Raw genomic sequence first — 58,189 nt, 5'->3', positions numbered from 1 at the left:
CTAAACACGTTACATGTTAATGTGATGTTGTAATCAGTATAAAACAACGTGTTATCGTAACTTATCTGAGTAGCAAAAATGTTAAGGATATCTATATGATATCTCATGATTTGTTGTTTGGAGTCAACAATTAACTGAGTGTATTAATATCAGGATTAAAGTAGTGTATTTAACCGTAACGTCTATTTTTCCATAGAACAACAGGTTTCATCCTTTATCTTTGGAGATGAGAAACTGTTAGAAGGAAGAAAAACAAAACGGATATGGTTTGAATTTTCGCGTAAAGCTACACGAGGGCTATCTGCGCTAGCCGTCCCTAATTTAGCAGTGTAAGACTAGAGGAGAGCAACTAGTCTAGTCATCACCGCCAGCTCTTGGACTACTCTTTACCAAAGAATAGGGGATTGACCACCACATAATAACACCCCACAGCTGAAAGGGCGAATATGTTTGGTGCGAGGAGGATTCGAACCCGCGGATTACGACTCAATTCCTTAACCATCTGGCCATGCCGGGCCGGTAATGGATGGTGCTAAGATATGACACTTCTTTTACACTCAATGTATCTAAATTTATTTAACCTATTTTTATGTCCGGAAACCTATACGTAGTTAATTGCTTTATGAATGTAATCTGCAGAAGAAATTCGTTACTTGTCATCACTAATTACGATACTATAATTCTATTAATATAAATGCTTTCTCTCCAGCTGTAGCATGAAGGTCTGTATATATACACATGTATAGTTTAAGTGTACAACCAGTTCAACGTCAGCAAAGATTTGTACACCATGGTACTCAGGTGTCCACAGTCTCGTTTGTACACAAGGTGTATGTTTTACTCCATGCTTGTACTTTCCAGTTCCACATTATTTACTGTGTTTAATATAAAAACGTAAGTAACTCTTATCTTGTGTTTAATAATTATGTTCAAAACGAGCAATTAGAAAAAGAGACTCAATGAAGACATCAGAATGCTCGATTCTATGGTTTTATGTCTAGTAAAATAAATTAACAGAATAAATCACTGATCTCTCCAAGTAAAATTTTGTCCTTTAATCGTGTACACTTTACTCGATTTTTTGTTTTTCTGACGAACATCTCCAAACGTGACCAACGAATAAATGTTTATGGATTCATCTTCAAAAATGTTCTGAACCATAAGATTTTTATCATCAGTTTAATGAAAAGCAGTTTACATAGGACCAGGTATGTTCTACTCATGAACAGGTCGGGTCGGAGACGTTGTACTTCACAAATCTCTCCACACTTTGATGTGTCATAATATCGTTTACTGATGCTACTGTTTGGTTCCTTTGCGTGTAACAGCTAAGCTATATAAATATAATAGTACTGTCTGTTGTATATCCAAGTAACTATTTATCCATATAAATATAATATAACTGTCTATTGTATGACCACGTATCTACTTATCTATATAAATATAATATGACCGTCTGTTGTATGTCCATGTAACTACTTATCTATATAAATATAATAGTCCTGTCTATTGTGTGTCCATATGACTACTTCAGAAGTTGTGGATGGAACTTTACCATATTTGGTATGAAGATTTGTTAGATCCATGGTGAGGTACAAACATAATTTTAATTTTCCCTTCAAGGGATTTTGTCGCTGTTTTATTACAAGTGCATATAAGGAAAGAAACTTTTCACGTTTTAAAAATAACCTTTCATTGATTATGAATTTATAAAACGTCTTTCCGGGTGATGATAACTCCACCTAGACTTAAATATATTTATTTTGTATCCTATACTTATTTTTTATATTTTATTATATAATAAAGTTATTTAATGACCAAAAGTCATTGATTTGTTTGCGTTATCTTGTTCATCTATATTATTTTTTTTTTCGTGAACAAAACGTTAATAATAGTTCTCTCTTGTGTCCACCGAAGAGAATCACCGTCCTGAACTTAGTGTTGTAAACCTACCACTGTCCCACCAGCGTTCACTAAAATTAGGTATTAATCTCGATTGGTTTGGTTTGTTTTGAACTGCGCGTAAAGCTACACGAGGGCTATGTGCGATAGCCGTCCATAATTTAGCGGTGTAAGGCTAGAGGGAAGGCAACTAGTCATCACCATCCATCGCCAACTCTTGGCCTAATTTTTTACCAAAGAATAGTGGGATTTACCGTCACAAAGCCCCCACGGCTGAAAGGGCGAGCATGTTTGGTGTGACGGGATTTGAACCCGCGACCATCGGATTACGAGTCGAGTCCCTTAACCACCTGGCCATGCCAGGCCTTAATCTCAAATGCCAGTAAACACGAAACTAAAGACTTCAGAAGTTAATTTGTAGAAAATATTCATAACATTTTAACTTATACCTAGAAAATTCTAGTGGTAGAGCGAAAATGAAAATAAGTTGTATCGACAGAAATATTTAATACAAGTCTAATGGTTGTAATTTCGTTGTATAGGTTACAGGTTAGGCCAGATTTGGACTGCTGTTCTCAATCATAGGTTTCTTACCTTCAGAAAACAATAAATTATTGGGAAGGGTTCAGAGGAGGGTTACTAGAATTCTACCTGGAATGCAGGGGAGATCATATAAAAGAGGTTTAGATCTTTGATTTTTTTGTTGAAAAAGAAAAGTTGGAAGGGGTTATAATTAAGGCTTTAAGATTGTAAAAGGAACTGACAGTGTTTTAAGCATCAACAGTTTTCATACTTAACAGCGAGTATAGTAGGAGTATAGCACAAAATACCAACATTGGTAGGGTAAGAATTATCCTCAATTAAGACAGTTTTACTTTGCTAAACAGAATAGTTGGGACCTTCGAATGTTGTGGAAGCAGTAAAGTTAAGTGAGTTTAAGAGAAAGCTTCATTAGGGATGACTTTAATATTTTTATATTATTTTAATTATCTTTTACTTTATTTATTCGGTAATTTAGTTAGAGAATGGAACATCTAAGATGGACCAGTAGGTTCCTTGTTGTTCCTAAACATTATGTTATCAATGCTATATTTAAAACAGCATATATAGCTACGAAATTCTTAGCCTATTTTTCTTAAGTTTCTACAAGATCGTATCTGCCAGTTTACATATATTATTATCTTCCATGATCTGTTTCATGAATATCAAAAACTTCGACATGTACAAAAACCTTAATAATAGTTCTCTGTTGTGCCCAACGAAGACGTTCACAACTCTGGTTTCAGAATGGTAAATCCATAGACTCCCAATCATTCATTATGACATTATGACGTTTTCACAATTTTACAGGCTTTTTTTTATACAATTACATATAAGGGAAGAAACTTTTCATATGTTAACTTTATATGTAAATATGGTTTTATACCTTGATTTTTTTTGTTTCTCGTTCATAAAAGTAGTTAACAGTCTATCAGTTATAAACATTGTAAAGAGTCAGTCAGTCGTAAACATTGTTAAAAATCAAGTAATTATAAATATTGTTAATAGTCAGTCAGTTATAAACATTCTTAACAGTCAATCAGTTTAAACATTGTTACCAATCAGTCAGTTGTAAATATTGTAAACAGTCGATCAGTCAAACAGATTGTTAAGAGTTAATCAGTTATAAACATTATTGCTTTTTTTAGTTTATTGACTCTTCACAGTAATAAGAGTTCTGATAATTTTGTTTTTTACGTATCGAAGGCATCGTTTCTAAGGTAATGTACATATACATTACAATGTTAACATAACCTAAACTTGTGTATGAAATGCTTGAATAGAACATGAGTCAGTTTATTTTCTCTGTAATATCTCATAATTTTGTCAAAACCTTATCAGATAATGTTTTATAAAGGTATGACAGTATCTAATAGAACGTCCCTATACCCTTTATATACTGAACATTGTAAACCAAGACGTTTTACGAATAATGTTGTCACTTTTGATGTCAGTAATTTTCTGTTGAAATATTTATCAAAGATAATGTTTAAAAAACAACTACATGAAATGTGTTAATTCAGAACTTTCTCTTTTACAGCACCCGACTGAACCAACAGAAATAAACATTAAACCCACACAAACTGAATACATTAATAAAAGTCCAGTTGACTATTCACGTTTGTTTACATTTAATCCTCAGAATAGCTCTCAAATCAGTTCTGATAATTCACAGTTTAGCCACACACACGTAAATAACCTTCCAACAACAGACTGGATCCAAGTTAGAAGAGGTCTTTTTGTTTATTCTGCATTTTGGGATGATAGAAAAAACGTAAAAAACGGTCCATTTATTCGTATTTTTGGAGTATTTTCACAATCTCTTACTAAAATCGAAAAGAAGATATATTTTTGGACTAACCTGTTTGTTACGTTCCAATGGATCGGTGTTTCCAGGTGTAGCCACTATGTACGACATGGACGATCCATATGATAAGAATCTGTATGTTGTTATATCATGTTTCCCTTATATTGAAACCAGTATTGTTCCAAAAAACGTTGCAATTCTCTATCATAATTCTTCAGACGTTCCTAATTGGATGCCAGTAACGTCTTTTCCAGGGAAATCCTTAATGAGTAAAGGACGAATTGCAGCTTGTATAAAACCACTGTATGGTCCTTTTACAAACAAGGACCTTCTTGCTCAGTTCCTGGCTTATTATACGATAATAGGCGTCAACCATTTTTATATCTACAACAGTTTATCTTCCCCTGAAGTGTTGGATTTCATCGGAAAGGTGAAAGATAAAGGCGTATCAATAACAATAATACCTTGGATCCTCCCTTACCAGCCTCAAGCAATTACAACAACCACAAGATTCCTTCGACGAACAATGTTACAAGATTGTAACTACCGTAGCATGTTTCATTACGAGTACATTCTGAACATGGACGTTGACGAATTTATTGCGCTGAAGCAACATTCCAGCATTCAGTCGATGTTAGAGACGTTGTCGTCATCTGGTCGTTTTGAATATTTCAAATTTAGTGAAGTAAGATTTTGTCTTCAACTTCCATCTTATTCTAACGTTATACCAAATTTAACTGGAAGTGATCAAAAAATTGTATCAAAACTGGTCTCCTTGACAAAAGTCATGAGGAACCCTTATCGTAAAGCTTGGTGGTGGCGGAAGTACATTGTTAAACCGGAAATGGTGGAATATTTTGGGGTTCACTTTGTTACAAAAGAACTTCCTGGTTTAAAGTTGTTGGATGTTGGCCCTGAAATCGCTCTTATACATCATTATCGAAGTAATTTATGTGATCCGAAAAGTGAACAAAATGTTCATGATCCATTTTACCCAAAACCTTTGGAAGGAAAATGTTGAACTATTTAAGAGATTGGGGTGCACTACAATAAAGTTGTCATATGTTTCCATGACAATCTTTCTTAGGTAATACTGTAACCAATCTGCAGATTTACATAAGTAAAATGTAAACATATTTTTTTCAAGATATATCATACAGATCTTTAAATGATCGTATCGCACGTTGTGGATTAAAATGTCATAATAATTATTTTTGGCTGGATTTAATAAAAAAGTTTTTTTGTGCTAGAATGACCTGTTCATTGATTTTTTAGGTTATTGAAAAGTATATACATGTGTATGTTACCTTTAAGTAAGCATTATTAACATTCAGTGGATATTTAACAACAGTTAAACCTATTTTAAATAAGATTGAATTGATAAACAATTTTAAACGCAACTCACGAGGAATTATATTTCTAATTGATGTTCATTTAATAATTAGCAAATATTAAATAGATGTCTTGGCCCGGCATGGCCGAGCGCGTTAGACGTGCGACTCGTAATCCGAGGGTCGCGGGTTCGCATCCGAGTCGCGCTAAACATGCTCGCCCTTTTAGCCGTGGGGCTTTATAATGTGACGGTCAATCCCACTATTTGTTGGTAAAAGAGTAGCCCAAGAGTTGGCAGTGGGTGGTGATGACTATCTGCTTTCCTTCTGGTCTTACAGTGCTAAATTAGGGACAGCTCAGGTTTCTCCTCCAACCCTGGTTGGGGGGTTGTGCAGTAGGCTAACAATCTACTCACTTAAAAAACCAGCCTGTTCATGAATTCGCAAGCGATTGCGGCCCTATGTTCCTTCATGGAATCGAGAGGCATAATAAATAAAAATAGATGTCTTGGTAAAGATAATCAGCTGTTGAATATCTATTTGAATAATTTAATAAATAACAAAGTGTAATTTGAACACTAAAAGATGATTATAGATCAGTACACATTAAACTGTTGCTAATGGTAGGCCACTTATTCTTATTGAATTGGAGTTCAGTTAAAGTTAATTGTAATAGAGACTGTTGTCAAGGTGACCTATTAATCTTTAGGCCATCTTACATTTAAAATAATTCATATCTATTATTTTGTTAATATAATTTCTTCTATATAAATGCACATGAAAATGTTATTGCTCAGTAAGCCCGTACAAGTAAACTTATATCTAAATAATATTCTCTTTTCAAAAAGAGATGTTCCATCCTTTAGACTAATTTAACTTTGAAGAAAAATTACTTATCATTCATATATTTATCAAGCTTTTTTAAACTCAGAAATTTACTGCTTCTACAACTTATCAAGAAAGCTCAAGATGAACGATATAAAATACTATTTTTTCATTCTTAACTCTTATCACGACCTCTGCTGATTTTAACTAAAAATAATATTTTACAATTTATCTTTAAACATATTTCACATCTGGTAAGTGGTGGACAGCTGAAATAAGAGGCTTTTTCCTATTTTCAGAAGATTAAGGTGCCATAATTCGATACGTAAATATGAAAATAGAAGTACTTTGGTTTCATTCTCAACTGTTATCAAGACCCTTGGTGGCTTTAAGTAAAAAAGAGTGATTGATATTCAGCTTGCTTAACAACAATAGTTTTATGCATCTGCAGAAAGACGCAACGTTTTTCTATTGTTTCTTTTTTATTTCTTCTTTCAATCAGTCATCATTACTTCATTTCTCAGTGGATTAACATGAGACTTGGTAAAATTATACGTTGATCCAATTTTTATTTAGACCTTTTTAAGACTTTTATAGAGACAAAGGTAAAACAACCAAAAGTATATGTTGGGTTCACCATGGAGTTATATTTGCAACAATCAAGATGAAAGTTGGCACCAGTATAAAGTTTCCTGCTCCAACATTTTGACATAAATAAAAATTGAATTTGCTCATTTTGCGTCTTACAAGGGAGCCAGTGTTCATAAAAAAATCTTGATTTTGAAGGATTTCGTCAATTACTCAGTCATATTGTATCCAGTTTACATGGTAATTAATACAGAAGTGATAAACCTTTCTGTTTTGATTCATTAAAGAGGATCAAGGTGTCACAAAAACATAATGTTAGTTGTTTGTTTGCACAATTACTCTACCAGTCAATTTACATGAGATGTGGTACAGATCCCGAGTAGAAACATAGAAAAATGTGGGATATCCCAATTCTGGTCATTTCTGGGGGTCAAAAGGTTAAATATAGCCATAATGTTTTGAGGTTTGGGAATTACTTAGCCTTGCTTCTACCAATTTTCATGTAAGTTACTACAAAAGTACTTTTCTACAGACACCACAAATTAACCAACAAAATGTTGGACTTGCCGATTTACATGGGATTTGGAACAAATAATTTTTTTACATGTTCTAAACAGAGATATGGACAAGTTTGGGATTTTCTCTTCTGCTCACTTTGTAAGCGAAGAAACCACAGTTTGGGGTTTTCGTGAAATATCCATGTGCATATCAACAAACTTGCATCAGATTTCGTATAAAGATATGTTTGTTTTATCACCCAAACAGTGATATAAACAGTTTTCTATTCTTCTGGTGTCACGACTGGCCATGTTATCATGACGGAGATACGTTGTATTCGCTCGTGATGTTGGGTTTTTTCATTTTTTTCCAATTATAAAAAATTTGCAGAATTAATTTGATTATTATAATTAATTATTTTAAGTGGAGGGCGATTAATTTTAATTGAATTCTGTAAATGTTTGAATGTTAGGTATATATTAAACATAAGTTTAATAAATGTTATTCTTTTACAATATTGAAAAGTAAAATTCTGAAAGTATTCCTTAATTATCACATCTTATAATTAAATTTTTCTAAACTTAACTGACTCCTTTTCAAAGGTGGCACAGAAGTATGTCTGTGGACTTACAACAATAGAAACTAAGTTTCGATACCCGTGGCGGAGAGAGTACGGATTTGTGCTTAATTACAAAAACAACATATTGCCTAAACTTACAAATACGACTGTAAAGTGTTCTCTAGTATACATGATAGAAAGTTACGTACAGAGGTGGGATCTTAAGATTGGCCAACAAAATATCAAGTAACAAGGTCTCCACAGTGTTTGTGGAAAGTTGCAAGTTACTATCCACATTGACTTCGTTTGTCAAAACAGACAGTGTTACAGAATACTTTATATCAGAGTTGAATTGCAACTATGGTTTTGTTTGATAGAAAGACGATCATTCATGATCAGAAGAAGTGAAACTCGCCTTAAGGAATAGCATCAGTAATGCTGTTTTGTAAGAATCAGATAACCTTCCTGACTCAGAACCAGTTTAGAGGATAGCCAGAAACGCTCTTATGCCACAGACTGACCAAAGTGGAGATATGTAGCTCTACAGATAAGCGTTAATTCAGTTCGTTTTGTGTCGTATACAAAAACACCACTGAGTTACCAGCTGTGTCCACCAATTAAAAGAGAGCCCCTTATTTTAGCGTTATAAATCCGAAGACTTACCGCTGTCTCATCCAGGAATCGCTCATAAGGCAACATTGAGATGGATTGTTCATAAGACTGCATTAAAATGGACTATTCGTAAGGCCACATTGAAATGGATTGTTCGTTAGGCTACGTTGAGTTGGACTGTTCCTGAGGTCACTTTGAGATGGACTGTTATAAGGCAACATTAATAAAATATCTTGCTTCCCTAGAGACCTCAATCAGAGATAGGGCGAGTAGTGAGACTAAGTTTGACATATCACACATTTTAGTGTTTTTAAGATGCAACAACCGTTTGGATAGAAACTTTCATACTTCATAACATGTAAACAAATGTCAGACTAATAAAAATAAATCTAATGTTTTTAAATTGTATGATGTAAATAGATATTTCATTGACATGCTGTTTGATATTTGTATCATCATATTTGTGATGGATTTACTATTATATATCTCTTTAATATCCATGTTTATTTAAATTAAATTTATATTAAGAAATATACAAAACTTACACTGTTAAATCTGTATTGCGAATTCCCCGTCTTTTTACTAAAGTACCTAATGCGACGCATCGAGAAACAGTATGTGTTATTGATTTGTTATAGTTCGTACACTATAAACTACTCGGAAACTATTACTGTGATTAACGCTTATTAATCGACAACTTCAGATATATCGACCAGGAAGTTATAGATTATAATTATATTTATTATAATTAATTAATCATTATTGATAATTAACAATAACAACAATTAAGTCCATTTGAATAAGAATAATAGTAAGTGGATATTATCATGAAGAAGTCCATTTAATCCTGGCATTAGTAAATTTATATTCTTCACAATAAATAAATTTTATCATTTCTTAGTATTAATTGAATGCCAATTAAAAATATAATTTCTTGTTAACTGTTAATTTCAATTACTTATGCTAATTTCAACATCACTGCAAACATTTAGCTAACAATTATATGCTTGTCTTTATGGACACAATGTGGCTAATCTTGAAAAAGCCCAGCACAGCCAGGTGGTTAAGGCACTCGAATCGTAATCCGAGGGTCGCGGGTTTGAATCCCTGTCATGCCAAACATGTTTGCCCTTTCAGTCGTGAGGGAGTCAGTCAGTCCTACTATTCGTTGGCAAAGGAGTAGCCCAAGAGTTGGCGGTTGGTGGTGACGACTAGCTGCCTTTCCTCTAGTCTTACACCGTAAAATTAGGGACGATTAGCGTAGATAGTCCTCCTGTAAATTTGCGCGACATTAAGAGAACAAACTCAAGAAAAACATTTTTACTAGATATTTATAAAGAAGACACAAAGTTACTAAAATAATAGACATGAATTATTTTAAATGCAAGATGCCATAAAAACAACAGTACATACTACGGTTAACTCCAACTGAATAAGAAAAAGGGGCGTAGCATTATTAGCGGTTGAATGTGCACTGCTCTATATTCATCATTTAGAGCTCAAATTACCCCTTGTTATTTATTGAATTATCCAAATAGAAATATAACAGCTGGGTATCTTTACCAAGACATCTATTTAATATTTGCTAATTATTTAAATGAATATCAATTAGAAATATTTCTTGTGAGTTGCGTTTAAAAAATTGTTTGTCAATTCAGTCTTATTTAAAAGAGGTTTAATTATTGTTAAATATCCACTGAATGTTAATAATGCTTACTTATCGGTGATATATGTACGTATATACTTTTTCACACACCTAAAGAAACCAATGAACGGGTCATTGTAGAACAAATAAACTTTTTATTAAATCCAGTCAAACCAAAAAATAGTTATGATGACATAATTCAATCCTCAACGTGCGATACAATCATTTAAAGATCTGTATGATATATCTTGAAAAAAATATGTTTACATTTTACTTATGTAAATCTGCGGATTGCTTACAGTATTACCCTATAAAGATTGTCATGGAAACATATGACAACTTTATTGTAGTGCACCCCAATCTCTTAAATAGTTCAAAATTTTCCTCCCAATGGTTTTGGGTAAAAATGGATCATGAACATTTTGTTCACTTTTCCGATCACATAATTTACTTTGATACTGATGTATCAGAGCGATTTCAGGGCCAACATCCAACAGCTTTAAACCAGGAAGTTGTTTTGTAACAAAGTTAAGTCGGAACATTCCACCATTTCCGTGGTGAAGTGATTCTTGACAACGAGAAACCCACTTGAAGTAAAAATGTGTCTCAAAACCTTTGGTAAGGGTATTAACACTTTTACTAATAAAGCAGAGAAAAGGTTAAAGATGACCTAGGAAGGTCGAACCTTTGTTCTTTGCTTTATTAATAAAAGTGTTAATATCCGTACCAGCCGTTCTGAGATACATTTCTACCATTTCCGGTTTGACAATGTACTTCCGCCACCACCAAGTTTTACTATAAGATTAAAATTAAACCTTTACAACAGCTCTCTGCATTCTTCCAAACATTTAGTTGTCTATAAAAAAAAACAGTTAGTTCTTCATACCTACCTTTTTTCTAAAGTGCTAAAATGTGTCTATTTTAATTCAACGTTCATAAGTTTACGAACGGGCGTCGACGGAGTTTAAAGACCCTAAACCTGAGCTCTGTTTATTGTTTAATACGCCATCTGTACCTTTTATTTCATTTAATTTCTATTTATATAGACATTTTTATACAGCTGTAAGTGCAACCTGATGGTTTTTTATATCTGTAAGTATATACTGAAAATGCACAAAACTACTAAAGGAAGAACAGAATCGTCCACCATGGTCCTCAGGTGTCCACAGCCTCGACTGTACACAAAGTTTAGGTTCTGCTTGTTACTGTTGATTCCCACAGTTATATTACTAACCGTGCTTAATATCACAAACGTAAGTAACTGATATGTTTCATGAAACAATCATGTTCAAGATGGGATACGACAAAAATCGACTCATTGAAAACATTAAACTAAAGGAATCGTACGTTTTAACTTGTACTTATATATTAATGTTATATTCGAAACGGGGTATACAGGGTGCCCCAAAATGAATATGTGATAAAGAAAGTTAAATAACTCTTTTATTATTTGAGATATCAACACAAAACCCAATATCTTCTGAACATTTGTAATGTTAGTAAAGTTAATTGTTATTGTTTATTATTACAATTTATGAACGTGTTTAACTTCAGAGTTCAGAAATGATTCTGTTTTTGAATTGAAGTTCAACTCCTAGAATGTTTATCTTTGAGGCTTTTTGAAAACAAACGTCTATCATAACAAACAAAAGAATCTTAAGGAACTGAAACTTCATATCCATGTCTTTTCCATTCCTACAACTCTGTCGGAAAATGTTTTCTCAGAATTTGAGCACATAATTAGATTAATTAATATCAATGATGGAAGATACGTGAAGTTTATATATTAAATTAAACTAAAAAGTCGTCAGAAGATATTTTGTTTTGAAATTTATTGAGGCATCTTGTATTGACACACGTAAATTAGCCTTCTTTATGAATTCGCTAGTGCTGTGTATCCGCCAGATGTTTGATATTTGTTTGAACGCGCACCTGTTTTGATGTGGAACATCTGACAGATTCTAAATATTCTTCCTTTGTATCCAGGTTCCGATGTACTTATCTCGCTATGTACATAATGTTTTCTATGGATTACGGATCACATATCTTGATCAGATTAACGCCTTTCTCGCAGACGTTTGAGATCGATTCTGGCTCTTCTTTGTCATTCAGACCCATACTTCTGTGTAGCCACAATGAACTGGTGTTGGGTGAATAAACATCGCTTTTCGTAGCACTTGTACAAGATGTTTCCTCCGTATCATCCAAGAAATATATAAGCAGTGAATACTGTAGAACTCTATTATTCATTGCAAATATTTGGTGAATGCTGACATGTGTTGAGTTTGCTCTGTATGTACGAATACCCAGATGGATGACTTAGTTAACTGAGAGCAGTAGGCTTGAAATTACCACACAAAGGATCTATGAGTGTCATTATAAAAATACAAAGAATATAACGACATAGAAGAATGAATTATTTGACGAAATCGTAAAGCCTGTTTTAGTGGCCCTAAAGCTATGCATAGTAATGTTTGGCATTTTGTATATCAACGTGCACTCTTGAAACAGTTCAAAACTACTAATATTTTACCCTTATTTTACTATAATCTAAGTTTAAATATAAGCCTAATTTTATGTATTTCTAAAGAAACTCTAATATTACGTTAATGATAACAGTTTTGTTTAGAAGTAGTTTTCGTTGTTGCAAAATTAATTTTATGGTAGGTAAGTTATAACGTTCGACTCTTACTCTGAGGTCATGGGTTCGAATCCCTGTCGCACTAAACATGCTCGCCATTTCAGCCGTGGGGGCGTTAAAATGTGACGGTTAATCCCACTATTTGTTGGTAAAAAAGTAGCCCAATAGTTGGCGGTGAGTTGTGATGACTAGCTGCCTTTCCTCTAGTTTTACACTGCTAAATTAGGGACGGCAAACGCAGATAGCCCTTGAGTAGCTTTGCTCGAAATTCAAACAAAACAAAAAATTTTATGATTAGCTGTAAAAACTATCGACGACATTATATCCCTACCTATTAACAACATTATATCCCTCTTTGAAATAATAATCATTGATGTCATGAAAACCCACTTGTAGAGAAATATATATGTAAAACGGCTCGTTTGGGTTGAGAAAATATTTTACGTAGAGGAGTGAACAACGTTTCGACCTTCTTCGGTCATCGTCATAAACAAGCCGTTTTACATCCTGTTTTAAAAGTAAATTCCTTTTCCTACACTTGGTCAACCATTGTCACATGATTTGAAGTAAAAGTAAATTCATCCTCCTACACTTGGTCAACCACTGTCACACGATTTGAAGTAAAAGTAAATTCATCTTTTTACAATTGATCAACCGTTGTGACAAAATTTGAAGTAATAGTAAATTAATCCTCCTACACTCATCAACCGTTATCACACGATTTAAAGTAAAAGTAAATTCATTTTCCTACAGTTGGTCATCCGTTGTGACACAATTTGAAGTAATAGTAAATTCCTCTTCCTACATTTGGTCAACCATTGTCACACGATTTGAAGTAAAAGTAAATTAATCCTCCTACACTTGGTCAACCATTGTCACACGATTTGAAATAAAAGTAAATTCATCTTCCTACACTTGGTCAACCGTTGTCACACGATTTGAAGTAAAAGTAAATTCATCCTCCTACAGTTGGTCAACCATTGTCACACGATTTGAAGTAAAAGTAAATTTATCCTTCTTCACTTCATCAACTGTTGTAACACGATTTGAGGTAATAGTAAATTCATCGTCCTACAGTTGGTCACCCGTTGTGACACAATTTGAAGTAAAAGTAAATTTATCCTTCTTCACTTCATCAACTGTTGTAACACGATTTGAGGTAATAGTAAATTCATCGTCCTACAGTTGGTCAACCGTTGTCACACGATTTGAAGTAAAAGTAAATTCATCCTCCTACAGTTGGTCAACCATTGTCACACGATTTGAAGTAAAAGTAAATTTATCCTTCTTCACTTCATCAACTGTTGTAACACGATTTGAGGTAATAGTAAATTCATCGTCCTACAGTTGGTCACCCGTTGTGACACAATTTGAAGTAAAAGTAAATTCATTCTCCTACACTTCATCAACCGTTATCACACGATTTGAAGTAAAAGTAAATTCATCTTTTTACAATTGATCAACCGTTGTGACAAAATTTGAAGTAATAGTAAATTAATCCTCCTACACTCATCAACCGTTATCACACGATTTGAAGTAAAAGTAAATTCATTTTCCTACAGTTGGTCATCCGTTGTGACACAATTTGAAGTAATAGTAAATTCATCTTCCTACATTTGGTCAACCATTGTCACACGATTTGAAGTAAAAGTAAATTAATCCTCCTACACTTGGTCAACCATTGTCACACGATTTGAAATAAAAGTAAATTCATCTTCCTACACTTGGTCAACCGTTGTCACACGATTTGAAGTAAAAGTAAATTCATCCTCCTACAGTTGAACCATTGTCACACGTTTTCAAGTAAAAGTAAATTCATCTTCTACACTTGGTCAACCGTTGTCACGATTTGAAATAAAAGTAAATTCATCTTCCTACACTTGGTCAACCGTTGTCACACGATTTGAAGTAAAAGTAAATTCATCCTCCTCAACCACAGTTTTGTAAAAGTAAATTCATCTTCAACTTGGTCAACCGTTGTCACACGTAAATTCATCCTCCTACATTTGTCACACGATTTGAAGTAAAGTAAATTTATCCTTCTTCACTTCATCAACTGTTGTAACACGATTTGAGGTAATAGTAAATTCATCTTCCTACACTTGGTCAACCATTGTCACACGATTTGAAATAAAAGTAAATTCATCTTCCTACACTTCATCAACCGTTGTCACACGTTTTCAAGTAAAAGAAATAATAACATTCCATTGTGGTAACATTTTGCATTGTCTCACCGAATGCAGATACTTGTAATATGAAACAACTCATGTTTCATTAGCAACATAATACTTTTATAAAACGAAAGAACTGCAAACCAGTCCTGCTTTAAATCACCGGATTATATTGGATAATAATAGTTGATCAAATATTCAGGAACATTATCTCCGTCTACCTTATAATCCCCATCATTCGTACGTCTTCTTCCGCTTCTAGTGTATGTTCTGGTTCCATGTCATGACATATTTATCTCTTCGTAGTGTTCAAGTATCATTCGCAAGTACAGTGGCTCATGTTTCATCTTGTAGTCCATTACTACCAAAGCCTCATCTGTTTGTTTGTTATTTTTTTTCTCTCGCTAGATAGTTCATGTACAACTTTAACTTGAATCTGTAGTCATCTACAAGAGAATGGTGATCAAAACTCAATATATTTTTTTTAAAAAATGGACAATTTGGAATTAGATGTGATAAAGATCACAAAATCGTAAAATTTCCACTTAATTGCTTCCGAAACCGCCATCAGTAAAAGAAAGTCCTGAATTAACACATTTCGTGTAATTGTTTTCACAACATTATCTTTGACAAATATTTCAACAGAAGATTACTGACATCAAAAGTGACAACATTATGGTTAAAAAGTCTTAGTTTTCAATGTTCAATTCACAAAGGTAATAGGGTGATGTTCAACAACATACTGTCATACCTTTTTGAAACATTATCTGATAAGGTTTTAGATAAAATTATGATATATTACAGAGAAAACAAACAGAAAACTCAACACGTAAAAGCTTTGTAATTTGATCCATGTTATTGTGTAAGTTACAAAAATAGTATTCGCTGGATGCTAACAGAAGGGAACAATGCATTCAAAGCAAGAGATAGTGTTACCCTGGATGTATAGACAACAATTGCTTCTACATGTCAACGAAAATAAAACTAAACCAAAACTATGTGATGTTGTTAACTTACAAGTTGTATGTTACAATATTCTATAGCTTATAAGGGAAAGAAACGTTACATTGAATCCAAAATATAGTGTTATTTTGGAATATGTAAACAACAGCAATCTCTAGAAGTCAAGTGAGAGGATCACAACAACCAACCCACGAGATATTGTTATCCTAAACAACAACAGTCTCTAAAGAGAATATCACGTTACATGTTAATGTGATGTTGTAATCAGTATAAACAACGTGTTATCGTAACTTATCTGAGTAGCAAAAAATGTTAAGGATATCTATATGATATCTCATGATTTGTTGTTTGGAGTCAACAATTAACTGAGTGTATTAATATCAGGATTAAAGTAGTGTATTTAACCGTAACGTCTATTTTCCATAGAACAACAGGTTTCATCCTTTATCTTCTGGAGATGAGAAACTGTTAGAAGGAAGAAAAACAAAACGGATATGGTTTGAATTTCGCGTAAAGCTACACGAGGGCTATCTGCGCTAGCCGTCCCTAATTTAGCAGTGTAAGACCAGAGGGAGAGCAACTAGTCTAGTCATCACCGCCAGCTCTTGGACTACTCTTTTACCAAAGAATAGGGGGATTGACCACCACATAATAACACCCCACAGCTGAAAGGGCGAATATGTTTGGTGCGAGGAGGATTCGAACCTGCGGATTACGACTCAATTCCTTAACCATCTGGCCATGCCGGGCCGGTAATGGATGGTGCTAAGATATGACACTTCTTTTACACTCAATGTATCTAAATTTATTTAACCTATTTTATGTCCGGAAACCTATACGTAGTTAATTGCTTTATGAATGTAATCTGCAGAAGAAATTCGTTACTTGTCATCACTAATTACGATACTATAATTCTATTAATATAAATGCTTTCTCTCCAGCTGTAGCATGAAGGTCTGTATATATACACATGTATAGTTTAAGTGTACAACCAGTTCAACGTCAGCAAAGATTTGTACACCATGGTACTCAGGTGTCCACAGTCTCGTTTGTACACAAGGTGTATGTTTTACTCCATGCTTGTACTTTCCAGTTCCACATTATTTACTGTGTTTAATATAAAAAACGTAAGTAACTCTTATCTTGTGTTTAATAATTATGTTCAAAACGAGCAATTAGAAAAGAGACTCAATGAAGACATCAGAATGCTCGATTCTATGGTTTTATGTCTAGTAAAATAAATTAACAGAATAAATCACTGATCTCTCCAAGTAAGATTTTGTCCTTTAATCGTGTACACTTTACTCGATTTTTTGTTTTTCTGACGAACATCTCCAAACGTGACCAACGAATAAATGTTTATGGATTCATCTTCAAAAATGTTCTGAACCATAAGATTTTATCATCAGTTTAATGTTTAGATGAAAAGCAGTTTACATAGGACCAGGTATGTTCTACTCATGAACAGGTCGGGTCGGAGACGTTGTACTTCACAAATCTCTCCACACTTTGATGTGTCATAATATCGTTTACTGATGCTACTGTTTGGTTCCTTTGCGTGTAACAGCTAAGCTATATAAATATAATAGTACTGTCTGTTGCATATCCAAGTAACTATTTATCCATATAAATATATTATAACTGTCTATTGTATGACCACGTATCTACTTATCTATATAAATATAATATGACCGTCTGTTGTATGTCCATGTAACTACTTATCCATATAAATATAATAGTCCTGTCTATTGTGTGTCCATGTGACTACTTCAGAAGTTGTGGATGGAACTTTACCATATTTGGTATGAAGATTTGTTAGATCCATGGTGAGGTACAAACATAATTTTAATTTTCCCTTCAAGGGATTTTGTCGTTGTTTATTACAAGTGCATATAAGGAAAGAAACTTTTCACGTTTTAAAATAACCTTTCATTGATTATGAATTTATAAAACGTCTTTCCGGGTGATGATAACTCCACCTAGACTTAAATATATTTATTTTGTATCCTATACTTATATTTTTATATTTTATTATATAATAAAGTTATTTAATGACCAAAAGTCATTGATTTGTTTGCGTTATCTTGTTCATCTATATTAATTTTTTTTTTCGTGAACAAAACGTTAATAATAGTTCTCTCTTGTGTCCACCAAAGAGAATCACCGTCCTGAACTTAGTGTTGTAAACCTACCACTGTCCCACCAGCGTTCACCAAAATTAGGTATTAATGTCGATTGGTTTGGTTTGTTTTGAACTGCGCGTAAAGCTACACGAGGGCTATGTGCGATAGCCGTCCATAATTTAGCGGTGTAAGGCTAGAGGGAAGGCAACTAGTCATCACCACCCATCGCCAACTCTTGGCCTAATTTTTTACCAAAGAATAGTGGGATTTACCGTCACAAAGCCCCCACGGCTGAAAGGGCGAGCATGTTTGGTGTGACGGGGATTTAAACCCGCGACCATCGGATTACGAGTCGAGTCCCTTAACCACCTGGCCATGCCGGGCCTTAATCTCAAATGCCAGTAAACACGAAACTAAAGACTTCAGAAGTTTATTTGTAGAAAATATTCATAACATTTTAACTTATACCTAGAAAATTCTAGTGGTAGAGCGAAAATGAAAATAAGTTGTATCGACAGAAATATTTAATACAAGTCTAATGGTTGTAATTTCGTTGTATAGGTTACAGGTTAGGCCAGATTTGGACTGCTTTTCTCAATCATAGGTTTCTTACCTTCAGAAAAACAATAAATTATTGGGAAGGGTTCAGAGGAGGGTTACTAGAATTCTACCTGGAATGCAGGGGAGATCATATAAAAAGAGGTTTAGATCTTTGATTTTTTTGTTGAAAAAAGAAAAGTTGGAAGGGGTTATAATTAAGGCTTTTAAGATTGTAAAAGGAACTGACAGTGTTTTAAGCATCAACAGTTTTCATACTTAACAGCGAGTATAGTAGGAGTATAGCACACAAATACCAACATTGGTAGGGTAAGAATTATCCTCAATTAAGACAGTTTTACTTTGCTAAACAGAATAGTTGGGACCTTCGAATGTTGTGGAAGCAGTAAAGTTAAGTGAGTTTAAGAGAAAGCTTCATTAGGGATGACTTTAATATTTTTATATTATTTTAATTATCTTTTACTTTATTTATTCGGTAATTTAGTTAGAGAATGGAACATCTAAGATGGACCAGTAGGTTCCTTGTTGTTCCTAAACATTATGTTATCAATGCTATATTTAAAACAGCATATATAGCTACGAAATTCTTAGCCTATTTTTTCTTAAGTTTCTACAAGATCGTATCTGCCAGTTTACATATATTATTATCTTCCATGATCTGTTTCATGAATATCAAAAACTTCGACATGTACAAAAACCTTAATAATAGTTCTCTGTTGTGCCCAACGAAGACGTTCACAACTCTGGTTTTAGAATGGTAAATTCATAGACTCCCAATCTTTCATTATGACATTATGACGTTTTCACAATTTTACAGGCTTTTTTTTATACAATTACATATAAGGGAAGAAACTTTTCATATGTTAACTTTATATGTAAATATGGTTTTTATACCTTGATTTTTTTTGTTTCTCGTTCATAAAAGTAGTTAACAGTCTATCAGTTATAAACATTGTAAAGAGTCAGTCAGTCGTAAACATTGTTAAAAATCAAATAATTATAAATATTGTTAATAGTCAGTCAGTTATAAACATTATTGCTTTTTTAGTTTATTGACTCTTCACAGTAATAAGAGTTCTGATAATTTTGAGTTAATCAGTTTTACGTATCTTTTTTAGTTTATTGACTCTTCACAGTAATAAGAGTTCTGATAAAACGAAGGCACGTTTCTAAGGTAATGTACATATACATTACAATGTTAACATAACCTAAACTTGTGTATGAAATGCTTGAATAGAACATGAGTCAGTTTATTTTCTCTGTAATATCTCATAATTTTGTCAAAAACCTTATCAGATAATGTTTTATAAAGGTATGACAGTATTTAATAGAACGTCCCCTATTACCTTTATATATTGAACATTGTAAACCAAGACGTTTTTACGAATAATGTTGTCACTTTTGATGTCAGTAGTTTTCTGTTGAAATATTTATCAAAGATAATGTTGTAAAAACAACTACATGAAATGTGTTAATTCAGAACTTTCTCTTTTTACAGCACCCGACTGAACCAACAGAAATAAACATTAAACCCAGACAAACTGAATACATTAATAAAAGTCCAGTTGACTATTCACGTTTGTTTACATTTAATCCTCAGAATAGCTCTCAAATCAGTTCTGATAATTCACAGTTTAGCCACACACACGTAAATAACCTTCCATCAACAGACTGGATCCAAGTTAGAAGAGGTCTTTTTGTTTATTCTGCATTTTGGGATAATAGAAAAAACGTAAAAAACGGTCCATTTATTCGTATTTTTGGAGTATTTTCACAATCTCTTACTAAAATCGAAAAAGAAGAATATTTTTTTGGACTAACCTGTTTGTTACGTTCCAATGGATCGGTGTTTCCAGGTGTAGCCACTATGTACGACATGGACGATCCATATGATAAGAATCTGTATGTTGTTATATCATGTTTCCCTTATATTGAAACCGGTATTGTTCCAAAAAAGGTGGCGATTCTCTATCATAATTCTTCAGACGTTCCCAATTGGATGCCAGTAACGTCTCTTCAAGGTAAATCGTTAATGAGTAAAGGACGAATTGCATCTTGTATTAAACCATTGTATGGTCCTTTTACAAACAAGGACCTTCTTGCTCAGTTCCTGGCTTATTATACGATAATAGGCGTCAACCATTTTTATATCTACAACAGTTTATCTTCCCCTGAAGTGTTGGATTTCATCAGAAAGGTGAAAGATAAAGGCGTATCAATAACAATAATACCTTGGATCCTCCCTTACCAGCCTCAAGCAATTACAACAACCACAAGATTCCTTCGACGAACAATGTTACAAGATTGTAACTACCGTAGCATGTTTCATTACGAGTACATTCTGAACATGGACGTTGACGAATTTATTGCGCTGAAGCAACATTCCAGCATTCAGTCGATGTTAGAGACGTTGTCATCATCTGGTCGTTTTGAATATTTCAAATTTAGTGAAGTAAGATTTTGTCTTCAACTTCCATCTTATTCTAACATTATACCAAATTTAACTGGAAGTGATCAAAAAATTGTATCAAAACTGGTCTCCTTGACAAAAGTCATGAGGAACCCTTATCGTAAAGCTTGGTGGTGGCGGAAGTACATTGTTAAACCGGAAATGGTGGAATATTTTGGGGTTCACTTTGTTACAAAAGAACTTCCTGGTTTAAAGTTGTTGGATGTTGGCCCTGAAATCGCTCTTATACATCATTATCGAAGTAAATTATGTGATCCGAAAAGTGAACAAAATGTTCATGATCCATTTTTACCCAAAACCTTTGGAAGGAAAATGTTGAACTATTTAAGAGATTGGGGTGCACTACAATAAAGTTGTCATATGTTTCCATGACAATCTTTATAGGGTAATACTGTAACCAATCTGCAGATTTACATAAGTAAAATGTAAACATATTTTTTTCAAGATATATCATACAGATCTTTAAATGATCGTATCGCACGTTGTGGATTAAAATGTCATAATAATTATTTTTGGCTGGATTTAATAAAAAAGTTTTTTGTGCTAGAATGACCTGTTCATTGATTTTTTTAGGTTATTGAAAAGTATATACATGTGTATGTTACCTTTAAGTAAGCATTATTAACATTCAGTGGATATTTAACAACAGTTAAACCTATTTTAAATAAGATTGAATTGACAAACAATTTTTAAACGCAACTCACGAGGAATTATATTTCTAATTGATGTTCATTTAATAATTAGCAAATATTAAATAGATGTCTCGGCCCGGCATCGCCGAGCGCGTTAGGCGTGCGACTCGTAATCCGAGGGTCGCGGGTTCGCATCCGACTCGCGCTACACATGCTCGCCCTTTTAGCCGTGAGGGCTTTATAATCTGACGGTCAATCCCACTATTTGTTGGTAAAAGAGTATCCCAAGAGTTGGCAGTGGGTGGTGATGACTATCTGCTTTCCTTCTGGTCTTACAGTGCTAAATTAGGGACGGCTCAGGTTTCTCCTCCAACCCTGGTTGGGGGTTGTGCAGTAGGCTAACAATTTACTCATTTAAAAAACCAGCCTGTTCATGAATTCGCAAGCGATTGCGGCCCTATTTTCCTTCATGGAATCGAGAGGCATAATAAATAAAAATAGATGTCTTGGTAAAGATAATCAGCTGTTGAATATCTATTTGAATAATTTAATAAATAACAAAGTGTAATTTGAACACTAAAAGATGACTATAGATCAGTACACATTAAACTGTTGCTAATGGTAGGCCACTTATTCTTATTGAATTGGAGTTCAGTTAAAGTTAATTGTAATAGAGACTGTTGTCAAGGTGACCTATTAATCTTTAGGCCATCTTACATTTAAAATAATTCATATCTATTATTTTATTGATATAATGTCTTCTTTATAAATGCACATGAAAATGTTATTGCTCAGTAAGCCCGTACAAGTAAACTTATATTTGTTATCTAAATAATATTTTCTTTTGAAAAAGAGATGTTCCATCCTTTAGACTAATTTAACTCTGAAGAAAAATTACTTATCATTCATATATTTATCAAGCTTTTTTAAACTCAGAAATTTACTGCTTCTACAACTTATCAAGAAAGCTCAAGATGAACGATATAAAATACTATTTTTCATTCCTAACTCTTATCACGACCTCTGCTGATTTTAACTAAAAAATAGTATTTTACAATTTATCTTTAAACATATTTCACATCTGGTAAGTGGTGGACAGCTGAAATAAGAGGCTTTTTCCTATTTTCAGAAGATTAAGGTGCCATAATTCGATACGTAAATATGAAAATAGAAGTACTTTGGTTTCATTCTCAACTGTTATCAAGACCCTTGGTGGCTTTAAGTAAAAAAGAGTGATTGATATTCAGCTTGCTTAACAACAATAGTTTTATGCATCTGCAGAAAGACGCAACGTTTTTCTATTGTTTCTTTTTTATTTCTTCTTTCAATCAGTCATCATTACTTCATTTCTCAGTGGATTAACATGAGACTTGGTAAAATTATACGTTGATCCAATTTTTATTCAGATCGTTTTAAGACTTTTATAGAGACAAAGGTAAAACAACCAAAAGTATATTTTGGGTTCACCATGGAGTTATATTTGCAACAATCAAGATGAAAGTTGGCACCAGTATAAAGTTTCCTGTTCCAACATTTTGACATAAATAAAAATTGAATTTGCTCATTTTGCGTCTTTCAAGGGAGCCAGTGTTCATAAAACAAAATCTTAATTTTGAAGGATTTCGTCAATTACTCAGTCATATTGTATCCAGTTTACATGGTAATTAATACAGAAGTGATAAACTTTTCTGTTTTGATTCATTAAAGAGGATCAAGGTGTCACAAAAACATAATGTTAGTTGTTTGTTTGCACAATTACTCTACCAGTCAATTTACATGAGATGTGGTACAGATCCCGAGTAGAAACATAGAAAAATGTTGGATATCCCAATTCTGGTCATTTCTGGGGGTCAAAAGGTTAAATATAGCCATAATGTTTTGAGGTTTGGGAATTACTTAGCCTTGCTTCTACCAATTTTCATGTAAGTTACTACAAAAGTACTTTTCTACAGACACCACAAATTAACCAACAAAAATGTTGGACTTGCCGATTTACATGGGATTTGGAACAAATAATTTTTTTACATGTTCTAAACAGAGATATGGACAAGTTTGGGATTTTTCTCTTCTGCTCACTTTGTAAGCGAAGAAACCACAGTTTGGGGTTTTCGTGAAATATCCATGTGCATATCAACAAACTTGCATCAGATTTCGTATAAAGATATGTTTGTTTTATCACCCAAACAGTGATATAAACAGTTTTCTATTCTTTTGGTGTCACGACTGGCCATGTTATCACGGCGGAGATACGTTGTATTCGCTCGTGAATGTTAGGTTTTTTCATTTTTTTCCAATTATAAAAAATTTGCAGAATTAATTTGATTATTATAATTAATTATTTTAAGTGGAGGACGATTAATTTTAATTGAATTCTGTAAATGTTTGAATGTTAGGTATATATTAAACATAACTTTAATAAATGTTATTCTTTTACAATATTTAAAAAGTAAAATTCTGAAAGTATTCCCTAATTATCACATCTTATAATTAAATTTTTCTAAACTTAACTGACTCCATTTCAAAGGTGGCACAGAAGTATGTCTGTGGACTTACAACAATAGAAACTAAGTTTCGATACCCGTGGCGGAGAGAGTATGGATTTGTGCTTAATTACAAAAACAACATATTGCCTAAACTTACAAATACGACTGTAAAGTGTTCTCTGGTATACATGATAGAAAGTTACGTACAGAGGTGGGATCTTAAGATTGGCCATCAAAATATCAAGTAATTAGATCTCCACAATGTTTGTGGAAAGTTGCAAGTTACTGTCCACATTGACTTTGTTTGTCAAAACAGACAGTGTTACAGAATACTTTATATCAGAGTTGAATTGCAACTATGGTTTTGTTTGATAGAAAGACGATCATTCATGATCAGAAGAAGTGAAATTCGCCTTAAGGAATAGCATCAGTAATGCTGTTTTGTAAGAATCAGATAACCTTCCTGACTCAGAACCAGTTTAGAGGATAGCCAGAAACGCTGTTATGCCACAGACTGACCAAAGTGGAGATATGTAGCTCTACAGATAAGCGTTAATTCAGTTCGTTTTGTGTCGTATACAAAAACACCACTGAGTTACCAGCTGTGTCCACCAATTAAAAGAGAGCCCCTTATTTTAGCGTTATAAATCCGAAGACTTACCGCTGTCTCATCCAGGAATCGCTCATAAGGCAACATTGAGATGGATTGTTCATAAGACTGCATTGAAATGGACTATTCGTAAGGCCACATTGAAATGAATTGTTCGTTAGGCTACGTTGAGTTGGACTGTTCCTGAGGTCACTTTGAGATGGACTGTTATAAGGCAACATTAATAAAATATCTTGCTTCCCTAGAGACCTCAATCAGAGATAGGGCGAGTAGTGAGACTAAGTTTGACATGTCACACATTTTAGTGTTTTTAAGATGCAACAACCGTTTGGATAGAAACTTTCATACTTCATAACATGTAAATAAATGTCAGACTAATAAAAATAAATGTAATGTTTTTAAATTGTATGATGTAAATAGATATTTCATTGACACGCTGTTTGATATTTGTATCATCATATTTGTGATGGATTTACTATTATATATCTCTTTAATATCCATGTTTATTTAAATTAAATTTATATTAAGAAATATACAAAACTTACACTGTTAAATCTGTATTGCGAATTCCCCGTCTTTTTACTAAAGTACCTAATGCGACGCATCGAGAAACAGTATGTGTTATTGATTTGTTATAGTTCGTACACTACAAACTTCGGAAGCTATAACTGTGATTAACGCTTATTAATCGACAACTTCAGATATATTGACCAGGAAGTTATAGATTATAATTATAATTATTATAATTAATTAATCATTATTGATAATTAACATTAACAACAATTAAGTCCATTTGAATAAGAATAATAGTAAGTGGATATTATCATGAAGAAGTCCATTTAATCCTGGCATTAGTAAATTTATATTCTTCACAATAAATAAATTTTATCATTTCTTAGTATTAATTGAATGCCAATTAAAAATATAATTTCTTGTTAACTGTTAATTTCAGTTACATATGCTAACTTCAACATCACTGCAAACATTTAGCTAACAATTATATGCTTGTTTTTATGGACACAATGTGGCTAATCTTGAAAAAGCCCAGCACAGCCAGGTGGTTAAGGCACTCGAATCGTAATCCGAGGGTCGCGGGTTTGAATCCCTGTCATGCCAAACATGTTTGCCCTTTCAGTCGTGAGGGAGTCAGTCAGTCCTACTATTCGTTGGCAAAGGCGTAGCCCAAGAGTTGGCGGTGGGTGGTGACGACTAGCTGCCTTTCCTCTAGTCTTACACCGCAAAATTAGGGACGACTAGCGTAGATAGTCCTCCTGTAACTTTGCGCGACATTAAGAGAACAAACTCAAGAAAAACATTTTTACTAGATATTTATAAAGAAGACACAAAGTTACTAAAATAATAGACATGAATTATTTTAAATGCAAGATGCCATAAAAACAACAGAACATACTACGGTTAATTTCAACTGAATAAGAAAAAGGGGCGTAGCATTATTAGCGGTTGAATGTGCACTGCTCTATATTCATCATTTAGAGCTCAAATTACCCCTTGTTATTTATTGAATTATCCAAATAGAAATATAACAGCTGGGTATCTTTACCAAGACATCTATTTAATATTTGCTAATTATTTAAATGAATATCAATTAGAAATATTTCTTGTGAGTTGCGTTTAAAAATTGTTTGTCAATTCAGTCTTATTTAAAAGAGGTTTAATTGTTGTTAAATATCCACTGAATGTTAATAATGCTTACTTATCGGTGATATATGTACGTATATACTTTTTCACACACCTAAAGAAACCAATGAACGGGTCATTGTAGAACAAATAAACTTTTTTATTAAATCCAGTCAAACCAAAAAATAGTTATGATGACATAATTCAATCCTCAACGTGCGATACAATCATTTAAAGATCTGTATGATATATCTTGAAAAAAATATGTTTACATTTTACTTATGTAAATCTGCGGATTGCTTACAGTATTACCCTTGAAAGATTGTCATGGAAACATTTGACAACTTTATTGTAGTGCACCCCAATCTCTTAAATAGTTCAACATTTTCCTCAACTTTATTGTAGTTTTCGCGCCCGCGTCGCGCTAAACATGCTCGCCCTCCCAGCCGTGGGGGTGTATAATGTGACGGTCAATCCCACTATTCGTTGGTAAAAGAGTAGTCCAAGAGTTGGCGGTGGGTGGTGATGACTAGCTGCCTTCCCTCTAGTCTTACACTGCTAAATTAGGGACGGCTAGCACAGATAGCCCTCGAGTAGCTTTGTGCGAAATTCCCAAACAAACAAACAAACAAACTTAAATAGTTCAACATTTTCCTCCCAATGGTTTTGGGTAAAAATGGATCATGAACATTTTGTTCACTTTTCGGATCACATAATTTACTTCGATAATGATGTATCAGAGCGATTTCAGGGCCAACATCCAACAGCTTTAAACCAGGAAGTTGTTTTGTAACAAAGTTAAGTCGGAACATTCCACCATTTCCGTGGTGAAGTGATTCTTGACAACGAGAAACCCACTTGAAGTAAAAATGTGTCTCAGAACCTTTGGTTAGGGTATTAACACTTTTACTAATGAAGCAGAGAAAAGGTTGAAGATGACCTAGGAAGGTCGAACCTTTGTTCTTTGCTTTATTAGTAAAACTGTAATACCCGTACCAGCCCTTCTGAGACACTTTTTCCCTGTTTCCGGTTTAACAATGTACTTCCGCCACCACCAAGCTTTACTATAAGGGTTCCTCATGACTTTTGTCAACGAGACCAGTTTTGATACAATTTTTTGATCACTTCCAGTTAAATTTGGTATAACGTTAGAATAAAATGGAAGTTGAAGACAAAATCTTACTTCAGTAAATGTGAAATATTCAAAACGACCAGATGATGACAACGTCTCTAACATCGACTGAATGCTGGAATGTTGCTTCGGCGCAATAAATTCGTCAACGTCCATGTTCAGAATATACTCGTAATGAAACATGCTACGGTAGTTACAATCTTGTAACATTGTTCGTCGAAGGTATCTTGTGGTTGTTGTAATTGCTTGAGGCTGGTAAGGGATGATCCAAGGTATTATTGTTATTGATACGCCTTTATCTTTCACTTCGCTGATGAAGTCCGACATTTCAGTTGAACATAAATACTTGTTTGTTTGTTTGTTTTGAATTTCGCACAAAGCTACACGAGGACTATCTGCGCTAGCCGCCTAATTTAGCAGTGTAAGAGTAGAGGGAAGGCACCTAGTCATCACCACCCATCGCCAACTCTTGGGCTACTCTTTTACCAACAAATTTTGGAATACCGACACAATTTAACAACCTCACGACTGAAAAATAATCTGTAAATAGTGTTAAAAAATGTATAAAAATGACGTTTAATAAGTTATTTCTTCCTTAATATTAACGTATCTGTGTTCACAACAGTTATCTAGAAATCCTTAAATATAATGAGTTAGAATAACTTTGATAATAATGTATGAATCTGTCTGTTTAATTTATGTTAGATAACCTTTTATTTTCAAAGTGAAATAGTAGCGCTTTCAAAAGAGGTTCGACCCCTTCAGTAGTACAGCGGATTTCTGCACCCCTGATGAGCAGAGCACAGATGGCCCTTTATGTTGTTTTATCCTGAACTCCAAACGTAAGAAAAACAAGTGGATCATTATGACGATACGACGAATCACTTGTATTGTTTCTACTGAATTAACTATCATTTTTCTATTTTTAACTTAGTGTCTAGCTATTTCTGTCATTGTATTTGAAATTTCCATTTACTGACTTTTAGTGCTGATGGACGACGACAAAACAGAAAATCCTGTATCAATGAGACTAACCACTCACGCGTAACCTCAGCAGTAGATTTGACAGAAAACAGATGTAAAGCTACATAAAATAAACAAAGGGCATATACATGCAGAAGCGCGGATTTAACAGGCACCTAAAGTTTATCGAGCCTCTCTTTAGGTCGGTCTCTATTTGCTTTCGCTTGATGTATAATATTTAGGTGATTAGCCATTTAGGACTAAAATCGCTCGTGTAAGGGTAAATACTATAATGCTCTTGCATATTCTGTGAAAGGCCCAATGTATGCCTTAACTGGCCACACTCTCTGCTGTGTACCGTAGTTTCACCTCTTTAAGGCTAATACGAACCACTTTTATAACAGGTTTAACTGTACTTCTTTCATTTGCTGACAAAATCTGTGCTAATAAGTAATAATATCTTTGAAACTGTCGGTACGCTGTACAATACTGAATAATAAATTAGGCGCAATGTCATAACAGTAGTCCTATAAATAAATTAATGTAGGTACTATATAGTGAGTTAACATATAAATTAATGTAGATACTGTTTTGTGAGTTAATTAATAAATTAATGTTTTACAATATGGAGTGTTAATAAATATATTAATGCAGATACTATATGATAAGTAAATAAATTAGTTAATGTGGGTACTATATAGTGAGTTAATAAATTAATTAATCTAGGTATTAAGTAATGAGTTAATAAATAAATTAATGTAGATACAGTAGAGTTAGTTAACATATAAATTAATGTAGACACAATATAGTGAGTTAATAAATATATTAATGTGAATATTATATGATAAGTTAATAAATAAATTAATGCAAGTATTGTGTAATGAGTTAATGAATAAATTAATGTAGGTACTATATGGTGAGTTAATAAATATATTAATGTAGATACAATATAGTGAGTTAATAAATAAATTAATGTAGGTATTATGTAACGAGTTAATGAATAAATTAATGTAGATACTATATAGTGAGGTAATAAATAAGTTAATGTTGGCACTATATGGTGAGTTAATAAATAAATTAGTGTAGATGCAATATGGTGAGTTAATAAATATATTAATGTAGATACAGTATGGTGGGTTAATTAATTAATTAATGTAGGCACTATGTAGTGAGTTAATAAATAAATTAATGTAGTACTATATGGTGAGCTAATAAATAAATTATTGTAGGTACTGGAATTTAGTAGTTATGGAAACAGCTAAGAAGAAAGGTCTGTTGTTTTTACGACAAAAGTTGTTTATCTGTACGTATTGGGACGTAAATCTCTGTCAACAGATTGTTTTATGTTCATAAATTTGATCAACTCAAATATACCGTTGTGCTACTAGGAGGCAACACTGAATTTTTAACACATGGAACTAAATTCAAATAATCCTACAACTGCTTACTGAAAACTATAATTATGCCAAATTCCAAAGTTCTGTCTCTGATGACTGCATTAGTTATCCCATAGACTGGTAGAGAGAAATTAAAAATTGCGAGGAATGTTCTCTTTAATTGTTTTCAATCCATATGTAATTTTTTTTTCATGTATACGAGTATCAAGGCAGTGTATGGATTAAAATATTTTTGGAGGGAGGTATCTCTAGACCATCAATCCTATTAGATCATTATGCCACGTTGCAAAGGTACCAGTTACCAAGACTGTTGAAACGAGAACGACACAATGGTTATAAACTGTTTGTTTCAGAGAAAAACCATGTTGGACTATCTGCTGTACCCACCGCGGAGAATCTAGCCCCGAATTGTAGCGTTGTACGTTTTTTGTGTGTGTAAAATAATCTATACTGCAAAACTCAAACGGCTCCTTTTAGTAATATTAACAAGTACCAAGGTTGCACTTTTGTTCCTTTTAGTAATATTAACAAGTACCAAGGTTGCACTTTTGTAGCCAGTAGGTAGGGATATAAGTAGTTTTTGTTTGTCCAAAGTTAATTTTATGGTTAATTGTAAAACAAATATGAACAACAACTGCCAATATCCCTAACTATTAGCTACAAAAGTTCAACCTTTGTACTTGTTATTAAAGTTTCACTAGAAATATATAATATAACGCTTATATATAATTAATGAAATGTGGGAAGAACTTACCATGTGGAGGTAATTTTTTCCTATGTTTTTGTTTCTTTGTGAATTTTCTCAAAATTTTCTGAAGTTAGAAGTGACAGAATAAAAGACAGCATCAAGGCAACACGGATGCGAAGTTTCAGTTCCTTAAGATTCCTTTGTTTGTTATGATAAACCTTTGTTTTTAAACAGCCTCAAAGATAAAAGTTCTAAGGTTGAACCGTTTAGGAGTTGTACTTTTATTCAAAAACAGGATCAGTTCTGAAATATGAAATTAAACATGTTCATAAATAGTAATGATAAACAATAACAATAATAATTAACTTTATTAACACTTACAAATGTTCAGAAGATAGTTGAGTTTGAGGAGCCCGGCAGAGCCAAACGTGTTAAGGCGTTCGACTCGTAATCCGAGAGTCGCGGGTTCGAATCCCCGTCGCACCAGACACTCTCGCTTTATCAGCCGTGGGGGCGTTATAATGTTACGGTCAATTCCACTATTCGTTGGTAAAAGAGTAGCTCAAGAGTTGGCGGTGGGTGGTGATGACTAGCTGCCTTCCCTAAGAGGGACGGCTATCGCAAATAGCCCTCAAGTAGCTTTGCGCGAATTTCAAAACAAACAAACAAACAATTTGGTTTTGAATTTTGAAGATAACTCAAATAATAACAAGTTATTTAACTTTTTTTCATATATTCATTTTGGGGCACCCTGTATAACCCGTTTCGAATATAACATTAATATATAAGTACAAGTCACAACGTACGATTCCTTTGGTTTCTTGTTGTTGTTTTTCAGATTTATATCTCACTTTTGTTATCTTTAATGGTAATACTGAGCAAATGTAGAATTTTCATGAAACAGATGGTAGAATATACTAAAATTGAAAATTATGTTTAATAGTGGATGTTAGACATAAAGAAATTTAAAAAAAATATTGGCAGTCGATTTTATGATACGCCCATAAACGAAATTGGATTAAGGCACCCAAAGTTTCGAACCAGATACACTAATGATTGGGAGAAACCAGAACCAACTTTTTCAAAAAGTGGGTTCATCGTAATCTTGCTTCTAGTGATCTACGATTCCTTCCTTTAATTTTGTTTTAACATACGAAACCTTAGAATCGAAACGTTTTACATGTTTAATGTTTTCAATAAGTCGATTTTTCTCATATCTCATCTTGAACATGATTGTTTCATGAAACATATCAGTTACTTACGTTTGTAACATTAAGCACGGTTAGTAATATACCTGTGGGAATCAACAGTAGCAAGCAGAACCTAAACTTTGTATACAGTCGAGGCTGTGGACACCTGAGGACCATGGTGAACGATTCTGTTCTTCCTTTATTAATTTTATTCATTTTTAATATATACATACAGGAATAAAAACCTTAAAATTCCTCTTGAAACTGTATGTAGTAACAGAATACCGTAATATATAATTGAACGAAATAAAATAAAAGGTACAGATAGCATATCAAAGAGTAAACAAGCCCAAGTTTAGGGGTCTTCAAACTAAGTCGACACCCCTCCGTAAACTTATAAACGTTGAATAAAAATAAATACATTTTAGAAAAACAGGTAGATAAGGTAAATTGTTCCTTTCAACGATGTTAGTGAAATTAGCATGGCTTTGATATAAGAAAAAATACACAGTAAAATGTGGCACAGATAGCCTTAGGATTGCTTTGCGGGGAATTCAAAACAAAACAAACCAGAAAAAGTTTAAAAATAGACAGACTAATGGTGTTAGTAAAGCAAAAATTGAGTTTCAGCTTTTCAATAAAGCCACTTTTACACTTATCACATTGCTAACAATAATGGTTCATGTCCCGTATTGTTTAAGAACGACAGTCAATTCCCACTATAACTTCAAATAAAAGTAATTCAATAATAGATGCTGTTGACCAACTGTTTTCCCTCTGTTTTATTATTTCAAATATAGCAATGAATAAAGAGAAATATAAACTGTTTGGAATATCAGCATGGTTTTAAAAAGGACCACAACTTTTGCACGTGTTGGATACGATGTCTGATGGTGACATCTGGAAGTTACAAGCAGAACTAAAAATAGTGGATTCAATTTTAATGAATAGGTTTCAGCATGTAAAAGATTTCGGCCGCTATGTTGTACATATGAGGAACAAAACTGGTTTACTGGATAGAAAACTGGGTGGTTGTTTTAAAGTTGTGTTCATGACACACGTGGAACACTTCAGGTCTTTGTGTTAGCACTTTTCCTTTTTTAAATTTACAACAATAATACAGATGATTGTTTATTTGTGTTTTCCTGTATCAAAGCCACATCGCGCTATCTGCTGAGTCCACCAAGGGGAATCGAATCCCTGATTTTAACGTTGTATTATATAGGTGAAATAATATACATAGTTATATGTGTGTGTGTGTGTGTGTTTGTTGATGATATTAAAGTATCAAATGGCACTGCTGTTTAAACATTATTTGGATTATCTGTTGAATTAAGTGAATAAACGGTGCATGATTCTAAGTGTAATAGAAGTAAGATAACACACAAGGGACACACGATTTATTTTATGAGTTTAGTTTTAACGACAGTAGCTTTAACAGTGTCATGAAAGGAAAGAATCTTGGTGTACTGGTTGATCTGTCTCTTAAGCCGTCCAAGCTATGTACTGTTGCTAGTGGTAAGGCATATACGATTTTAGATTGTATCCACAGAAATGATAAATTCGAATCTAAAGAGGTTATTATTACATTATTACAGGTCGCTTGTTAAACCGCATTTGGTGTACCGTTTTTAGTTTTAGTTTTCATACCTTAGAAAGATACAGAATTATTGGAAATGGCTCAAAAGAAGGTTACTCTAGGATGACAAATGAAATAGGATAGTCTTAACATAAAGATAAAGTAAAATTATGAAATTGTTTCTCTCGAAAAAAAAAGAGTTAGGGGTAGTCTGATGGGGCTGTTTAAAAATGTAAATATAATTGATAGTTTTTATTTATCATCTGCTTAGTATTTAACGAGATACATAAATTTTAGCAGTGTAGGGATTCAATTTCGTTTAAGACAGCTTTCTTTTTGTAACATGGTTCTTGACCTATGAACAGGATTTCCTTTAGATGTAGTAGATACAGCTAAGTTAAGATAATTTAAGAGAAAGCTTGAAAAGTACTGAAACGATAATTCACAAAGGGTCTCCAAATTTCGCTTAGCCAGAACATTCTCGAAATCTCTTCATATCTCTAAGAGTAAGTGTATTTACTACACTTTTTCTACCTAATTATTAAGAAAAGTTTCATATTTAAATACAGTTTGTTGCATCTTTTACTTAACCTGATTTTGGCCAGTAGCATTTATTTTCACGATGTGAAATTCACACATAATAATTCCTATAGTAATCAGTTTACTATATAAACAAACACACAGCTGCTCTGAACCCAATCGACGAAATAGATAAAAATTACAGAGTTTTTAACTAGTTTTAGTTTTGTGAGTCATGTTACTAAGAATATTTCCTACTAAAATTGTACTCCGCTGGGACAACGGTATGTCTATGGATTTATAGCGCTAAAATCAAGGATTCAAATCCTCTCGATGAACACAGGAAACAGCATAATGTGGGTTTTGTGTAAGAAAAACACACAGACACACCCACTAAAACTTAAAAAAAATTGATATAACAGTGGCTTATTAACAAGACAAATATTATTTATCTAAACCTAGAGTGGAGAACATTCATTATTTCAGTATATATTTATACACCACCTGGTTAGCGAGTTCGCGCCCGAGTCGCGCCAAACATGCTCGCCCTCTCAGCCGTGGGGGCGTTATAATGTTACGGTCAATCCCACTATTTGTTGGTAAAAGAGTAGCCCAAGAGTTGGCGGTGGGTGGTGATGACTAGCTGCCTTCCCTCTAGTCTTACACTACTAAATTAGGGACGGCTAGCACAGGTAGCCCTCGAGTAGCTTTGTGCGAAATTTCAAAACAAACAAACAAACAAACAAACCACCTGGTTATGGGAGTCACGATAATATATTTATAGAATGAAACATATGTACATACGCAATTTAAAGAATAAAAATGTAAATCTACCACATGTTATTATTGAGTGGCTCTTAGCATGACTGAATTAATCCATAATCACTTTCCGCGGTGTGTGGCCCAAGGAGCTAAAAAATTGACATTTAGCGAAACCAAGAATACCATATGATCAAACTTTATGAAGTCCAAAGAATAACGTAAATTGAGGACGTCACTAGTGACAGGTACTTTTATGTGTAAAATATGAAACATATCACAACTACCAACAAAAATATTAATTCTTAATTAGTTTTATAAATTACTGCTAGGAGATTCTTAAGTATTTTACACGGAAAATGAATGATTTCATCGATCAGTGATTTCTATTGAATGTTATGGCAAATAAATAAACAACAATTTATAATTACTGAATATTATACATCTTCATAGATCAAGAACCATGTTACAAAAATAAAACTGTCTCAAATGAAACTGAATTCTACACTGCTAAAATTTTATTTGTGTCCCGTTAAATACTAAAGAAACGATAAACAAAAACAATCAATAATTTTTATAATTTTAAACAGCCTAATCAGACCACCCCTAACTCTTCCTTTTTCTCAAGAGAAAATAATTTCGTAGGTCATATGTTATTCTTGTGTTACAAATTAAACCTTTACAAGAGCCCTCTGCATTCTTCTAACATTTAGTTGTCTATCCAAAAAAATCAGTTTTGTTCCTCATATCTACCTGTTTTTTGTTTTTATAAAGTACTGAAATGTATCCATTTTTATTCAACGTTTATAAGTTTACGAACGGGCGGCGACGAAGTTTGAAGACTACTACCTGAACTCTGTTTATTGTTTAATACGCCATCTGTACTGTTTATTTCATTTCATTTCTATTTATATAAACATTTTCTTTACAGCTGTAAGTGCAAACTGATGGTTTTTTATATCTGTAAGTATATATTGAAAATGCACAAAACTACTAAAGGAAGAACAGAATCGTCCACCATGGTACTCAGGTGTCCACAGCCTCGACTGTATACAAAGTTTAGGTTCTGCTTGCTACTGTTGATTCCCACAGGTATATTACTAACCGTGCTTAATGTCACAAACGTAAGTAACTGATATGTTTCATGAAACAATCATGTTCAAGATGGGATACGACAAAAATCGACTCATTAAAAACATTAAACGTGTAAAACGTTTCGATTCTAAGGTTTCATATGTTAAAACAAAATTAAAGGAAGGAATCGTAGATCACTAGCAGCAAGATTACGATGAACCCACTTTTTGGAAAAGTTGGTTCTGGTTTCTCCCAATCATTAGTGTATCTGGTTCGAAACTTTGAGTGCCTTAACCCAATTTCGTTTGTGGGAGTATCATAAAATCGACTGCCAATAATGTTCTTGAGTTTATTTATGACTAACAACCACTATTAAATATAATATTAATTTTAGTATCTTCCACCATCTGTTTCATGAGAACTCTGCATGTACGATTTTTTGGCAAAATCATACAAAGAAATAAAAAAACGAAGCAAATGAATTATTTTTATAAGGTTGTAAGCTCTGCCCACAATTCATTAAATATAAGCCTAATTTTATGGATTTCTAAAGAAACTCTAATATTACGTTAATGATAACAGTTTTGTTTAGAAGTAGTTTTCGTTGTTGCAAAATTAATTTTATGGTAGGTCCGTATGACCAGGTAAGTTATGGCGTTCGACTCTTACTCTGAGGATCTCGGGTTCGAATCCCTGTCGCACTAAATATGCTTGCCTTTTCAGCCGTGGGGGCGTTATAATGTGACGGTTAATCCTACTATTTGTTGTTAAAAGAGTAGCCCAAGAGTTGTCGGTGGGTGGTGATAACTAGCTGCCTTCCCTCCAGTTTTACACTGCTAAATTATGGACGGCAAGCGCAGATAGCCCTTGAGTAGCTTTGCTCGAAATTCAAACAAAACAAAAAATTTTATGATTGCATGTAAAAATTATTGACAACATTATATCTCTGCCTATTGACGACATTATATTCCTCCCTATTGATAATTATTTGACGTTATGTTGTCACTTTTGATGTCAGTAATCTTTTGTTGAAATATTTATCAAAGATAATGTTGTAAACACAACTACATGAAATGTGTTAATTCACAACTTTCTCTTTTTACAGCACCGGATTGAACCAACAGATTATTCACGTTTGTTTGGATTTAACTCTCAGAACAGCTCTCAAATCAGTTCTGTCAAATCACAGTTTAACCACAAATACGTAAACAGCCTCTCATCAACAGACTGGATCCAAGTTAGAAGAGGTCTTTTTGTTTATTCTGCATTTTGGGATGATAGAAAAAACGTAAAAAACGGTCCATTTATCCGTATTTTTGGTGTATTTTCACAATCTCTTACTAAAATCGAAAAAGAAGAATATTTTTTTGGACTAACCTGTTTGTTACGTTCCGATGGATCGGTGTTTCCAGGTGTAGCCACTATGTACGACATGGACGATCCATATGATAAGAATCTGTATGTTGTTATAACATGTTCCCCTTATAATGAAACAAGTATTGTTCCAAAAAAGGTGGCGATTCTCTATCATAATTCTTCAGATGTTCTTAATTGGATGCCAGTAACGTCTTTTCCAGGGAAATCCTTAATGAGTAAAGGACGAATTGCAGCTTGTATAAAACCACTGTATGGTCCTTTTACAAACAAGGACCTTCTTGCTCAGTTCCTGGCTTATTATACGATAATAGGCGTCAACCATTTTTATATCTACAACAGTTTATCTTCTCCTGAAGTTTTGAATTTCATCAGAAAGGTGAAAGATAAAGGCGTATCAATAATAATAATACCTTGGATCATCCCTTACCAGCCTCAAGCAACTACACCAACCACAAGATACCTTGAACGAACAATGTTACAAGATTGTAACTACCGTAGCATGTTTCATTACGAGTATATTCTAAACATGGACGTTGATGAATTTATTGCGCTGAAGCAACATTCCAGCATTCAATCGATGTTAGAGACGTTGTCGTCATCTGGCCGTTTTGAGTATTTCACATTTAGTGAAGTAAGATTTTGTCTTCAACTTCCATCTTATTCTAACGTTATACCAAATTTAACTGGAAGTGATCAAAAAATTGTATCAAAACTGGTCTCGTTGACAAAAGTCATGAGGAACCCTTATAGTAAAGCTTGGTGGTGGCGGAAGTACATTGTTAAACCGGAAATGGTGGAATATTTTGGGGTTCACTTTGCTGCAAGACGACTTCCTGGTTTAAAGTTGTTGGATGTTGGTCCTGAAATCGCTCTTATACATCATTATCGAAGTAAATTACGTGATTCGAAAAGTAAACAATATGTTCGTGATCCATTCTTGCCAAAAGCATATGGTGTAAAAGTTCTTAGGTATTTAAAAGAATGGGGGTAAATAAGAATTGTATTGCTGTCATCCTTCTAAGGTAGAAGTCTTGTTAAAGATTTTTATAGAAAATTTACTAAAATATTTTGAATTTATATTTATGGTATAAATATTTCTGTGTAGTCGTTATATTTGAAATCATTATTTTGTTTTTTGATTTTTTTTTTAATTTAATTGACTTTTACAGTTTGGTCGTACCCAAGATAAAAAGTCACTCTGTGCAAGATTGAGAGAGGTTGAGAAATTTTAATCTTAACTCAGTTTTGTAATTTTACTTTTATTTCTTTCATACTGAAATGATTTTTAAAAACATGTCCAGCAAATATCTATTTCTGAGAGATCATATTTAGTCCCGAATATTAACTTCAAAGGCTTTAAGAACCTGTCAGATTTTTACCCCTCAGCTATAGCATTCTCTGAGTGGCACAGCGAATTAATACTGCTAGAAATCGGGTTTCGATACTTGTGCTGGGCAAAGCATAGATAACTCTTTGTGTAGCTTTGTACTTTATAACAAACAATGAAAGGTGTAACAAAAGGAGATATTGTTGCGGAACAATACATTTGTTACGTACATTTCAAATACACGGGTAACTGAAGAGCTAAGCACAGAATAGTATATAAAAAAAGATTTATTTGTTCTATATATACAGTAAAAAGGAAATAAAGGTAGATACGATCCACAAGCTATCAATTCATGTCGATATATATATATGGATTTTGGAAAGTGTGCTAACAACTTATTAACGTGTATAATTGATTGCGTTGCACATACCAATATAAACAGAATATTCGGAAATTATGATGAAAAGTTTATATTTATTTCTGGTTGCGTTGGTCTCATTTCAAACTTGGCCTGCGTTACACCGTTATAATATTCTTGAAATAAATCATATGAAACAGTTTATTTTATAAAGTAAAACGTAATCGATTATACATTTTTAAAAAGAATACAAAAATTAAATATTCATCCGTATTCAGGTCAAACGGTAAACAAAATAAAGTTCTCACAAGGTAAAATGTTGGAAAGTGACAAAGTAAGAATTTTAATAATAATAATATAATATAATATAATATAATATAATATAATATAATATAATATAATATAATATAATATAATATAATATAATATAATAATAATATAATATAAATATAATATAATATAATATAATATAATATAATATAATATAATATAATATAATATAATATAATAATGATATAATATAATATAATATAATAATAATGATATAATATAATATAATAATAGTAATATAAAGATGTAGTTAAAGTAACTTTTCTAAATTAAACATTGCCTGTTAGCTTTGACTATTTTATTTTCGCTTTAAAAACAAGGTTAACTGAAGGAAAGTCTCTAGCTCCATCTCGTATTACCAGAAGAGAAAAGAACCAGCATCGCAATATCTTTGAGGACGTCTATCCATCTGTGATGATATTAAAATTGGGAAATTTTTGAAATGAGATAAAATATTTGAACATTTTCCCAAAAGTGAATTTGAGCAATCTTTATGTTATGAAATTACATTGGCATGCCTCAATAGCACCAACTGGCATAATTTATATTGGAATACCTGAAAAGAACGAAATAACATGATTTGCAATGGCAAGCCTCAAAAGTATTGAATGACATAATAATGAATCAACTTTAAGTGTATGCTTATAAAACATTCAGACATTCCATGGAAAAACACTTATAATGAGATTGAGGAAATTATGAAATTGGTTTTATTTCAAAATGCTTTCTTTAGCTAACTAGCAAAGAAAATATTTAATGTTCTTATTTGAACGTATACAATAAGATTATGGTTGTGACACCAAATATGTTTATAAAGTGGGCATGTATAATCTACTTTTTATTAATTTGTTAATTACTTATATGGGTGGTGTTTTACCTTTGTTTTGAGAAGTTTATGGAATCTTCCAGGTGGAATTCTCTTAAGTTCCATAATTTGCTGATTTGCACTTTGTTGAAGAAATATTAGATACACACCGCTGCATATATATATATTCAATATTCAAGGTTCATTGCATTTTTTAACTACTCGAGGACTACCTGCGATAACCGTCCCTCATTTAGGAGTGTAAAACTATAGGGAAGGAAGCTAGTCATCACCACCCACCGCCAACTCTTGAGTCGTTCTTTTACCAATAAATAATGTGATTGACCGTCACATTATAATGCCTCCACGGTTGAAAGAGCGTTTGATACAACGAGGTTTCGAACCCGCGACCCTCAGATTACTAGTCGAACACCTTAACCCACCTGGCCATGCCTATCGTAATCAAATGAAATGAATGAATGACTATCAGCATGAGAATCATCTCACCCTCGAACCCAGTCAGCAGTACTTCACGATTCGAACTTAAGGCTTCCTGATAAACAGCCTGGTAGGTTAACCATTAGGGCTTGTCCACCCCAAACCAAATTTCGAGTTCCCTCTCTTTTTTCAATAAAAAGGCAAACTCACAAAAGTTGATTTTCTGTATTGGAAAATGAAATAAAATATTGAGTGTATCTACCAAACTGACTGTCACATTGTACCACACACACACGCGCGACTGAAAGGAAGAGCATGTTTAGGGATGGGATTCGACTCCACGACTCACAAGTTTCATCCCATCCATAATCACCAGTCATGCCAGTCCCGAGAGAAACGATAAGGGCTTTTTTTTTCTCAGTTTTACCTGGTTATCAAAGTCTTCAATTCCACAGATGCTTGACTTTTGAGAATGAAAACTATAGGCTGATTTACTTATTAAGTAGATTGAGAATGAAAACTATAGACTGATTTACTTATTAAGTAGATTGAGAATGAAAACTATAGACTGATTTACTTATTAAGTAGTTTGAGAATGAAAACTATAGGCTGATTTACTTATTAAGTAGTTTGAGAATGAAAACTATAGACTGATTTACTTATTAAGTAGATTGAGAATGAAAACTATAAACTGATTTACTTATTAAGTAGTTTGAGAATGAAAACTATAAACTGATTTACTTATTAAGTAGATTTAGAATGAAAACTATAAACTGATTTACTTATTAAGTAGTTTGAGAATGAAAACTATAGACTGATTTACTTATTAAGTAGATTGAGAATGAAAACTATAGACTGATTTACTTATTAAGTAGAGATAGTTGTTTATTCATTTATTTAATTATGCACACACTTTTTTTTGCTTTCTGTTATAATAAAGATTGTTTTACTTAACATTTGCCCAATCTATTTTATTTGTTTGTTGGGAATTGTGCACAAAGCTATACAATGGGCTATCTGTACTAGGCCCACTACTGGTAGTGAAACTCAGTTTCTAGCGGTGTGAGTCGCAGACATATCGCTCTGCCACTGGAGTCATCTATTTATTTCTCGCTACATGAAACTCAAGCAATCAAATTTCAATGTTCAGAATACCCTAAAATTTCCTGTTCAATCCTACTGTTATTAAACGGATCTATCTAATACATGCACAGAAATTACCTGAAAACGCTACACTTTCAATATATTAAACTATTTGTATTTTTTGTTTTGTTCGTTTACTTTGATTTTGAATTTCGCGCAAAGTTACACGAGGATTATCTGTGCTAGCTATTCATAATTTAACAGTGTAAGTCTAAATGGAATGTAGCTAGTCATCACCACCCACCACTAACTCTTGGGCTACTCTCTTACCAACGAATAGTAGCATGAATATAGTTGTGCGTTTCACCCACAATGAACGAATACGATTTTAACCGCCTGGTAATAGTTAACGTAATCTGTAACATTGAAGCTTTTTTATTACATATATATACATACACAACCTGGCTATTAGAGTACGAATAATACATTTGAAGAGTTAAATGCATGTACTTGAACATCAATGTTTGAGCTGACAGATAGCAACGTATTTATCAGGTATAATAAAAACATGAAATTCTTAGAATGTTCATGAAACATTCTATGTTAATCATCAAGCTACATGATTACTAAGTGTCCTTACTTTAAAGATCAGGTCATTCTCAATTTTATTTTAGAAGACACAATAACACTGACAGTTAAGAAAATGTTTTACACTGTTTTATAACAAATATTAAAGTATTTGAAAAATATACTTTCCATACAATACCTTTTTACGTCGCTAGAGGATGAAGTTTAAAATTATTATTTTATTCGATATAACGGACAGAAACACTAACTTCAACAAGTAAGGCTTGTCTCGTCTCTCCTGCGTTATACTAGAATACATTTTCAAGACAGGGGAGATTATGCATGTGAATACTGTAAGAAATATTAAGGTAGGGCTGGCAATTTCACTTAATATCATTTTGTTTAAGATATTTTATTATTTTTATAAGGGTGAAAGTTAGGATTTATATGTAGTAGAAATGTTAGGTTGGTTTAATTTCTACTTTAGTAATTATAAGAACTTTTAAGGGTAACTGCCTTTTCACAACTGGCCGCATACAGTGAAATGCAGTCACATTTATCTTTAACTGATTTTCCACGTCTACTGGCTAGCTTAACACCTACGTTTGGATTTTGTATGATATATGGAAGCTGTTACCACAGGCATTATCTGCTGTGAATTTAAGGTGACATCCAGGATTGACTATGAATTCTTTATTAAAATATTTTTAATACTTGTTATGTATATTAGTAAGTACATTAGATCTACGTGTGACGTATTCATGACGTAATATCTGGATCTTGAGAATGGAGAAAAATAAAGTTTTCCGTGACTCCTGTTGCAAATCTATATGCGCACAGGATAAAAATTTCGCGAAGTTGGAGGTTGTACATTGCGCAATAAAAAAAAAAGTATTTTTTTCCAGTGTCATACATTTAAGCAAGAGCTTTCATTATTGTATGAAGATATATATAACAAAATAATTAATACAGCACTGATCTGGTACAACTTCTCCATGCTGATCCCTTATAAACAGTCACATATATTATTATTAATACAGCGATATAAAACAGAGAATCTCTGACTTTTATTGACTGAAAACAGATTTCAATTTGTTTCCTATTGACTTCAACAAACACTCTATAGTCACTACATAAAAGAGATACTGGTCTCTATTGCCTAGGTCACACTGACCAAATCTGGTATTATCGGATACTAGCTGGACTTTGAACGGGTGAAATAAAATCTAGTTCATAACAAAGAACAGAAAATTGTCCTTTTATTTTTTTATTATGATAGTAAGGACCAAAAGTGGTTTTAAAATCCATAAAGGTATCAGTATTGGAAAGAAATACATACTGTTTTTCGTGATGGTGAAAAATCCACTTGAAGTCAAAATGTATCTCAGGACGGCTGGTATAGGTATCAACACTTTTACTAATAACGCAGAGAACAACGGTCAGTTGCAAACTCTCTCTTTGTTAACTTGAAGGTGAGCTAGAAGGTCGACACGTTGTTTTCTGCTTTATTAGTAAAAGTGCTAATTCCCATACTAGCTGTCCTGAGACACACATTGTTTTCCAAGATTTTTATCAATATGAAATTAGATAAAGAGGGGTTCAACCTTCCTCGTGCCATTCTGTATTTTGTGTCATGTTTGGTGGTGACTGATCAAGAAATGTGGAAACGAATAAAAAACAGATACGCATACATACTTATGTTTTTTGGTGTTTTTTTTACATAGATTGTCAACCAAGAAATCTTTTTGGACAGAATTTTTGTATCTTTAAAACTTAAACGGCTCTGGCTTCAAATTGTATAATACACAACTTTATTAAACCATTATTACTGAAGGTGTTTAAGTTAATAACATGGTTTATCGAGAGACGGAATAACTTTAGCATTGTTTATTTGTTTTATTTTTAATAACAAAACTACACAATTGAATATCTGTATTTTTCGTACCACAGGTATCAGAACCCAGAAATTTAATTTCCTGGTTCCTGCTGAGCCACTTGTTTTTTTCTGCAAAACATGTGGTTTATCACCAAAATAGTGTCTCTAGTATACAGTTGTACATGTAGCTCCTATTTTAGTGAAATAAAATATTTTTTCTAGTAGACTGTTAACTGATCATAGCACAGCTGGAAGATGTTTTTAGGTTTTTCAGGTGTAGTCGCGCAACCAAGGGCAAATCAAATCAAATTTCTGTTGGTCACGTGGTTGAAACTTGTAGACGTGAAAAGTTATTTACTATCTGTGAGTTCTACTGAATAATCAGATTAAGAAAAGATGAACTACTAATATTTCGTTAAATATTTGTATTTATAACTAGAGTTCACTAACCCTAAAAAAATGGAGTTTCAAACTTTACTTGTCCGTTAACCTCTTCACTCACGTGAATTTTAAAACTTGATGTAAATGTCAAGTGATTTCGTTCATTCTAAATTTGGAAATCTTATACGTTTACTGAAACAAACACAAGAAAATGGAACTTCGAAGAATTTTGAGAGTTTAGTGGTACTCTGGAGTTATACCAACGTCTTACTCATAATGCTTGGTATGTTTCTTAACCAAAGGTATGACCATGTGGGTAGGGCACTTGTATCGCAATCTGTAAGTTCGAATCCCCGTCCCATCAAAGATGGTCGTCCTTTCAGCCTTGGGACGTTATAATGTGACCATCAATCCTACTATTCGTTGGTAAAGGCCGGGCATAGCCAGGTGAGTTAAGGCGTTCGACTCGTAATGTGAGGGTCGTAGGTTCGAATCCCCGTCGCACCAAACATGTTAGCCCTTTCAGCCGTGGAGGCGTTATAATTTTACGGTTAATCCCACTATTTGTTGGTAAAAGAGTAGCTCAACAGTTGGCGGTGGGTGGTGATAACTAGCTGCCTTCCCTCTAGTCTTCCACTGCTAAATTAGGGACGGCTAGCGCAGAGAGCTGTTGAGTAGCTTTGCGCGAAATTCTAAACAAACAAAACAACTTTATGATTAGCTGTAAAAACTATTGACAACATCATATCCCTACCTATTGACGACATTATATTCCTACCTATTAACAGCATTATATCGCTACCTATTGACGATATTATATTCCTACCTATTAACAACATTATATCCCTACCTATTGACGATATTATATTCCTACCTATTAACAACATTATATCCCTACCTATTGACGATATTATATTCCTACCTATTAACAACATTATATCCCTACCTATTGACGATATTATATTCCTACCTATTAACAACATTATATCCCTACCTATTGACGATATTATATTCCTACCTATTAACAACATTATATCCCTACCTATTGACGATATTATATTCCTACCTATTAACAACATTATATTCCTCCCTATTGACGATTATTCGGCGATATGTTTATTTAATACGAATATTAGTTTAGAGAGCATGTGTTTAATATATAGTTTAATTAAATAAACTATTTGATTTTCAGCGCTATTTTGTAATTCCTTTACCTAGCTTTTAGTTCATAATATTATTAAAATATCGCTATAAGTTATTGTTTTTCGTTCTATATATGTTTCCTAACATCTATCTGCTCCGTAAGACATGTGCCTGGAAACAGTCAGTTGCAATTTCTCTCTGTTAACCAAGAGGCAGATGTCGTCTGCAAGTCCCACAGTAACTGTATCACTTGTGTTGAAAATGTCATTCCTTAAACAAATATTGTCGATGTACAGATCATACAAGATTTTCACAACAAACATACTCGTCCTTTCAGCTGGAGGGAGCGTTATAAAGTGACGGTCAATCCCACTATTCATTGGTAAAAGAGTAGCCCAACAGTTGGCGGTGGGTGGTGATGACTAGTTACTCTTCTTCTGGTCTTACACTGCTAAATTAGGGACGGTTAGCGCAGATAGCCTTCGTGTAGCTTTGCGCGAAATTCAAAACAAACAAACGAATCTGTTATATAATGATTCCTTGTTAATCCCTAACTTATCATGTTATTTACATACAGTAAATTTCGTCATATTGAGTACTTTTATTCATAAACTCGATGTGGAAAAGGAGAGACAGGTTGAATATCTGATTTCCTGTTTAAAATATATATGAACACTAATCATAATTAGTGATGTTAATAGCAACATTTAAGGCAGTTATATATATTTATGTGACACGTATTTTGTTAGAGGTCCTTCGACCAATAAAACAAACTGATGCATAAATAGCTAAGTTGTTTATTTCTAATTATTAAGCGCAAGGCTACACAACGAACTACCTGCGCTGCGACCTCCGCAGGTATCGAATCCCGGTTTTTAAAGCTATAAGCTCTCGAGCTTACCATTGAGCCCCTGGGAAGGAGCAAATAGTTTAGTTTAATGATTTCGTTGTGTTTTTTGAAAATCCGATGTCCCTACTGGTCATTTCATAAAGCTAACATAGCCTAGCTATATACGTCTTGCTTACTTTATCAAATATTTTAGACAGTTTGAACGAGGAAATTGTGGAAACTCGGTAAGGTAACCTTGGTGGGTGAGCAATAGGATTACGAACTTATAAAGCTAAATTCCTTAGTTCGATTCCTCGCTGTGGACAGAGAGTAGGCAGCCCATTGTGTAGCTTTGAACTGAGACGAGTAAACACGGACGTAATGCGATTGACAGGTTCGTTAGATTTTTTTAAAATTTCATTTAATAGTCAAATGTTGGTTAATGTTCGTGTCTTTTGTGCAATTTACCTTTGCGTAAGCGAAAATATTCATCAGTGCAACTACGCATCTATATCTTAACTGATCGGCTATAATACATTTAAGTAATTTGTGTGTCATGTCTGTGTGAATTTAAAACAAATGATATGTTATAAGGATAAGTGGAATTTTGATTTTATAGCTACCACAATGGAAAATGATTCATCAGCGAATCAGAAATTTGTTGATCAGTCGTGTATATATATATATGTTAGATCACGGTTTGCAACTCAAGGCCTATTTTAGGCACAATAATAAAAAGCAACATAGGGAACTCGTAACTTGTTAGTTTGATACACCATATGGCTTATATATTGTTCAGCCGTATAGGTAACAAAGGTATTATGAATTTTTTACGTAAAACTGTGAATCATGAACTATGATATTCAACGACAGCGGCGTGTTTTCAGCAATACTGGAAAAAAACAAAAAGCATTGCACACATGCACTTTAAAGTGAATATTTTATTCATTTCTGCTGTTTAACTTGAAATGTTTGCACCTGATCACTGAGATGTTAGCTATTGCACATTATTTGTAAAAACAAAATATCGATTCTTTACCAATGCACCCACTATGTGCACTTTGAAGACAAAAATTAATTTAAACTAGTTTTCTACTAGTATATTTCGTTGTATTTAGAGGCAATGACATATCACGTCATATGTTGAACGCTATATCTGTAAGATACGTCACCTACTGATTTTTACGTGTAAGACAGATATACAGGTGTTGTTTATATAAACCCCAACTCTTAAACTAAAATAACCTTCAATTGTTGTCGATAACTGATATCACGTCACTGCATCCTTTACTGAACTGTGATTGGGTCACGCCTGTAACTATTGCATAATTATTCCGAAATTCTCTTTTCTGAACATTTATATTTTATGTTTCAGTTTCCCCATATACATTTTATTATAATATATTTCGACATTTAGGGTGTTTATTTTCGGACGTTTCTTTATGGGTATTTACTGTGTGTGTTATTTTCTATATTCAACTATATTCTATATATGTCTACGGGTTTTACAACGCTAAAATCAGGGGTTTGATTTCCCTCGGTGGGCTCAACATATAGCCCGATGTGACTTTGCTATAAGAAAACATACACACACACAATATTCTATATGTTTCTTATTTTCTTTTCTTCGTTTTATCATATTCCCTGCTTATTTGTTGTGTCTCATATTTTATTTTTTACATTACATTTTAACCTGTGGTTATTTGCTGTCTTATTCATTACATTATAACATGTGGTTGTTTGCTGTACTTCATGTTTATTTTATTTTCTGAATTATATATTACATTTCGTTATTTTAGTCGCTCTCATTTCTGATTACTTATATATTTTTTCTTTAGATATTTTTCACGAATATCCGAAACAAACATGAAGTTCTGTTTGATCATTTTGCGAGTTTAATATTTACGTTTTCTATATTTATTACAGTTTTGGGTTTTTTTTTTCATTCCTTTCTTTTTCTATTTATATTATTTAAACATTTCACTCAATTCATCTCTTTTATAGTAATTTATACAAATTATGATTTTTAAATTAACTATGCTTTGAAATTCATGCTTATTGTTATTAGAAATTGTTTTTATGACAAAAAATAATACGATTTAACATTTTTTTCATTGTTTTATACATTTCACCAATCACACTGTTTTGTTTGTTGATTAAACTGAAGACCAGTCGAACATTTCATTATGCTTGGTACGCCACCTTTACAAATTATATATTTGGAAGTGGATTTGGGGTGTGCAAAAATTCCGCTTAGCTCAGGACATTGCCACTTCATGATGTATAGTTCTTCATCCGACACACCTGGAATATCAGTCGGCCAAGGATAATCTGTGGAAAGTTAACAAAAGATATACAATCTTGGCCAAAATTTTTGCGTATTTTTGTAAGAAATAATAAGATGGAATAAAAGTATATTAAGCTAAAAAATGAGAAATGTATGTTACGTAAAACATCTACGTATGTAACTTCAAAAATGAGATCGGTTCTCTGGGACTCGGCATGGCCAGGTGATTAGGACACTCGACTCGTCATCCGAGGATCACAAGTTCGAATCCTGGTCACACCAAACATGCTAGCCCTTTCAGCTCTGAGGGTGTTATAAGGTGGCGGTCAATCCCACTATTCGTTGGTAAAAGAGTAGCCTGAGAGTTAGCGGTGGGTGGTGATGATTAGCTGCCTTCCTTCTAGTCCTACACTGCTAAATTAGGGATGGGTAACGCAGATATCCCTCGTGTAGCTTTGCGTGAAATTCAAAACAAACAAAGAGGTTCTCTGGACATCATAAACAATTTATTAGAACAGCAAACAATTGTCACACACTTATAGCATGTAATTTAGCGTTTCACCTACACAATAAAACCTTCCCAAAACATACTTAATAATAAAATATAACATCAAATTATTATAAGTAGCGCCTTGAACCTTAAATCAGTTCATATTAAACATTCATTGCATGGTTGATTTTCCTCATAGTCTAATAACCTCCTCTATGTGGCATTCTGTTAACAAAATTACTGGTGTAATCCACCATTATTCCGTCCCAAGTTGTCACGATAGGGTGTCTCAATTCAGCTACAGTAGTTGGTTTAAGGTTGTGGATACCAATTTTGCGGCTAAATTCTGCCTAACAGTTTTCAATGGGATGACAACATGGAGACTCTGCTGGCCATGGAAATATTGTAACGCCATCTAGATCGAGACGCTCCTGTACAATATATACAATGTGAGAAGTGGTTATTACCGAGCCTTGGTCTAGCGTATAGCAGAATACTGTCTCCATATGATACCTGTAGGAGGTACCTTTGAGTCTTCCTGGGGGATATGAAGAGCATTTTTTTCCACCATAATGAATATCTGCCCAAACATGTACTGCTCCACCTCCTGTGTGTACTCCATGGAAAAGATAATATTCTCTCATCTTCTCTTATCCATTTTCAGGGAAAATGCAAACATGAATTCTACCATCAGCTATAACAAGTCAGAAACGGGACTGTTCTGAAAAGATGACATATTGTTATTGTCCTATTGTCTTGCCCAAGTGACACAGTGACGGCGGTGATGTCTAGTTAATATCAATTTTTAGATAGCTTGTTTGGCCAGTCTCCTATTCATTGTTCTTTTGGATAATCTGGAATAAATGTGTTCATGCCATTCCTGTCGTAAGCTGTCATAAGACTACTTTCAACTTTAACGTGTTCAGCTGACCAAAACACGGTCATTTCGAATTGTGACTTTTCGATATCTATCAATATACTTTCCTGGAACAACGTTTCCTGTAATCCGATTAAGTTTCAGAATTCTGAATATAGTACATTGGGGTACACTACTGTTCTGTTAACGTCCATTGGCTTCATATCATTTCTGGACACTCAAACATTTTAACGTCCTCTAACTTCTGGCACGTAACGAAGGACGACTCTTCACCAGGTCCAAAGAAATTATTTAAACAAAACTTTGATCTGTTTCGAAAGCGACTGTACCAAAATCTTAGCCTTTTATATAAAACAGGTGTATATCGTAACCCTCAAAACATATTAAACAGGCCAGAACAACAACTGGGATATGTCTCAGCTATCGTACATTATCTACTCTGTTCCTACTCAGACATTTTCTCGGCAGCTACTCCATGCATGTGGACAATAACATCGATATAGAACTGTACGCAAACATTTTGGTGTGAACTGTACGCAAACATTTTGGTGTATCAGTTTGTAAATGATCGACAGGCCCATTTTTTAACAATAACTGTTAACGAACTTTGTGTGTATTATTATTTACTTGTAACTGCGTACCGTTGAACCGAATGTCAACAAACCTAGCATGTAACATTAAAATCCTTTATGGAGTAACATAGTGTGGTTGTTAGTTGTAGGGTTTGAATCTCTATGTCTCCCCTTACGTTTATTGAATGCGTCAGCTAATAAAAAATATTCTTTGACAAAATTCTATACTATGTGTGTGTATCCACTTATAAGTTACGGACGACTGGACCTATTGTCAATAAACTTTATCCTGGTGGAAGTGGTATATGGTGTTCGGTTTTCGGAATTAACCTCCCCCACCTTATTGTAGTTGAACCGGCACTTAAGTTAGTGAAGATTAGTAAGTTGAAAATAGTTGTTCATATTACGATCAACTGTGTAGGTAACTTTTCCCTTATCTACCAACGTGTCAGTAACTATACAGTTAGCCATTATCATGGAAAGTGATTACATTAGTTATTACTCAACGCAAGATTCGAGTAATAAATAAAATCATGTTCTGTATGATGCAAGCACGTGGGCGTGGGGTATTAGAATGATTTAGCAATGTAATTCAGTAAACTGGAAGTTACAACAAGCACGTTAAAACATAATAGTAGTGATGGTAAAATATCTATAGTTTGTGAGAAAGCTACTAAGACTATCTTTCGTTAACCTGATAAATCGGTTGTTTTACAAATGCTGTGGATATCTATTGTTTAGTATTGTGCTTTAAAAAACAAAAATATTTCGCAAGCACCTGAAAAGGTGCTGCAATCTGTCGGCTCTACCTTTAACTATTTTAAAACGCCCGATTAAACCTGGGGTGAAAATCAATTTATGTTCTGTTTCTCCCACATAAGGATAATAACGGATCTTTCGGTCTATCTAGGCCTTTCCATCTACAGCACTAAGCCCTCACGTTCAGCCTTTGCCATATAAATATTTCTCAAGCCTTCCCTTAAATTACTTGCATCAAACGTATCTGAAGACAACCCATTCTAAAGTACCACTTTTAAAACACTAAAGCTTTCTTAGCTCGCGATAACTTCTACCCTACTAACATTTGTACATTACTGGCCATTCTCACCAATAAATATGAAAAATAAAAATGATTCTCGACGACATCAATTCCCTTGACAATCTTAGTCACCTCAATCACTCCCCTCCCCCCTCTAACTTTTATGACTTAGTCAGTGTGAACGGAGAATTGATTCTTTGTTATTTGTATCTAGTTGTAATTTTCCACTAAGTATTTCTGGTAATATTTTCAGATACTGGTTTTGATTGAAGGTTGAGTTGACATTTGTTTGTTGTTTTCTGAACCAAAGTACATTTGAGAAAGGCCTGGCATGGCCTAACGCGTTAAGGCGTGCGCTTCGTAATCTGAGGGTCGCGGGTTCGCGCCCGAGTCGCGCCAAACATGCTCGCCCTCCCAGCCGTGGGGGCGTTATAATGTGACGGTCAATCCCACTTTTCGTTGGTAAAAGAGTAGCCCAAGAGTTGGCGGTGGGTGGTGATGACTAGTTGCCTTCCCTCTAGTCTTACACTGCTAAATTAGGGACGGTTAGCACAGATAGCCCTCGAGTAGCTTTATGCGAAATCCTCGTGTATTCATGGTGTATATATATATGAGCAATTCCTAGAGGATCATGGGAGGTAACAGTCTAAGTACTTATACGTAATGACTAGACTTACTACGTAAATCTTGGCTTTGTGTGCCTTCTGGTTAGTCAGGTAAGAAGAAAATTTGTAAGTTTTTTTTTAATATATGATAAAAGCAAAACGTTACTAAGTACACAAATCTACACTTTTTCATGAAAATTCTCACTACAATGGGTAAAACAATCAAACCTTTGGCGGCGATAAAGATTTGTTGGTAGAATGAGTTGCTACAAAGTACGTAGTTTCAAGGCATATCATAGAACTATGACATCTTCAGTAAAAGAAATAAATAAAGATCAAAATAACAGTCATGATATGTTTGAAATAAAAGTAAAAAACGATCAACATAACTATCATGATATCTTCAGAAATAAAAGTAAACAAAGATCAACATAATTGTCACGACGTCTTCATGGATACAAGTAAACAAAGATCAACATAATTGTCACGACGTCTTCATGGATACAAGTAAACAAAGATCAACATAATTGTCATGACATCTTCATGGATAGAAGTAGATAAAGATCAACATAATTGGCATGATATTTTAGGAACAAAAGTAAAAAACGATCAACATAATTGTCATATCTTCAGTAATAGAAGTAAACAAAGATCAACATAATTGTCATGATATATTCAGTAATAGAAGTAAACCAAGATCAACATAACTGTCATTACATGTTCAGTAATAGAAGTAAACCAAGATCAACGTAATTGTCATGATATCTTCAGTAATAGAAGTAAACCAAGATCAACATAATTGTCATGATATATTCAGTAATAGAAGTAAACAAAGATCAACATAATTGTCATGATATCTTCAGTAATAGAAGTAAACAAAGATCAACATAATTGTCCTGACATCTTCATGGATAGAAGTAGATAAAGATCAACATAATTGGCATGATATTTTAGGAACAAAAGTAAAAAACGATCAACATAATTGTCATATCTTCAGTAATAGAAGTAAACAAAGATCAACATAATTGTCATGATATATTCAGTAATAGAAGTAAACCAAGATCAACATAACTGTCATTACATGTTCAGTAATAGAAGTAAACCAAGATCAACGTAATTGTCATGATATCTTCAGTAATAGAAGTAAACCAAGATCAACATAATTGTCATGATATATTCAGTAATAGAAGTAAACAAAGATCAACATAATTGTCATGATATCTTCAGTAATAGAAGTAAACAAAGATCAACATAATTGTCATGACATCTTCATGGATAGAAGTAGATAAAGATCAACATAATTGGCATGATATTTTAGGAACAAAAGTAAAAACGATCAACATAATTGTCATATCTTCAGTAATAGAAGTAAACAAAGATCAACATAATTGTCATGATATATTCAGTAATAGAAGTAAACCAAGATCAACATAACTGTCATTACATGTTCAGTAATAGAAGTAAACCAAGATCAACGTAATTGTCATGATATCTTCAGTAATAGAAGTAAACCAAGATCAACATAATTGTCATGATATATTCAGTAATAGAAGTAAACCAAGATCAACATAATTGTCATGATATCTTCAGTAATAGAAGTAAACAAAGATCAACATAATTGTCATGACATCTTCATGGATAGAAGTAGATAAAGATCAACATAATTGGCATGATATTTTAGGAACAAAAGTAAAAAACGATCAACATAATTGTCATATCTTCAGTAATAGAAGTAAACAAAGATCAACATAATTGTCATGATATATTCAGTAATAGAAGTAAACCAAGATCAACATAACTGTCATTACATGTTCAGTAATAGAAGTAAACCAAGATCAACGTAATTGTCATGATATCTTCAGTAATAGAAGTAAACCAAGATCAACATAATTGTCATGATATATTCAGTAATAGAAGTAAACAAAGATCAACATAATTGTCATGATATCTTCAGTAATAGAAGTAAACAAAGATCAACATAATTGTCATGACATCTTCATGGATAGAAGTAGATAAAGATCAACATAATTGGCATGATATTTTAGGAACAAAAGTAAAAAACGATCAACATAATTGTCATATCTTCAGTAATAGAAGTAAACAAAGATCAACATAATTGTCATGATATATTCAGTAATAGAAGTAAACCAAGATCAACATAACTGTCATTACATGTTCAGTAATAGAAGTAAACCAAGATCAACGTAATTGTCATGATATCTTCAGTAATAGAAGTAAACCAAGATCAACATAATTGTCATGATATATTCAGTAATAGAAGTAAACAAAGATCAACATAATTGTCATGATATCTTCAGTAATAGAAGTAAACAAAGATCAACATAATTTCATGATATTTTCAGTAATAGAAGGAAACAAAGATCAACGTAATTGTCACGACGTCTTCATGGATACAAGTAAACAAAGATCAACATAATTTTCATGACATCTTCACGGATAGAAGTAGATAAAGATCAACATAATTGGCGTGATATTTTAGGAACAAAAGTAAAAACGATCAACATAATTGTCATATCTTCAGTAATAGAAGTAAACAAAGATCAACATAATTGTCATGATATATTCAGTAATAGAAGTAAACCAAGATCAACATAACTGTCATTACATGTTCAGTAATAGAAGTAAACCAAGATCAACGTAATTGTCATGATATCTTCAGTAATAGAAGTAAACCAAGATCAACATAATTGTCATGATATATTCAGTAATAGAAGTAAACAAAGATCAACATAATTGTCATGATATCTTCAGTAATAGAAGTAAACAAAGATCAACGTAATTGTCATGATATCTTCAGTAATAGAAGTAAACAAAGATCAACATAATTTCATGATATTTTCAGTAATAGAAGTAAACAAAGATCAACGTAATTGTCACGACGTCTTCATGGATACAAGTAAACAAAGATCAACATAATTTTCATGACATCTTCACGGATAGAAGTAGATAAAGATCAACATAATTGGCGTGATATTTTAGGAACAAAAGTAAAAAACGATCAACATAATTGTCATATCTTCAGTAATAGAAGTAAACAAAGATCAACATAATTGTCATGATATATTCAGTAATAGAAGTAAACCAAGATCAACATAATTGTCATGATATATTCAGTAATAGAAGTAAACCAAGATCAACATAACTGTCATTACATGTTCAGTAATAGAAGTAAACCAAGATCAACGTAATTGTCATGATATCTTCAGTAATAGAAGTAAACCAAGATCAACATAATTGTCATGATATATTCAGTAATAGAAGTAAACAAAGATCAACATAATTGTCATGATATCTTCAGTAATAGAAGTAAACAAAGATCAACGTAATTGTCATGATATCTTCAGTAATAGAAGTAAACAAAGATCAACATAATTTCATGATATTTTCAGTAATAGAAGTAAACAAAGATCAACGTAATTGTCACGACGTCTTCATGGATACAAGTAAACAAAGATCAACATAATTGTCATGGCATCTTCACGGATAGAAGTAGATAAAGATCAACATAATTGGCGTGATATTTTAGGAACAAAAGTAAAAAACGATCAACATAATTGTCATATCTTCAGTAATAGAAGTAAACAAAGATCAACATAATTGTCATATCTTCAGTAATAGAAGTAAACAAAGATCAACATAATTGTCATGATATATTCAGTAATAGAAGTAAACCAAGATCAATATAATTGTCATGATATATTCAGTAATAGAAGTAAACCAAGATCAACATAACTGTCATTACATGTTCAGTAATAGAAGTAAACCAAGATCAACGTAATTGTCATGATATCTTCAGTAATAGAAGTAAACCAAGATCAACATAATTGTCATGATATATTCAGTAATAGAAGTAAACCAAGATCAACATAACTGTCATTACATCTTCAGTAATAGAGGTAAACAAAGATCAACATAACTGTCATGATATCTTCAGATAGCCCCGAGATTTTTCTCTAACTGTTCTTAACGAGGGGGGTTGGGGATAATTAGAAATGTAAGGAGACCAAATCTAAAAATGGATTAATGGACAACTGCATTAGCTCTGGAGGAGGGAAGCAACTACAATTCATAAGTCGTCGTCCCATTCTTCAACCACCATAACTATCGTTATCGCAGGTCCTGAATACTGTTAATAAACAGGTCCTGAGTACTGTTTATTGGTTGGTGAGAAATTCAATTTTATTTTTTGAGGATCATAAATTTTTACATTTGGTTGTGTTACTCACCTTCAATACAATCGGTGTTTTCTTTGTAGTCACACAACTTTTCGTTTCGGTTAAACAGCAGATTTGGTGGGCATGGCATGACGTAAGGAATCCTGTGAGAACATTGGATATACCAGGAGCAGTCAGGATCGTAAGGGAAGAGCCCTGTTGCCGAGGGGCACGTGAAGTTCTGAGGGACGGGCGGTTTACTAGGGCATATGACATTGTCTTTGTAATCACAGTTCTGAATGTCTTCATTAAACACGAGGCCGTTGTTACACTTCTTGGAAAACCGAACATTGTCGACACACAGGTAATACCGGCTGCAGTCGGTACGAGACTTGACCGAACAGCAACGACATGGACATGGATCAGTTGTTATGTCTGTCATAGGTGCGGCCTTCCCGTCGACGTATGATACAGCACTAGAGAAAAAAGTTATTAATAATTTTTCAAAACAGTGAGTAATTACAATTTAAACTTGTTTCAAATAATAGCAGAGTATTAGAACAGATATCAAAGCACTGGGAATGAAACAAAAGGGTAATAGAAAAGATATCCAAGTATGCAGTTATGTTCAGCTCATCACCAAAATTTCGAATTTTTTTGTTTGATTCGTCACTTGCGACCAAGTTGAACTAATGTTTGGAGAAATCCACACACTCATAGCTATCTAGAACAAGAACAAATCAAGGAAACGCAACAAGATTTCTTGTAGCGGTGGTCTGTATGTTTAGTTTGTTTTTTGGTTTGAATTTCTTACAAAGGTACACGAGGGCTATCTACACTAGCCGTCCCTAATTTAGCAGTGCAGAACTAGAGAGAAGGCAGCTAATCATCACCACCCACCACCAACGATTGGGCTACTCTTCTACCCACAAATAGTGGGATTGACCGAACATTATAACGCCTTCACTGTTAAAATGGCGAGCACGTTTGGTATGACAAAGATTTGAACCCACGATCCTCAGACTGGGAGTTAAGTGCCCTAATCACTTGGCCTATACAAAAATAACTATGGGATGTAATATCGTTGTTCACTTTTTTAAAACTTTAGTGAATTGAGCATAACCTAGTGGTTAGCGTGTTTTACTGTGAATTCCAGTGTTCATGATCCACACCTAGGTACTGCAAGTACCTTATAAGAGTGAGGAGCAAAACTCTGTAATCATTTGGAGTAGGCCTAGTAGTTGGAAGTCAGTGTTGTTGACCAACTGCCTTCCCTCCAGTCTATGTGTTCAAAATTAGGGACAAATAACGTGTATCTTTTCACGAAACAAATAGTAAAGTCTTACCAAGAAAACCAAAAATGAATCCAAAACATTTGGCAGATCCCGCAGACATATTGATAGAGACTAGAATTCCTTCCCAGAGAAATTATTTACTATCTTCTAAAGCCACACTAATAATCTTGTCGTTATTGATCCCAATATTTTATCATCACCTTTCATTCCTATTTAAATAACGTTTATAGCCACTCCGACCTAAGTGAAAAAAGATAACAAAATATAAATTTCCATATCTGATAAAAATGCACTCAAGCGTTTTATTTAGTGAGAAATTTCAAAATCGAGCGACATCTACATGTGATAAGCTCGGCTCAAAGGGCATTTTGCTTTTTATAAATATCTATAAAAAATAGTTCGTTCCAGATAACAGCAAAATTTATTTATTTTACTTGA

General features: G+C 33.3%; 4 protein-coding genes across 4 annotated transcripts; 3 read left to right on the top strand and 1 right to left on the bottom strand.

Annotated features, from left to right (window-relative positions):
• The first annotated feature begins 4,358 nt into the window (after positions 1-4,358).
• On the top strand, positions 4,359-5,270 carry LOC143245490 (uncharacterized). Its single transcript, XM_076491853.1, has one exon. It carries the CDS (start codon positions 4,359-4,361, stop codon positions 5,268-5,270), a length of 912 nt encoding a protein of 303 aa, XP_076347968.1.
• An 11,825-nt stretch (positions 5,271-17,095) lies between these two features.
• LOC143235553 (uncharacterized) lies at positions 17,096-21,761 on the top strand. The gene is made up of 2 exons (XM_076473801.1): positions 17,096-17,209; positions 20,262-21,761. The coding sequence occupies exons 1-2, from the start codon at positions 17,105-17,107 to the stop codon at positions 21,582-21,584; spliced, it is 1,428 nt and encodes a 475-aa protein (XP_076329916.1). The 5' UTR covers positions 17,096-17,104; the 3' UTR covers positions 21,585-21,761.
• A 14,017-nt stretch (positions 21,762-35,778) lies between these two features.
• Positions 35,779-39,284, top strand: LOC143243203 (uncharacterized). The gene is made up of 2 exons (XM_076487010.1): positions 35,779-35,947; positions 37,003-39,284. The coding sequence occupies exons 1-2, from the start codon at positions 35,804-35,806 to the stop codon at positions 38,263-38,265; spliced, it is 1,407 nt and encodes a 468-aa protein (XP_076343125.1). The 5' UTR covers positions 35,779-35,803; the 3' UTR covers positions 38,266-39,284.
• An 8,999-nt stretch (positions 39,285-48,283) lies between these two features.
• LOC143243199 (peritrophin-1-like) lies at positions 48,284-57,972 on the bottom strand. The gene is made up of 3 exons (XM_076487003.1): positions 57,803-57,972; positions 56,529-56,932; positions 48,284-48,742 (listed from the first exon to the last, which is right to left on the bottom strand). The coding sequence occupies exons 1-3, from the start codon at positions 57,829-57,831 to the stop codon at positions 48,540-48,542; spliced, it is 636 nt and encodes a 211-aa protein (XP_076343118.1). The 5' UTR covers positions 57,832-57,972; the 3' UTR covers positions 48,284-48,539.
• Between the last annotated feature and the right edge of the window lie 217 nt (positions 57,973-58,189).

Source organism: Tachypleus tridentatus, chromosome 2 (genome assembly GCF_004210375.1).
Source record: "Tachypleus tridentatus isolate NWPU-2018 chromosome 2, ASM421037v1, whole genome shotgun sequence".
Classification (NCBI taxonomy): Eukaryota; Metazoa; Arthropoda; class Merostomata; order Xiphosura; family Limulidae; genus Tachypleus; species Tachypleus tridentatus.
Note: the sequence above shows the minus strand (reverse complement) of the source record. Positions and strands in the feature narration are given on the sequence as shown.

Excerpts from the sequence above, each read along its gene's own strand:
- LOC143245490 (XM_076491853.1), top strand. The coding sequence starts at position 4,359 with ATGGACGATCCATATGATAAGAATCTGTATGTTGTTATATCATGTTTC.
- LOC143235553 (XM_076473801.1), top strand. The coding sequence starts at position 17,105 with ATGGTACTCAGGTGTCCACAGTCTCGTTTGTACACAAGGTGTATGTTT. Across the intron at positions 17,210-20,261 it reads CTGTGTTTAATATAAAAAAC|CACCCGACTGAACCAACAGA; the intron begins GTAAGTAACTCT and ends CTCTTTTTACAG.
- LOC143243203 (XM_076487010.1), top strand. The coding sequence starts at position 35,804 with ATGCACAAAACTACTAAAGGAAGAACAGAATCGTCCACCATGGTACTC. Across the intron at positions 35,948-37,002 it reads CCGTGCTTAATGTCACAAAC|CACCGGATTGAACCAACAGA; the intron begins GTAAGTAACTGA and ends CTCTTTTTACAG.
- LOC143243199 (XM_076487003.1), bottom strand. The coding sequence starts at position 57,831 with ATGTTTTGGATTCATTTTTGGTTTTCTTG. Across the intron at positions 56,933-57,802 it reads ATTCATTTTTGGTTTTCTTG|TGCTGTATCATACGTCGACG; the intron begins GTAAGACTTTAC and ends TTTTTTCTCTAG. Across the intron at positions 48,743-56,528 it reads AAACACCGATTGTATTGAAG|ATTATCCTTGGCCGACTGAT; the intron begins GTGAGTAACACA and ends AACTTTCCACAG.